The sequence below is a fragment of the Ostrea edulis genome, chromosome 3, assembly GCF_947568905.1.
Source record: "Ostrea edulis chromosome 3, xbOstEdul1.1, whole genome shotgun sequence".
NCBI lineage: Eukaryota > Metazoa > Mollusca > Bivalvia > Ostreida > Ostreidae > Ostrea > Ostrea edulis.
The window spans coordinates 73,540,221-73,612,309 of record NC_079166.1 but is presented as its reverse complement, the minus strand read 5'-3'; the positions used below and the strand labels follow the sequence as shown (position 1 = coordinate 73,612,309).

Genomic DNA, 72,089 nt, shown 5'->3' with positions numbered 1-72,089 from the left:
TTCGTTTCTCGTAATGAAAGAGGGGTTTTTAGGACTCCTCTTCCAGCATTAATCTTTGAAGACAAGGCGGAAAGAACATCAAGGCAAGGTAGAGGACCCCTACAACTATCATTTACCACTTTCAGTTTGGGGCTGTAGTGGAACCACCAGGTGGCACCCGAGGGTCGGGACCGATTTCGAGTCCCTATTTCTACTCAGGAAGGGGTGACAAGGACAATGTATCCATTGATTAAGATAGGGAGTACTAAGGTCTAAAAGAAATCATGTAAAGAAGAGCTATGAGATACCCGGAAGTATTGTTTAGCTCACCTAACTTTGACATTTTTCTTTTCTCGTAATGAAAGAGGGTTTTTTAGGACTCCTCTTCCAGCATTAATCTTTGAAGACAAGGCGGAAGGAACTTCAAGGCAAGGTAGAGGACCCCTAGAACTATCCTTTACCACTTTCAGTTTGGGGCTGTAGTTGTACCACCAGGTGGGTCCCGGGGGTCGGGGTAGATTTCCAGTCCTTATTTCTACTCAAGAAGGGGTGACAAGGACAATGTATCCATTGGATGAGGTAGACAATACTATGGGCTACTCGACACCATGTAAAGAAGAGTTCTGGGATACCCAGAAGTATTGTTTAGCTCACCTGAACTTTGACATTTTTCGTTTCTCGTAATGAAAGAGGGGTTTTTAGGACTCCTCTTCCAGCATTAATCTTTGAAGACAAGGCGGAAGGAACATCAAGGCAAGGTAGAGGACCCCTAAGACTATCATTTACCACTTTCAGTTTGGGGCTGTAATGGTACCACCAGGTGGCTCCCGGGGGTTGGGGCAGATTTCCAGTCCCCATTTCTACTCAAAGAGGGGTGACAAGGACAATGTATCCATTGGATGAGGTAGAGAGTATTATGGGCTACTGGATGCCATGTAAAGAAGAGCTCTGGGATACCCGGAAGTATTGTTTAGCTCACCTGAACTTTGACATTTTTCGTATGTCGTAGAAAATAAATGGGTTTTATGACTGGTTTTCCAGCATTAATCTTTGAAGACAAGGCGGAAGGAACATCAAGGCAAGGTAGAGGCCCCCTAGGACTATCATTAACCGCTTTCAGTTTGGGGTTGTAGTGGTACCATCAGGTGGCTCCCGGGGGTCGGGACATATTTCAAGTCCCTATTTCTACTCTAGGAGGGGTGACAAGGACAATGTATCCATTGATTAAGGAATAAGGTACTAAGGGGTACTCGATGCCATGTCAAGAAGAGCTCTGTGATGCCTGGAAGTATTGTTTAGCTCCCCTGAACATTGATATTTTTGTATCTCGTAGAGAATGAAGGGATTTGGTGCCTGCTTTAGAGCATAAATCTTTGAAGACAAGGCGGAAAGGACATCAAGAGAATGTAGAAAAAACATAGAGCTATCATTTGCCGCTTTCAGTTTGGAGTTGTAGTGGTACCACCCAGTGGACCCTGGAGTTCAGAAGAGATCTTGAGTTCCACTCTACTAAGGCCAATGTTTGAATTTGTTGGAATACTGCAGGAGATCGTATTCATTACTCGATTACAGACTGACAAAAGGTCCGTTATACCTGATAGTGTTGCTTCCCTCGCCTGAACTATACCATTTTTTGTGTCTCAGAGAAAAGATAATGGTTTAATATAGTTGGTATGCAACAGATTCTGTTATAGAATTTGGCGTAGTTCTAACTACACTACTGTGGAATCATTATAATTCGCCACTTAATTTAACTTGCAACCGCTATTTAATATATGGCGGCCTCCACTTAGTTTATATGGTAGTTATCACTAATTGAATATCTAGCTTTTGTCGACGTTTTGCTGCTTTTTGGGTCAAAAGGTCAATGTCACTTCAAAACTTGTTTAGAAAAGCTTGTAGACATTCTACGGTCCACATATTTTTGCCTGGCTCATACTTTAGGTGGTGGTGGTTGGGGGGAGTGGCAGCTGCAGAAATTGGCTTCAAAAGTGTTTAAAATTCTCGTCAGGTGTAACATAATACTATCTAAACATTTTTCTTTTGCCCAAACTTCTATATTATTGATTAGGCTTGGTTTGTGGTTCGTCCTTCATAGCATACGTTCAGTTCTTTAGTTCAAGATCACATTCCTAGCATTCCTACTATTCACTACTGCTATAAAACAAGAGGTCCATGGGTCACATCGCTCATGTGTCACCTTGGCTCTGTTGATTTTCACCTGATGTAATTTTAATTTTGCTCACACAGTGTGGCCACAACTTCGGCTCAAAAAATCACGTCATAACCGCACTTGAATTATGGCTAACATAATCTTGTTTTTTCTTGAGAAGGTGAATGTTAAACTTCGAGTTCCTCCTACTTCTAAGAAAGCCTAAACGATTAAATATTTTATTAACTATTTAAGGTAGAGCTTCCATACTTTGTATATAAATTCCTTATGGTAATAACTTTCATGCAATACCATGATCTATGCCATTTCTACTTTCATCTTCTCCTGTGGTAAGCCCTTAACATTTCATGCATGATCTATGACCTTGTAAACCTTTTATGCACGAAATGCGAAGGGCTTACCACAAGAAATATCTATGCAATTATGACAACATTACTTGAAATAGTCCAGGATGTTTTGAATAGGTTTTCTTAAATGTACTCGTAGGTTAAATACCAAGGTCACCTGGTTAAAAATCTTGGTACGAAAATAAGGAATTTGCATATGAGATATGAGACCCCTATCGCTCACCATTCATACGTTATGAGCCAGATTAAAATTTCTGACAGAGCGACGGGGAAAACAATATATATACCCCTACTATAGTCTCGGGAATACAAAAAACTGGAATCTATACAACATGGAAACATTTACAAAAGTCTGAGGGTTGGGGTCTACTTTGTAAATTAACCAAAAGTTTCACAGACAACAATGCTCTTAATTGTAAAACCCGCGCACAATTACTAAATGTAATCATTGCTTTACATACAATTGTTCTTGATATCAACAATCGACAGATAAATGTGTTTTGTTTGTCACGTCTTTTTTTCACAATTTCATATTCTCTAGCACCATTGGTTTAATTTCAACGAACCTTAGCACACGCTATCCTTATGTGTAGGAATTTCAAGTTTGTACAAACGAAGGAGCGCCTTCGCATTCAAGAAAAGGGAAAATGGGGAAGGTAATGAAAGGTGAAGATAACTAACAGTGATCAATCTCATTACTCCTAAACGGAATGCAAAATAGAGAGTTGGGCAAACATAGACTCCTGCAAGCATCAAAAGATAGTGTAGGCTGAAGAAATAAATCCAACATTACTTCAACTAATGAGAACAATGATTGATTTGATGCGCGCATCAATTCAGTTTATTGCTCTCATCGATTCCAGTGATAGGTGCATCAAAGTGGTTTAGTTATTGCTCGCAACTTTACATTTGGAGATCGATGTAAATGATTTGATGAAGATATCTTTAACTAATTATAAAGCTTTCATATAAAGAATTAATGCGAGCAACAATTCAATATTACTGTGGATTTGTTGAATTGAAGATGTCTCTAATTATATTCATGTGGTTGGCCTCTCTCTAAAATAATTATTGCGCACATCAACTGAATCAATGATATCATTAATTCGATTGAGGAGAGCATCAAATCAATATTATTGCGAACATTAATATGATTGATTGATTGTATATTGTTTAACGTCCCTCATGAGAATATCTCACTCATATGGAGGCGTCACGCATTAATATGATATCAATAATTGAATTAAATGCGCGTAACAATTCACTTGAAGAGAGCAATAATTCATTTAATGCTTGCAATAATTGAATTATTGCTCTCTTCACCTAAATTTTAGCATGCATCAATTCAATTAATTCGCGCAATAATTGAATTGTTGATCTCTTTAAATGAAATCATTAATAGCGCTCATCAATTCAGCGGAATGATCAATCCTATCAACAATTCAATTAATGTGCGCAATAATTCAGAATTGAAGATATCAATTATTTGGGGAGATATTTAATGGATTTGTTGCGCGCATCAAATGAATTGATGATATCTTCAAATAATTAAAGATATCTTCTATTATTTGAATTTATGTTAATTTGGCGCTCAATACAACAGTACAAAGTTGATTATATATCTGTAGTTGTGAACCAGTCCTTGAACGTCTGTCACAGGCCCGAAAAAAGGTCGATCGCGATAATTACTCGCCGCGAACCAGTTTACCGCAGGTAAATCGCGGAATAAAAGTTGGTTTACAGTAACTGACGTGGTGATCGCCACATAAATTAAATAAAAACCACCATCAATTCGCGGCCAACAACTGAATTAAGTGACCGTCGGCAGTTAGACAATTAGGTAAATTACAAGTATGTGGTGGACGTCATTCAGCTTAAGTGGCTGCCTCTAGATAATAAGTGGCGGTTGCCATACAAAAAGTGGCTTCCGCCACTTAAATTAAGTTGCGCCGCCAGATAATGAATGGCAGTCACCACTTAAGTTAAATGGCGGTCACCAGCTCATTTAAATGGTGGTCGTTAGCTAAATCTATATCAATTCTCCATAGTACCTACCGATGTTCGTTCACAATATTGGGATACTTTGTACTACGCGCAATTTTCTAAGAAAATTCATTCTATTTTTTAAAAATAATTTGCTTGTTCCTCAAAGACCCATCATTTCACCTCTCTTTGACCCTTCCTGAGTATATGAAAGACTAGATGTAAAGACCATCAATCTGTCACGACCCACTAGGGCAACCACGTGGTACCGCTACGGCTTCAAACAGAATGGGTGGAATCATAAGTCTACAAAAGGAGAATCTTTACGATGGAAAGACGAAATGCATTATATCGAGCAGTCTCTATACATCAGATAATTATATGTATGAAAAATTCAGATGACCTAAAAAATACTTTCCGGTATCACAAACCTCTTCTTTAGTTGAGTTAAACAATACTTCTAGGTATCCCAGAACTCTTCTTTACATGGCATCAAATAACCCTTAGTACTCTTTACCTCAATCAATGGATACATTGTCCTTGTCACCCCTCCTAAAGTAGAAATGGGGAGTCAAAATCTGTCCAGACTATTCCAGGGCTCTTCTTTACATGGCATCGAGTACCCCTTAGTACCCTCTACCTCAATCAATGGATATATTGTCCTTGTCACCCCTCAATTACTAGAAATAGGGACTCAAAATCTGTAACGATCCCCGGGAGCCACATGGTGGTACCACTACAGCCCCAAACTGAAAGTGGTAAATGATAGTCCTAGGGGTCCTCTACCTTGCCTTGATGTTCCTTTCGCCTTGTCTTCAAAGATTAATGCTGGAAGAGGAGTCCTAGAACCCCCTCTTTCATTTCGAAAAACGAAAAATGTCAAAGTTCAGGTGAGCTAAACAATACTTCTGGTATTCCCAGAGCTCTTCTTTACATGGCATAGAGTAGCCCACAGTACTCTCTACCTCATCCAATGGATACATTGTCCTTGTCACCCCTCCTTGAGTAGAAATAGGGACTCAAAATCTTCCCCGACCCCCGGGAGCCACCTGGTGGTATCATTACAGCCCCAAATTGAAAGTGGTAATTGATAGTTCTAGGGGTCCTCTACCTTGCCTTGATGTTCCTTTTGCCTTGTCTTCAAAGATTAATGCTGGAAGAGGATTACTAGAACCCCCTCCTTCATTTCGAGAAACAAAAAATGTCAAAGTTCAGGTGAGCTAAACAATATTTCTAGGTTTCCCAGAGCTCTTCTTTACATGGCATCGAGTAGTCCATAGTACTCTCTACCTCAACAAATGGATACATTGTCCTTGTCACCCCTCCTTGAGTAGAAATAGGGACTCGAAATCTTTCCGACCTCCGGGAGCCACCCGGTGGTACCACTACAGCCCCAAACTGAAAGTGGAAAATGATAGTCCTAGGGGTCCTCTACCTTGCCTTGATGTTCCTTCCGCCTTGTCTTCAAAGATTAATGCTGTAAAAGCAGTCATAAAACCCCCTCCTTCATTACGAGAAACGAAAAATGTCAAAGTTCAGGTGAGCTAAACAATACTTCCGTGTATCCCATAACTTGTCTTTACATGGCGTCGAGTAGCCCATAGTACTGTTTATCTCATCCAATGGATACATTGTCCTTGTCACCCCTCCTTGAGTAGAAATAGGGTCTTGAAATCTGTACCGACCACCGGGAGCCATCTGGTGGTACCACTACAGCCCCAAACTGAAAGTGGTAAAGGATAGTTCTAGGGGTCCTCTACCTTGCCTTGATGTTCCTTCCGCCTTGTCTTCAAAGATTAATGCTGGAAGAGGAGTCCTAAAACCCCCTCTTTCATTTCGAGAAACGAAAAATGTCAAAGTTCAGGTGAGTTAAACAATACTTATGGGTTTCCCAGAGCTCTTCTTTACATGGTATCGAGTAGCCCATAATACTCTCTACCTCGTCCAATGGATACATTGTCCTTGTCAACCCTTTTAAAGTAGAAATAGGGACTCGAAAACTGTCCCGACCCCCGGGAGCCAACTGGTGGTACCACTACAGCCCCAAACTGAAAGTGGTAAATGATACTTCTAGGGGTCCTCTACCTTGCCTTGATGTTCTTTCCGCCTTGTCTTCAAAGATTAATGCTGGAAGAGGAGTCATAAAACCACCTCTTTCATTTCGAGAAACGAAAAATGTCAAAGTTCAGGTAAACTAAACAATACTTCTGGGTATCCCAGAGCTCTTATTTATATTGTGTCGAGTAGCCCATAATACTCTCTACCTCAACCAATGGATACATTGTCCTTGTCATCCCTTTTCAAGTAGAGATAGGGACTGGAAATCTGCCCCGACCCCCTGGAGCCACCTGGTGGTACCACCACAGCCCCAAACTGAAAGTGGTCAATGGTAATTCTAGGGGTCCTCTACCTTGCCTTGATGTTCCTTCCGCCTTGTCTTCAAAGATTAATTCTGTAAAAGCAGTCATAAAACCCCCTCCTTCATTACGAGAAACGAAAAATGTCAAAGTTCCGGTGAGCTAAACAATACTTCCGGGTATCCCAGTGCTCTTCTTTACATGGTATCATGTAGCCCTTAGTACTCCCTACCTTAATCAATGGATACATTGTCCTTGTCACCCCTCCTTGAGTAGAAATAGGGACTCGAAATCTTTCCGGACCCCCGGGAGCCACCTGGTGGTACCACTACAGCCCCAAACTGAAAGTGGTAAATGATAGTTGTAGGGGTCCTCTACCTTGCCTTGATGTTCCTTCCGCCTTGTCTTCAAAGATTAATGCTGGAAGAGGAGTCATAAAACCCCCTCTTTCATTACGAGAAACGAAAAATGTCAAAGTTCAGGTGAGCTAAACAATACTTCCGGGTATCCCAGAACTCTTCTTTACATGGCGTCGAGTAGCCCATAGTACTTTCTACCTCATTCAATGGATACATTATTCTTGTCACCCCTCCTTGAGTAGAAATAGGGACTGGAAATCTGCCCCGACCCCCGGGAGCCACCTGGTGGTACCAATACAGCCCCAAACTGAAAGTGGTAAATGATACTTCTAGGGGTCCTCTACCTTGCCTTGATGTTCCTTCCGCCTTGTCTTCAAAGATTAATGCTGGAAGAGGAGTCCTAAAAAACCCTCTTTCATTACGAGAAACGAAAAATGTCAAATTTCAGGTGAGCTAAACAATACTCCCGGGTATCCCAGAACTCTTCTTTACATGGCGTCGAGTAGCCCATAGTACTCTCTACCTCATCCAATGGATACATTGTTCTTGTCACCCCTTTTAAAGTAGAAATAGGGACTGGAAATCTGCCCCGACCCCCGGGAGCCACCTGGTGGTACCACTACAGCCCCAAACTGAAAGTGGTAAATGATACTTCTAAGGGTCCTCTACCTTGCCTTGATGTTCCTTCCGCCTTGTCTTCACAGATTACAGCTCTAAAAGCAGTCATAAACCTCGTGTTACACGTTTTCTTACTAGGTTATGCGCAATGTCAAAATCAGGTGAGCTAATGCACAATTTTTTTTTATAAGAGTCACAGGATGGAGGTATTATTCACCAGATATTACAGAGAAAGTGTTTGTTTCATTATTTAATCCTGCTTCCTTACACCACTTGCTCAAAATATTTCCTTTGTTGATTTCTTTTGTTACAAAGCAATGGTTATCACTCTTCAGGTGAGCTAATTTACAGAAAATATTTTTGAATGCAATATGATTTCAAATGGATTGGCACATGAAAATAGGATCAGTCTTGAGATAATAAAGCACCCCACATCATATAATTTTCCCTATCATATCAATCTATTCATAGGTACTTAATGACTGATTATAATATTCTGGTGAGCTAAATTATCAATGTGCACTTATTTTCGTGCATGTATGCTGAGCAATTGTTCAAAAAGATCAGAAAATGAAATGTGTGGTCAATTTTATTTCCTTTCATTACAAATTACTGATATAAATTCATTTCACCATTGGTGTACAATATCTCAGGTGAGCTAAGTTGCCCATGAGTGTTGCGATTGACATTTATTAATTCAAAACATTAATTAAATTAAAAATTTCCTTTAGAATAGGTTTCAAATTAAATATTTTCCTATGAGTACTTTCAGTCCTTTGATGATTTTCCTTAGTGGCTGCTAGCTTCTACGTGCTTATTGGCTGCTGGTTAGTGGCTGCTAGCTTCAGCCTGGTGGTTTTCTACCATGTCAGTAGCGTTAGGTGCTACTTCCCTACTCAATCAGATAAAACAGGGTCAATATTCTTGGAAAAATGATGTATCGAATTCGTTTTATTTCTTAGATGTATCTCATAACTATTCATATACATATGTAATACCTCATACTCATAAGACTTCCCCAATTGACCAAGAATGGGCGTAGCGTGGAGCTGTTTTATGTGAAAGCAAAGGGGTGTAGAAAACAAGGTTTAATACTAGTAATGGAAATATATAATGACCTTTTTGCACTTGATGTATGTAAAAATTCATGATATTGAATATGAGACAGTTTAAAAGGACACGTTAGGAGTAATGTCAATTTCTAAAATTTTACACAATTTTCAAAGTCTTGTATTAAACTTTAAAATAGAAGTGAAAAAAGTGACGATTAGAGATCATAGTTTCAAATTATTGGTCAAAATACAGAATTGTTGTACAAAATTTCGAGTAAATTAATTTAGACTTTTTTAAGAATCGGTGTTCTGTTAGGAAAAATATATCAACCAAATTAATAATTTACAATAATGTACACCATTTGAACTAGTTACAAGTATCAACTACTTGTGTCATGAATTAAAGGAACTGAAATACACGTATAGAGATATAAAAATAGAAGATATATTGGATGAATCAGAAACTGAAAAATCATGTAGATTGACCACTTCTTGATTGATCAATCCTTCCGCCACAAAATATACTACCTACTAAACTTTTTTTCAATTTGAAAACAAAAATTTCCATCTGGATATAATTATGGCGCTGGTTCCTAACATACATATCGCCGGAAAACAATATTTTTAGAGATATTAAAAGAGCATTCACAAGGAAAAATGGAACCGGGGATACCTATAAAGCAAAGCCAGCGCCACCACCTTCTGCATCCTTTGAACTATCGGAAATACCTCTCATTGTGAACTGTAAACTTACATTTTAATGTTAAGTAAAAATGAATTGGAAACACAAATATTTTGCATTGTATGTTGGTTTTTGTGATCCGAAAAACGTTTTACATTCCGACTTGAAAACGACAGGGGATAAAAGATTATAATTTGTATCATTGTTCCGAGGTTTTTCCTTTTGAACAGCGATGACAGTAATACTTTTATTTCTGATACACCATGAAATAAGCGTGTTAAAAATAGTTATATACTGCAAAATAGGAAAGGTGGATAGGCTCATTTTTGAAAAGTGAAGAAAAAAAATCAAACTCGTTATAACGAGTTAGTATCTCATTATAACGAGTTAGCATCTCGTTATAACTTGCTAATTATTTCGTTATAACAATTTAGTATCTCGCAATAACGAGTTAGTTATCTCATTATAACGAGTTAATCATCTTGCTCAACGAGTTAGTTCTCTCGTTATAACGACTTAATTATCTCCTTACAACGAGTTATTATCTCGTTACAACGAGTTATTATCTCGTTATAGGCTAACGAGTTATTGTCTCGTTATAACGGGTCAGTTATCTCGTTATAACGAGTTAATTATCTCGTTATAACGAGTTAATTATCTCGTTATAACAAGTTAATTATCTCATTATAACGAGTTAATTATCTCGTCATAATGAGCTAATTATTTCGTTATAGGCCAATCCGAAAACATGAGTTATCTTTCCTTGATCCGGAACGTAGTGCCCTTGCGTAACAGTAGTTTAAGACTTCCGGGTAGTATATTCGAGAAGCGTCATTATCAACAGTGCAGAAGGTCGCAAAAATATTGCTATATAATTTTACAGTAATCACGCCAACAAATATGTTAACGTTAATAAAAAATCCCAATGCATAAGTTTACTTCATACACGTGAAAATAACCAGCTTTGCATGTAAAAATAATGGAAAATTAATGTTGTAAGTAGAGGAGGACCCCCCCTCCCCGATAGAATGTTCTATCATTAAAGTGATGTGATTTCCTACGGCAGGCCTGTCATGAGACGCAGTTAGATTATTCTAACTACCCTTCCCCCTCCCACTTTCCAGGATTTTACGTGTTTTATGACTGAAATTAGTATATATTATATATTGCATACATTTCCTCAGGATCTTTAGCCCGTGTTTCAATACAGTCAGATTTATAATAAAATATTAGAAGTTACTTGTTCAATATCAATGTAGTACATTCAGCGATAAAAGTTCTGCCATGATGTACGTCTAGGTATGTCGGACTGACACCTCTGGATTTTGAAAATGTCCATCTCTTTGATTGACGAGTAAAATTTATCCCAGCCTGTACTTGTAAGTGAGAGTCCACTGACAGATTTCCAGCTGACTACTCACTTATTTTATACAGTTTCAAATACAAGTATAACCATAAAGAAATTCGTCGTCAGAAACCATCTTTAAACTGATTTCCTATTTAATTGATTTTTTTTTTTTGGAAAGGGGGGGGGGGGGCATGTTATGCAAGATATTTGCACGTGTCGATCCTCGTAAATACCCGAGCTTTGAGTTGATGAGATGCCATCATCTCTTGAGAATCAGAAGTTCTGTTCTGATTTCATACAAAATAATTATGTCAGTCGTTATTGGAGACATATGTAAACAAATGAATGTCTGCGCGATTTCCAATTCAGTTTTTAACCCCCCCCCCGAAAAATCACAGCCGACTCGATCAAGAAATTCGTTTTTGTTTCCATTAACATTTTCTTACACTCTCGTACAAATGATTTCAACTGTTTACGATTTTGAACAACACCCATACTAATATAACTCTTATAATATATGCGCAGTCTGAGTGTGTTACTACCCGGAAGTTGTCATATTCACACTAAATGTAAGAATACAAAGAGAGATAACTCACGTTTTCGGAAAGGCCTATAAAAAGTTAGTTATCTCGTTATAACGACTTAAATATCTTGATATAACAAGTTAGTATCTTGTTATAACGAGTTGGTTACCTCTTTATAACGAGTTAATCATCTCGTTATAACGAGTTACTATCTCGTTATAACGACTTAATTATCTCGTTATAACGAGTAAGTATCTCATTATAACAAGTTAGTATCTCATTATAGCGAGTTAGTATCTCGTTATAAGGAGTTAGTATCTCGTTATAACGAGTTAGTATCTCGTTATAACCAACTAATAATATCGTTATAACGAATTAGTATCTCGTTAGAACGAGTTAATTATCTCGTTATAATGAATTAGCTATCTCCTTATAAAGAGATAGATATATCGTTAAAGTGATATATCTTATTGAAAAGTTGTAATATCTTCTTTTATTCCCGAAATCTAAGATTAGTTTGAAAACAGTTTAAGTAGTAGGATTGATACAATTCCATGTACTTAAACAAATAAACAGAATATTGTCTTAATCTAGAATTTTCCAACATTAAAAAAACCACGTCAACTTCGTAAGTGTTTCTAAAAATGGATATCTTATCAATTAAATCATGAAAGTATATCAAATGTGCAGATGTTTGTAAGTGTATATATCTTACCGGTGATATTTGAATATTGTTTCGTGATTTGTAACAACAGAAATAAATTCCAGCTGCTGTTAGCTTGGTCAGCCTGTGTTTACATTTATTATATAAAAGAAATGAAGTACATTTAGTGATATTTTTTTCAGTAATTGTTTACTTTATTGGTGGATTGGCATTACAGGCTCGTAACCCTGGTTTTTCAAAGAAAGGGAGAGGACAGTGTTATGAGAAGTTGACTTCAAAGTTGTCTATAATTCTTTACAAGGAAAAATAAATAAATAAATAAAAATCCATAAATAAATAAAAATCAAAATCAACCCTACCTTCAAAATCCTGGAAAGGGGGGGGGGGGCAAAGAAAAGCCTGTGCGCACACACAATGTAAACGACAATTTTTACTTAAAACTCAAACTTCACAATCTTAAATTGTAAAGGGTGGATGGGTGGGGTTGGGGGTTGTTAGCAAGTGTTCGTCCTCCTATACTCGGGTTCAATTCATAGAGTCAAATGCTGTCTGACGAGTTACAGTGCATGCCAATTGTGAGGACGTTCTTTATATACTAGTTTTGACTACGGATTACTCCGATTGCCAGATCAAGATATGGGCTTACCGCGGGGTGCGACTGTCAACGCATGCCACCTTCACTTGTTCAAGCTTACATCCTTAACAGTCGATACTACTTTGAAAAGCGGGGGTATAACCAACTATATTTTACTTTGGATTGTTAAGATAGCTTTTGAGTGTAAAAATCAACGTGAAATGCACGCTGTCAAACACGAGGCCAATGGGCCACATCGCTCACCTAGATGTCATCTTAGCCCTGCCGTTGTTCAAGGTCATTAGGTCAAACAACAAAGTATAACAAGGTATACATACAAAATATGAAAGCCCAATCTTAAATAGTTCAGGAGATATTACAGTCCCTGAAACGTTCTACTTTACCATTTTTCCCTTCGCTCACCGTTCGCTCTCCGTCGTTCACCATGCACTCATCGTTCACTCTCCGTTCGTTCACCGTTCGCTCTCCGTGCGTTCACCGTGCGCTCTCCGTTTACAGTTTTGCGCTCACCGTGCGTTCACCGTTTACAAAGCGTTCACCGTGCGTTCACCGTTCACTGTCATTCGGAACACCAAAGTCGATTTTCATAGCAAGGCAAAAATGAAAAAGGAACTTGTTCATAAGAGTGAAAGTAAACTTCTTATTATATCAGAAATTTAATTTATAAAGTACAAATAGCAGGATTATCAACTGCGAAAATTCAATGACAACTGCCGATCACTCATCAATATCAAAGAATAGAGTAAATCATTGTTATTATAATTACAAAACACAAGTATTGTTTGGGTAAAACGTGGGAGAAGTTCTGAATGAGAGAAAAATGCAAGAGCCTTCAGTTATGAATTTAACCCATATACATGTGCATATATCGAAGAACGAGCAACGAGCGCTGGTACGTGTACGAAAATGAGGCAGTTTCAGTTATCAAATACCTCGCCCCCACCCGAATTATCATTTTAATATTTTCAAGTATGGACAAACGCACAATTTATTATATTTTATTTTGTTTCACTTGACAATAATTCTATATAAGTTTATCATCTCTCTCTCTCTCTCTCTCTCTCTCTCTCTCTCTCTCTCTCTCTCTCTTAAAAAATATGCTACATTGTACAAGTTTCAATGCACATTCGTGCTCAAATGTCAAATTGATTTGACAAATATTTCTGATTATTTTACGCCTATCTTTATGAGAGACATTGTCAATAAATATATTTACTCCTTTCTCCAAATTCAAAAGTTTTGAACCGTTTGTCTCTAATATAAAGAGGAAATATTTCTCGTATATTTCTGACCCACATATGATATATTTCAAGATATAGATTTCACTGCGGGTGTGACCGGTCGACAGGGAATGTTTACTCCTCCTAGGCACCTGATCCCACATCTGGTGTGCCCAGGGGTACGTGTATGCCCAACTCTCTATTTTGTATTGCTTATAGGAGTTATAAGAATCATGTCTCTTTATCTTCGCCTTTTATTTAAAATAATTGAATGAACCATGTAAATCTAAATTTACAAAATGGCAACATTTATGATGCAACATGAATGAGCAAGGGTATGTTTCGTTTTGAACAATATATTGAAGAGTCGATAAGTTATACGGTAAATTGCTAACCCAAGACCTGGAATATAACATGAATTCTTTTCATTACATCTGTTGCAACTCCCTGTTTACGATATAACATCAAGGCGTCTGTTAAAATCAATTTTCGCGCTTTGCATATTCAGGGAATCACACAACCGATGCTTGTAATTAGGAACCCACGGGGCATTGAGCCGAAAAGTCCCATGAAGACCTAAACCTACTCTGATATACAGCTTAGATTGTTCCAACAATTAGCATTCCACAAACCAGAATAACATACCTTGGAAAATGCTGAACTATTATGCAAATTATATGATATGGGGAATTGCCACTCACTCTCATTTGATATTTCAACTCACAAACTCACTCAGCATCTAGCTTATGATTTATGAATTAGAAATCAAAAATATGATTATGGACATAATATTTAAACATTGGAAAACCAGGAGTAAATAGTAAGAAAAGATATTGAATAAGCATTGAAGGGGAAAATCAATACTTAAATCGGGTTTGGTCTTCAGTAACTTTAAACCCTTTAGTTGTAAACATTAATCAGTTGCTGTCTTGACTTCCCCCGAGTTGACGTGTGTTTCATACCACCGGACTTTGGATGCCCAGACCTTATATATCTACTATAAGACATGGTGAAGGGAGGTGGTGTATAACCAGTTGCACATATTAATTGTCCGAGTGTCCCTGTATTATGGGTACTGGATTGCAAGCACGTTGACTTTTATATTAATACTGTAGATCATGTAGATAATGATATTTTAATATACTCAGATCATTGGTTATATAAAAGTTCTAAATTCAAAATATTCATGTCTGTAAAGTCCAAACAATACCTGGACCCATCGGAGAACAGAACTTGAAACCAATCGTTCTGTGTCCAAGTGACATGATCTTCAACCCAGTCCAATCGCTCCCGCCGGTGTCGAACAGTCAGAGGGACTCAAACACATGCCCTTCTCGAGTTGAGACCTGCATTGTGAAGCCGATTCCGTATCGTCTGAGTGGACACATTCACCCCCGAGGCGTTCAGGAGGTCGTTACGTAGGCTGGTTGCTGTCCAGAAGGGATGACGTCGTGCCTGAAGAGCCACACAATGGTCTTGGCGTTGGGTTGTCGACCTCTGACGACCACCCCCATGTCGGTGTGCTGTTGTACCAAAAGTTTGCTGTCGGTTCCAGGCCCTGTTTACAACGCTCTGGCTGACGTTTAGTGCATTTGCAACGTCACGTTGTGAATAGCCAGCGTCAAGCATTCCAATACATCTACCCAAACTCCCCGTCGAGGCCTCATTACGTCACAGAGCAAACGAACTCTGGTGGAAGTTTGTACATCTACCCAGTTGTTGACGCCTTACACTTTGAGGGGGCATTGTGTTGATAAACGTAGTGTAAACACGAAAGTGAGTTTGAAATTTTAGAAAGAATCAGACACCGATGCCTGAGTGAAAATGGTGCAATGGTAGCAAAAGCATAAACTGTGATGAGAAACGCATTTCCCATGGCATGAAATGCACGTGCAAGTTTGTTGAAGACGTTTTTGATTTCACTTGGACACAGTATTGCCAGTTATGCAGTTGTTAATTTTTTAAACAGAAAAATATCTATGATCCTTATCAAATTTTGAGTAGTATATGTTGATAAGAGATAATTTAGGATGCTATAAAAATTACCAATGATGATATTATGTTCAATTAATTCATATCACATAAAATGCCTGTCCAGAGTAAACACGGTATCAAATAGTGTACGTTGTATAAGTTTATGTTCCTTATAAATCACAGCTCCTCATCTTTATTTAATTTATCACGGACATGATCGGTGATTTAATGTAGATGTATTTGACACGGGCACTAAAAATCTATAGTTTGATAAAATGTCCTCCTATAAAGAATATTAAAGATATTTAAAACACCGAGTGTTTGTGGTATAATATACATGTACATTCATGCATTCAGGTAAAACAAAAAAAATAATAATCAAAGATATCTTAATTTCGGTGGCGGATCTACAGGAGAGGATACGTAGAATGCAGCCCCCTCTCTTTGGTTGAATATTTTCAACAAACCTGTTCATTGTTTGCCAGTCTAGGGTCTTTATTTTTCTCCTGTTTTTTTTTTTTTTAGCGAAACAAGATACAAGATTAAATCGTCCCACCACTAGTGAATATTTTTCTGGATCCGTCCATGTTAAGTCACACAAATTATATAAATCATATGGATTTTTCAAAAAGGTTAATCGCACACCGGAAAACTCTCAGATTTAGACTTAAAGTGCGAAGCGATAAGATCCTCGACATTCCAAACCTGTTGCCCCTTGCTATTTAATGACCTACTTTAAAATGCAAACATCGATCTGGTGTCCGGGAGGTAACCGCGTAAATGTTACACAGCGGGGATTGACGGTCTTACAGCCCTTGTTTCTGAGTTTCCAATATAAGTGGTATATTCGGGAAAAGAAAGAAAAAATATTTACAACTAAGTCAAGGAAAACGTCCCCTCTCTTTTCGCTATGAATCACGTTTGTGTTCATTTTTTTTATGTTTTTAACATTTAGATACAACACTACCTCCTTAAACGATACACATTTTAAATTGTATGTGCACAACTTACAAGTGTGTTATGACAATCTTTGGTGAGCATATTACATGTCGATGTGTAATGTCTGATCAAAGTATTAATCAGATTAATTTTATTAATATTCTTAATAATCAGATGCAGGAATTCCCTACTTTGAATGCATAAATTCAAAACAAAACGTATTTCTGAGAAGGTTAAGATACCCTTAGTTGGGCTTTTAGAACAGTATGCGCTTTGAAATAGCACAATATTCCAGAGGAATAGCAATACTAAATGTAGGAATGCATGTGTGCTAACTATTTTAAAAAAGTGATAAGGTTTCCAGGGGTGGATCCAGGAATTGCAGTTATGGAAGCACAACTTTCTGAGGCAGGGGTCTAGGGGGCGCCTCGAAGCCCCTAGTGGGTCTAAGACTTCGCCGTGGTTGGGGCCCAGGGGGTAAAGCCCCCGGAAGCTCATGGATTTTACAGATTGTGTAGGGCTTGAAATATGTCTCCTCTGTAGTGAATTTTACTATTTTCTGTCATTTCTAACACGGTGAAATTAAAAGAATGATGCAAATTTTAAGGGATTTTGGAAAATAAATGTAAGTTCTCCCAATAAAAGTTATTTAATAAATCAAAAGATTTTGTCATTTATTTCTCTGAGAGTGGAAGAAATTAAAGCTTCTTTTATCGTTTACATTTTGCTAAACAAAAGACCACAATTTACCTTAAATTTGACAATTTTAGGGGCAGCTACGCACCCCCCCCCTTAAATCCGCCACTGCTTTCTTAACTTGTGCCAGCAGTTAAAATGTTGCAGAGACAAATTAACATATAAAAACTGCTCAATAATGAAGTATATGCATAAAATGCACTAAAATATATAAAAACATAACATATGTCAGGGGTGGATCCAGGAATGGTGGTTACGGGGGGCGCCACTTTATGAGGCACGGGGTCTGGGGGGCCACCTTGAGGCCCCCAGTGGGTTCACGGCAAAGCCCTGGTGGGGGCCCTGTGGCTCCTGGATTTTGCAGGTTTTATAGGGCTTGAAATATGTCTCCTATTTAGTCATTTGTACTATTTTCTATCATTTTTATAAGGTGAAATTAATAAAAATGACGAACAATTCTAAGGGGTTTTGGAAAAATTTAAGTTCTCCCAATAAAATATTTCAATATTTCTAACAGTGTTAGAAATACTGAAAAAAAATATCTCAGTTGGCAGATAATACATCAATTATACTTGAAGGTAGTAGAGAATATCTCCTAGAAACTGTAAGGACACTGAACAAGTTTACTGAACTATCAGGTTTATGTATTAAATGCTCCAAAACTCATGCAGTCTGGATAGGTACTAAGAGATTTAGTCAAGAAATTATATATTCAACTCTAATTTTTTCTTGGTGTAATAGTAGATTTCCTTTCCCCGGTATTCACTTTGATGTAGACTTGCAAAATATTCCAAAAATGAATTATGAACCAAAGCTGATACAGATGAAGGCAATTATCAGCCAGTGGAGCAAAAGATATCTAACACCAATAGGAAGGATAACTGTACTCAAAACTTTGGTGCTAACTCTTCTAAATCATATTCTGATGTCTATTCCTAATCCGTCTGATGATTTTTGTAAAGAATTAGAAAAACTCTTTTACTCCTTTGTATGGAATGGTCCTAGCCATCGCATTAAGAAAGATATAATTACAAAAAACATATGAAAATGGTGGTTTAATATAAAAGCCTTTATTGCATCTTTAAAAAAATTTTGGATTAAAATCCGCTACTGGATATTATGCGTATATTCGTATACAGGCGCGGATCTAGAAGGGGGTTGAATAGGAAATGCAGGGGCGGATCCAGGAATTACGGTTACGGGGGGGGGCAATTTATGAGACAGGGGGTTTGGGGGCCGCCTTGAGGCTCCCAGTGGGTCCAGGGCGAAGCCCTTGTGGGGACACAGGGGGCGGAGCTCCTGAATTTTACAGATTATCTGGGGCTTAAACTATGTCTCCTATTTAAGTAATTTTTACTATTTTTTATCATTCTTAATTAGGTGAAATTAGTAAAATGACACATATTTTAAGGGTTTTTGGTAAAAAAAAATTAAGTTCTCCCAATAAAGTAATTCAAGAAATCCAAAAAAAATTGTCAATCATTTCTCCGGGAGTGGAAGAAATTATTACTTCTTTTATCGTTTAGTACATTTGTGTAAACAAGATACCACGATTTACCTTAAATTTGAAAATATTAGAGGGGGGCGGGGCGTCGACTACGCCCCTCCCCCTTCCTTAAATCAGCCACTGAAATGAGAGTTGTTATAACGTACGTTGGATAGTTAAACGACAACTTAACAGGAATGCTATCAATTTGTATTTCTAAATTCAAATTTGGATTAATGTTATTGTATAATTATCAGACGTAGATCTGTCACTCTTGATTTTAAAACGAATCCTGTTTTAAAATGCATTCCGATTTACTCCCAGTAATTCATTGTTTTAAAATAAAATGTAATATTACAGATACAAACTATATAAAAGATAATATGAATTATCATCACCTAATAGAAATGTTGACGCACAATTGTATAAACAATTTCCATCACCTCACTAGGATTTTAATAACTCTATAGTCTCTCTCTCTCTCTCTCTCTCTCTCTCTCTCTCTCTCTCTCTCTCTCTCTCTCTCTCTCTCTCTCTTACCGAATCTAAAGGGGGGTGCAACCCCCGTAACAACCCCCCCTCTAGATCCGCCAATGCGTATATATGTAAGAGTTTGCTGTCGGAATGCAAACGAAGTTTATCAACGTACATTGTGAACCTTTTCAACAAACAGAATGAAGTGAGTATTTTCCACATATAGTACATATCTCCTTTCACTTGCAACAATCCCAGGTAAACATTTATCCGCGTTTCTTAGCGTGCATGGTATTGTTGTTCCCAGTTCTTACATGTACCTGCAAAGTTCTCATATTATGGAATGTGCTGTTTCTTTATGTGTAACATTTGTTCTTTAAACAAATATACATCTATGTATTTAAGCAAGTCTAGTTTATAAAGTTTTTTGAATTGTTAGCGCATTATTCACGAGCATTATGAGAAAGAAAAAACTTTTCACAATTCGTGATTTATTTTCCATTTAGGGTGTTTGTTGTTCTCTCGCTAACGATAAAAACGGTGCAATTAATAGTTTGAGAACATCACCAAACGAGGCCGCTGTACATACTTGTACCATGATCAAGCATAGTACATCTACATAAATAACTTTAAATCATAAGATTGTTTCCTGTTCTGAAATAAATCTATAAGTACATTTTATAAAGTTCTTGCTAAACCAATGCACATGTTCATTGTCAAGTGCCCCATTCATCCTCCGATTCATTCCACACAAACCTGTTACTTGTTTGTACATGTAATATATGCACAGAAAAAAAGTCATTTTTAGAGTCCGATTGTATTTGAGTGTGCAGAATTTTCCACGAATACACAATAATGATAATCATATATAGAAGGAAAAGGAAATATTTTTTTTTTGATTTGCTGACTATATCAAGTATAACTTTAGGCGAAACATTTGTTCATTTTCCCAGTGAAATAATTGAATTGATGGCCGTATATGTAGGCCCATGATATGAACTGTCAATTTTACAGATTGGACACTTTGGGAGCATTTTTTTTTTTTCAATACAGGATAAAACATTCTTTCTGAAGAATTTATCGATGTTTAAACCCTGGACATTTCATTCACAAACCGAATAAAAGTGCGAAGCACTTTTATGTTGAGTTTGTGAGTAAAATGTTCAGAGTTTACACATCGACAAATTCTTCAAAAGAGTGTTTGATTCTTTAAATTCCAATTCGTTCCCTGTATTATCAATTTCAAAAAAAGAATAGTTTCCCTGCACTATATTATCTGCTTTCAGGCGTGTATGTATACATAGCGTTTGTGGATTTATTGATGTGTAAATTCTCATTTAGCTCTAATTGTGTCCAATCAAAAGAAATTGTAATAAATAAAATTGGAATTAGTGTTTTGATTAACAATCATTTCAATGATTTTGCATTTTCCTATGTTGTCACCAACGCTATATCAACAAAACAGACAGAACAATTTGCAGATTTCAAAACTTCGAGTGAAGAAAAAAATGTTTGAAGATATACTTACATGTAGTTTTAAACGAGCATACACGTATACTTGATGTTGAAATGCTTCAGAAATGAAATATTGATGAAAAATTATACTTTAAGCTTTATTATCATTTTTATCATATCATGCGTACAAACTGTATTTATCCTTTCATCCATTTGTTATTCGAATTACAATGATTGAAATAATTCCTATTGTACATCGAGATGATGGAATAAAGGTCAGGAACCAAGCATTACATTTACGATTAGGTCCTACAATCGACATGTTTAAACTTATTCAGTGAACATGTGAGGACAAACTTTATAGATTTCACTCGGTGTTCCATTATAAAGAAGGGGTGATTATCAAGGGTAGGTTATAATATACGTGTACAGAGTGCTACAGACCATGATCAAACAGAAAAAAGGAACTAATTAATTGTTATTAATGTATATACTTTCAGATGGTTATTAGCACTAACCAAGATGGCATACCTACGTAGGAAAAACGTTGACCTAATTCAACATTGATTATATCTTTTACGTCTGTAAGTGAAAAAGTTTCCCGGTTTACTTTCGGAAGGTCGGTGGTCTCTTCCCAGGTACATTGTATCTGGGTTCTCTCTTCCATCAATAAAAACTGGGCGCCACCAGATAACTGAAAAATTGTTGAGTTTGGCAGAAAACAGCAAAAACAAAAAACAAACAAAAAACAAACAAACGTCTCATCGAGAATTTTTCACTCATATTAAGACTTCACCAGTACCACAAATTATGCTTAGCGCTAAGGGTCATAGCAGTGAGGGTTCTTTAACGTGCCAACGCCTGCCGCTGCACGGAACCTACGTATTTAAGCTCATATCCGAAATGCCCGTGGTTCTCACTTACAAATGCAGAGCCGAGCGTTTGGCGAAGGAGCAATTACTACCTGTGTTAACGTCTTAGGTTTGACACGGCCATGGCACAAGCGGACCTCGAACTCACGACTTCCGGTTATGGAGCGCACTCTCTACCACCGAGCTACCGCGACCGATTTCACTATGTGTACTCATCAATGAAGCCCCGTGGGGAGGTGGGTTAGAATAGTTCCCCAGTACCCTTTGCTTTGCTTGTCGTAAGAAGCGATTAAATGGGGCGGTCCTTTGGATATGACCGCAAAAACCGAGGCCTCGTGTCACAGCAGGTGTTGCACGATAAATATCCCTCCCTGCTCAATGACCATTAACGCCGAGGATATGCCTAAATTTTGCAGCCCTTCACCAGCATTGGTGACGTCTCCATATAACTCAAAGATTCTCGAGCGAGAGGTTAAACAATATACAATCAATCAAATGAATACTATCTCATTAATGAGGATGTGTCAAGTGGAACGACAACAAGAAGTAAATATGATGTGTGAAATTAACATCTATCGTGTTTGATTTCATTGGGGAAAAAACTACAAAAAACGAGTGGCATCAACATGATGGCACACTTTCTTTTCTTTGTTTCATTTCATTACGATTGGAGAATAGCACAGAAAGGTGGCTGTGGCGATGAGTATGTTTTTGTCATCTTGAAATTTATGTATCCATAAATTCCATGTTGCAATCATGTAACGTTCGTTAGATCAATGATGATACAGCAATTCAGATTGGTTTAAAAGATGTTGTTATAGCATCAATCACAGAATGTACTATGACGTCATTTAAATAATAACAAATAACGTTATCATTTTCCAAATGATAACGATAATGATAATAATAATAGCCTTTATTTATCCAGGTAGTTTTCATTGTGGTCCTGAATTAACACTAAATAAGAATATAAATTAGTGTTTAGATATATAAATATATGATAGAAAAGATATGCATGGATACAAGGACAAATACAAACAATGATACAAAGCACTAAAATTACTAATGACACGTACAACCAGATTGTCAAATTATTGTTATATATATATATATATATATATATATATATATATATATATATATACAGTGTATATATATAACACAATAATTTGACAATCTGGTTGTACGTGTCGTTGGTAATTTTAGTGCTTTGTATCATTTTTTGATATATATATATATATATATATAACGTACATTTAACAGGATCATACGAAAAGCACATTGCATTTGAAATATTTTATATAAAGCACGGAAATAGCAATGGACTCTTAAATGAACAAAACTACCCTAAGGGAAGAAAATTTCAATTCAAAGTACAGACAATTTCACATTATTTGGATGGGTACCCATTTCCTCCCATATCCGGGCTTGAACTCACGAACTGCGGATATATATATATATATATATATATATATATATATATATAATATTGTTTGCATATAGTTCCTAGTCCAAGCTCACTAAGAGGAGATGCATGACTGCCAGTCCTTGTCGTGTCGTTTACGCATTTCCTATTCTAATCGTGATTTAGGAAATGTTAATTGTTTAGTTTGATTATAATTGCCACATTGCTCTCTAATTATTGATATAGTTTTCACGGAATATACATACATCAAGGAAGAATTAAACTGTTGATTATCAAAAATAGAAATATATACTTCCAGGTCACAGTCTGTAGAAACCATAACGTTAACACTTGATCCCAAATAAAATCGACAGAAATTGATGAAAAATAATTTCAAAGTAGCCTATGTTGTACATGCAGTTGAATTAGCAACATAATCTTTATACCAGTATACTATCAAATGGTCTGTTTTTGTATAATAAAGATAACCATGATAATTTATGTTTACATATTTACTATATATATTCTTGAAGTCAACTTGAAATGCTACCATAATGCATTAGAAATGTCACACACGGACATAATGTTCATAGATTACGCATGTCGAAATCAAATTCAAACGGCGATCCAAAGTTAAAATCACAAATGTTTTGAACAGAATTTATTGTTTAAATGCACAATAGGATAGTAACCAACTGATAATGCCTTCTGCTAATTTCCAAATACTGTCTTTCGAGATCGCATAGAGTAGGCTCATTAATGAACCCTGTGCTTCAAAAGGTATTTATTGATTGATTTATTATTGTTTAACGTCCCACTCGAGAATATTCACTGATATGGAGACGTTACCATTGCCGGTGAAGGGCTGCAGAATGTCTATGCTCGGCACTTACGGCCTTTGAGCAGAGAGGGATCTTTATCGTGCCACACCTGCTGTAACACGGGGCCTTGTTTTTCACGGTCTCATTCGAAGGACCGTCCCATTTAGCTACCTCTTACGAGAAACAAGGGGTGCTGAGGACCTATTCTAACCCGGGCCCCACAAGGTATTTAAGTGAGGCAACTGCAAATATAGATGCATTAGTCCTATGACGACTATTTGATTAGGTTGCAGGGCCGTAAATTAACCTTCAATTTGGAGGAGGCAGGAAATTAGGCGGGGGTCTGGGGGCCGCCCAGGCCCCCAGACGCTAAGCACATTTTGTGCACACTGAACACGTTTCGTGCAAAATCCTTGATTCTAGGGCCTTCTAAGATGTTACTTGACTAACTCATTCTAAAAGAAAGATTTGGAATGCATTTTAAGGGAGGTATCATGTTCTTAGTTATTGGAAACAACATAAATTCTAATGAACTTTAAATTTAAATTTTTTTTTGGCTCAAAAGTTGGAGGAGGCAGCTGCCTCCTCCGCCTCCATGTAATTTACGGCCCTGGGTTGACTTTTTTGGTCGTTTTACAATTGCAAATATTAGGTGTTCACTTTCTAGTCATTCATAAGCAAGTGAATACATAGAACACAAGTCAATCAATAGTCCACTATTTTTTCAAATTCAAATCAGTATGTTTTTTTAAACAATTCATTTTGATTGAATTGTATATTCAATATACAAATTCCTTTGCATAAATCTAGATATTTTTATATGCCAATACATGAGGCAAAATAAAACCGTTGGTTTTTTGGGTTTTTTTGTTTTTTTTGTTTTTTGTTTTTTTTTGTTTTTTTTGTTTTTTTTTGGTTTTTTATCAATTTGACATGCTTACAGTTTTCATTTAGTTTTCTCTTTTTGAACCGGAAGCCTGCATATCCAATAACTTTTGACAAGAAATAAGAAACAAATCGTGTTTTGGAGACTTGTGATATCAAGTATATCATTACAAAAGGCGACGTAGCAGTACAAGGGATTCTGAAAACAGGATGTCATTTTGGATGGAAACGAATTGTGAGTATGTAAAGAAAAATATATCTATATTAATGCTCGCAGATAGCACATATCTTGTATCTGCAATGTATTAACTTTGAATTGTTATAGTTTGTAATGTTTCTTTGAAATGACCACAATAGCAAAACGATGTAAAATGCAACAGGAGAAGGAAAGGAAAACATCGTTGATTCGGGAATTTAACCCGGAATTCCTGCACTACTACTCAAGTGCTCTCTCCACTGAACTATCCAAACCGATACCTATAGTCCATAGCACAACCACTGCATTTTTCACTCCTTAAGCTGTATTCGGCCTTGAAGACACGCAGTCCAGATTCTGTTGCCCCATTCGGCAGATTCCAGTACCCTACATCTAGCCTCGGATGTATGAAGACAAGTGATATACATGCATATACGCCTAAAATTTGTAATGCGGTCGTCGATTTACTCTGCCAGAGAAACTGTTGCATTCAGAAAGTAGTGATCAAAATATGTTTTTAAATGAATATATCGAGTTTTCCTTAGAAAACTGCCCTCTATTTCGAAAAAAAAAACCATAAATCTCAAAGACAAATAGTTACAAACATTGAAAGTGTCATAACAAATATGATAAAATGGACTGTATTTCGTGGGAACTGTCGGTAGTTCCAGATGATCATTGACGTTAAACATGTTGTTATACGTCACTGTATACGTACAATGACGAAAAACATCATACAATCTGTACATCCGAGGTTAGTTGGAGCCAAACAGTCTGTTGCCCCTTGCAGGACTTCCACCTGGTCAACGGCACCACATGTAACAGGGAAAAGGATTTCTTTATGTCTGAACTGCAAATCAAACTCGGGCCTCTGCATTATATGTACCTGTCAGGTATTATAACCATTGCGATATTCATGCTGATATTCAAGTCTCATATAGCCCAAATTTTCTCATTCCTATTTGATTTTTTTACAATTCAAAATTATAATATTACATTGGTAAGCTCGCCAGGATTATATGTCTTGAAGGGCGAAGACGATTTGAGGAAGTAAGCATGTAGTATTTAGGTCTAGAAAAATATAGCCCAATTTATCAAGCATACCTCAATTTCCCAAAAGAATGTGTAACGTGTTATTAGGTTCTTTACGAGAGATGGGGTCATATATTTATAATTTTCCTCTTACTCTACTTGATCAGTTATTGATTGATCATTAACATAATTTCTTTTATTTCTCTGTCCGAGCGTTGATTGGTACAGTGGTTTCTAATTATATACAAAGGGTAGTTCGCTGGCTGGGTTACTTGCACCGTGTTCCTGAGCCAAGTTCCCATTGCTTATTGAAAGTACAGGGTTCCTCACCCTTATTCAGGATCCTTAAGCTCTTTCCACTAATGCCTTATTCTTTTTCAAATATAGGGTCGGATCATTGATTGATTGATTGATGTTTTCCGCCACACTTACAAATTTTTCAGTTATCTGGCGGCGCCCAGTTTTTCATTGGTGGAAGAGAGAACCCAGATGCAATGTACCTGGGTAGAGAGTACCTGGGTAGAGACCACCGACTTTCCGAAAGTAAACTGGTAAACTTTCTCACTGGTAAACTTTCTCACTTACAGGCGCGAGCAGTATTCGAACCCGCGCCGACAGAGGTGAGAGGCCGTGTGATTTTGAGCGCGATTCTCTAACCACTCGGCCACGGAGGCCCGTTGAAAAACCTTCTCAAGAACCACTGGGTCTTAAGAGTAGAACTTTACATGAAAGCTTTCTGATATTATGCAGATGCACGTTTGTTAAAATCATGTCCCCTGGGGGTAGGATGGGACCACAATGGGGAATCAAAGTCATACAAATATAATTATGGGAAAATCTTTTTAAAATCTTCTTCTCAAGAACTACTGGACTAGGAAAGTACAAATTTACATGAAAGCTTCTTGACATAGTGTAAATTCAATTCTATAAAAACCATGGCCCCCAAGGGTAGGATGGGGTCCGAATAGGGGATCAAAGTGTTATATGCAGATATAATGGGAATCATGTTCTCAAGAACCATTGGGCCAGGCAAGTAGAAATTTACATGAAAGCTTCCTGACAAAGTGCAGGTTCAAGTTTGTTAAAATCATGGCCTCCAAGTGGTAAGTTGGAGTCACAATAGCGATCAAAGTTTTGCATGCCTATATGTAGGGGACAAATTTTAAATATAGGCCAAGGTGACTCAGGTGAGCGATGTGGCCCTTGTGCCACTTGTTTAAGTAAATGATAGCCAGGGGCCTGTTTCACAAAGCTATCTTACGACTAAGATCTGTCTTAAGTCCAAAATTTGTCATAAAATTCATCATAGCTGTTTCACAAAACTGTCATATCTCAAGATAATCTTAAGATTGTTAGATATTTTAAGACATACTGATACTTGTCCTAAGTCTATACTGAACTATGTTGTGCTAGGAGATATGTAGCTTATTCGGGGAAACGTGGTTTCAGGGAAAAAACAATTTATTAGAATATATGGAGGATGTGAACATCGTATACCGCGACATGTGTTCTTTAAGATGAACTCAATATTCGTTTAGAATATCCCACAGCCAACTTTTTCCTACTTTCGCTGTTTAGGCATGTCCACTTTTTCTTCATTTCTTCACCCGACCGGACATACTCAGTTGAATTTACAGCATCTTAAAAACAAATGTCTTTTTTCCCTCCACCTTGTCAAACAATACTGATATTTCAGCAACTGAAAAGTTTGGACATCGTTTTAGACATCTTAAATCTTTTGACACCGATTTGTCCGAGTGCATGCACACGGACTTCGTAGCCGCTGTGTGGTCACAAGTAAATGCATGCGAATACTATTCATTTATTGTGTGTAGGCACAAAAGCAGTGTTGGATGAATCTAGTTCTTCGCGTTTAAATGTTTTGGTTAGTTTTCGTACTATTTCATTTCATTCAGTTATAGGCTTTTTCACATAGCCTTTGCGCCCAATATACATGTAAAGTTGAACACGCGTAAATACACGCGTTTTGTATTCAGTATATTATTTTGTTGAATAAAACAAGTGCTGCGTTGCTAACTTGTAACAAACGCAACAATCCTAGATTGTCTTTTTTTCTTTATATTTCAAATTAGTTAAGCAAATATTTTATTTTCGGAGGAGAGGAATGGGAGAGAAAATAAAAAATATACCAGGCTCTACAAAAATATCATTCAATGTTTTAATTTTTGTATCACAATTTCTGAAATCAAATAGTACAGAAATCGAATGTAACTTTTGAAATACGAAATAAAGTGTAGGTCACATGATTTAAAAAATAAGTACAATGTATCAAATTTTATAAATACATTAGATCATTACAAATGCACAAAATCGCAATATTTCAGCTTCCTGTTTATATTTTTATATACTTTAATCTTTCATTTACATGTAACATTTAGATTCATCCATGCAGTTAAAAGATTATAAAGGAAACATGGTATTTTACAATGTAACGAGTATGCAAGTACATGTAACAACGTCCTACGATCTATCTTAAGATTTCTTGAAGTTAAGATAGACTTGTGAAACGGTTCTGTCGTATCTTATGATTGTCATAAGTCAGATCTAAAGACACTTTTCCGACCTATCTTATGACAATCTTAAGATAGTTTTGTGAAATCCGGCCCAGTATTATACAGACCCTGAAGCGTGATACTACACCTCCAAAGCATTTCGTTTCGTTCCGTGCAGACCGTTCACCGTTCCGTGCAAATCGTTTCGTGCAAGAATCGTTCCGTGCATGATCAAGCCAGGCCATAAAAACGTGCATATCATTCAAACAACGCCCTTAGAAACGTACATACCGTGTAAGTCATTTCGGCATGGGATGTAGGGCAGGTAACATTGTTGGGAATTTGACCAATTATTTCAAAATGTCTCGAAGACGGGCTTTCAACAGTGAAAATCTGCAAATACTCTAAAGAAAACAGTTTATTATAAAACCACCAGGCAGAGCAAAATCCGATACCATTTTATCACTCTTGGTAGTTTCTAGCAAGTGCAGAGACATGTATATCTCTGTCTTTGGTATTTGTTTTTGGTTGTATATAGGAATAATTTATTTTTTCTTATTACATTTGCATGATCAAGTTTCTCTTTTTTAAATAAAAAATATTTTCATCAAAATTGTTTATCGGAACTGTCTGCATAATACAAAGACCGACCCGTATATAATTTGTATATTCTACGCAAATTCCAAGATGCTTCTTTTTTTTTTTTTACCACAGTAGAAGTCAGCTAATCCGGTTATTTGAAATTAACATTCGTACAGCAGGTGTGAAAATCGGCGGGAGTAATTGAAAAATGACAAAAGAGGTGTTTATATTTTTGTCTCTCAAAATTGAATGCAGTTTTCTATAGGTTTAGAATTGAGGCAAATGCAACAATCTAATTCAAATTGGACGTTAGATCCGCTCACCGATCTATTGATCATTACTGTAGTTAGTCATTATTTGTTTTATCTATTCATTTATGTGTTTGGTTTATATCTCAATCTATTTCAATCATAGTTTGATTGTTTCTTATTGTTTTGCATTTTCCCTTTTATCCAAGGTGACAGGTTCTTGTCGACTGGCTAATATGATGTCTAGATGGACCCCCCCCCCCTCCCTCCCGCCCGAGAATATGTTCCAGTCTTACCTGACGAGAATAGTTTTAATCATTTTATTTGATGTCATACACGCATGTAAAAATGTATAGGTTTATTCAATATCTGTCTTTGAGAAAAGACCTGGAATATTCAAATTGCACAAGTGTTTTAACGGCACTCTGATTGAATGTAATTTTTTTTTAGCTAAACAGACGCTACTTTTTCAATGAATTTGATAGAGCAATGAATAGTTAAAGTTGAATAATCAATATCCCATGACGATAAAATTTATGTATCTTTTCCCTTTATTTCTGAAGTTAAAAATATTCATTTCCTTTTATTCCAACGTGTTCATAAGTCATTAAACTATTTCTTGTTTAAACTAACCCCAGGATGAAACAAATAATGCTGAGAAAATCAAAGTATACAGGTCATGTTTATCGTTTCGTGCAGACCGTTCACAACCCTCTTCCCGTCCAACGAATGTTTCAAATCTTTCCTGACGAGAATTTTTTTGAAATCATTTTATCTGTTTTCATACACTTGCACATGTATATAAAATGTATAGGTTTATTTAACATCTGCTGAACGGTCAGCACGGAACGGTGAACGGTTTCCACGAAATGCTGCGTGATTTGCACGCTTTGTGAACGGTCTGCTCGAAACGGTAAGCGTGGTCTGCACGCTTTGATATTTTCGGCATTTGGTTCAAATAGTTTCAATATAATGGCAGTATTCTAGATATTAAAAAAAGGTTGAGAAAGAAATGATAATGATTCATTTTAAAATTATTGTTCATGTACGACGCGGTACATTTCATTTTTACTTATTAAATCAATGACTTATGAACACGTTGGAATGAAAACAAATTAATATATTTCTTAAATTTTGGAAATAAAAAAATATATGCCAAAATCGTATCGTCACGGAATATTGACTAATCAAATTTTATTGATTCATTGCTCTACTAAATTCATTGAAACTGAATATAAAATGGTCGCGTCTGTTTCGCTATTTTTGTACATTAATTCTGAGTGTCGTTAAAATACATTTGCAATTTGTATATCCCAAGCCTCTTCCCAAAGACAGTGTTTCGTGCAAACCTTTCATCGTTCCGGGCAGATCGTTCAGCATTTCGTGCAAACCGTCCACACTCAGCACAACACACACACCCAATACACAGGTTCACAAACTCAACACAACACACACACCCAATACATCAGTTCACAAACTCAACACAACACACACACCCAATACATCAATTCATTGACTCAACACAACACACACACCCAATACATCAGTTCACAAATTCAACACAACACACACACCCAAGACATCAGTTCACAAACTCAACACAACACACACACACCCAATACATCAATTCACTGACTCAACACCATACACACACCCACTACTGCAGTTCACAAACTCAACACCACACACACACACACACACACACACACACACACACACACACACACACACAAACACACACACACTACATCAATTCATAAACCCAACACAATACACACACAGCAGGTGTAGCACGATAAAGATTTCCCCCTGCTCTATGGTCATAGGCGCCGAGCATAGGCCTAAATTTTGCAGCTCATCATATGCAGTGGTGACGTCTCCATATGAGTGAAGTATTCTCGAGAGGGACATTAAACAATATTCAATCAATCAATATATATGTATTCTGGTATGCATAAGTATATTATCAGGCATAAGATGAAAAACATATCTAAAATATGATATGTAGGTCTGATTAAAATCTGTTAGAGTTTCTAATACATTTTTGGACTGCTTTAAAAATTTAACATATTTATATCATTTGGAAAAGTTGTCTAATTTAAAAGTAGAACCATCGAATCTCATTGTTAGGAATCACTGTACGCTCTTCCCTATTGTTTCCGAATGCTCTTTTTTGAATGATGGAACATGATATGGGACGAATCATTGTGATTATATGATAGGAAATACTTGTAAAGTTAATGTGAATATTTCTTCAAACTTCCACTCTGGAATTTAAAAATAAATGAAGTTCCTATCAAGATCGTATCAAAAACATCCGCGTGAGTAAAACAATTGCAGCTAAGATCAAAGTACTGAAAGTACTGATGGGAGTTGATTTTATGTAGGTTTGCACCAAATGTTTCTGGGATTAAGAATCATTCTGAAAAAAAAGAATTTGAAAAAAATGAAGAAGTCATAAACTTATGCATAAATGTATGTTGTGTCTCTATAACACTCAGAGCGAAATTATTCATGCCTGCATACATACATACATCTACATATAGACACCGGTATGTTAACACAGTGTCTGGATTGTAGTTTACTATTCCAGCATATTGTATACATTTACTTTTAGAATTGCTCATTTTGTTAAAATATATCACTGCACCAATATATTAACGCAAAAACATTTCTGTAAAACTTCGCATATAACTTCACAATTCCTGGGCTTATCCTAATTTTTTTCTACAACTCTTCTTTTAAAATTGGGAGAAAGGATTGACATGAGTGATGTCTTACACAACTAAACAATGTTCGCATTGCTTAAAGTGCAAGAACTTGTAGTTAAGCCTAGGATATTTATTTATCTTTACATGTATATCTCTAAAATTGATCCCGTGGGGATCCGGATTAAAATAGGTCCCCGGTACCCCTTGCTTGTCGTAAAATGCGACTAAATGGGGTGGGCCTTCGGATGAGACAGCAAAAACCGAGGTATTGTGTCACAGCAGGTGTGGCACGATAACTATCCCCCCTAGCTCAAAGGACATAATCGCCGAGAATAGTCCTAAATTTTACATCCCTTCAACGGCTATGGTGACGTCTCCATATGAGTGAAATATTCTCGAGAGGGATGTTAAACAATATTCAATCAATCAGTCTTTAAAATTTTCTATGATCTTAGTTAAATTTATGCAAATGGATATATATATATATATATATATTGTATATATTCTGCCTTTCCGTATATGCACTAGATTTGACATTAAAACCAATTTTGCCAAGAAGGGTGGCCAAGTAGTGCCATTTTTGTCAACGTACATAACATGTTAACACCAAATGCTAGTATTATATTTTATTTTAAACGTTTTGGATGTATTCCTAACCACAGTGATACTGTTAAGTGGTTAGACCCAAGAAAGGTCAGTCGACGATTGTGATTTTCAGCCGTTTTGGGTTAAGTAATTGAAATATATTTGTGAGTAAGTATTGGAGTTTCCCTGACATCCCCCCCCCCTCCCAGCAAGCCTACTCTTTTTGAAAAGCAGGACAACGATCTTTTGTGTGCCAAGAAGTTTTTGATACTTGACACTCTTTAACCGACGGACATAAAAGTTACAAATACATAAACAGTTAAAAATTCAGATCTTTTACGAACAGCTGTATTATAAAGCTGTATTATAAAGGTATTCACATTGTTGTTGCCGGAAGTTAGAGAAGGGGTGATATTGGACGACATGTATCTGGTGGTGTGATTGAATATTGTTAAATATGTGGGAATAATGTACCATTTAAGATATGCATCTAAAAAAGTCGTTGATGTTTCAGGAATATCCAAAGTCACGTTTCAGCATTTTGCAAATCATATGCTACACTGCAGTTATATTACCTTCTTTACACATCCGGTTTGCTGTGAAGTGAAATACTGTCAGATGTGTCTCATACTAATTGTTCGGCTATTCTGTACATACTATGTATGACAACGTGTCACTCTATTCACCTGATCACGATAGAGGTCTCGTGGCGGGTATGAAAGGTCATTATGATATACTTACTCCTCCAAACTTAATCACGGTTCAAACACTATACATTATCATTAACGTTTCTCATATGACCATGTAAAAGTAAAGAACAATCCGAATATATTCAAACTGTTGATGACAAAATAACTTGAATGCACCATAGTGTTGTTTAAATGAGGGTAACTCAGCTGTTGAAAACATATCTCAAACACCATTCTCTATAAATTGCATACATTACGTAAAGGTACCAAGATATCTTCAAAAGATTGCATTTCATATGCATAGGAAGGATGTAAGAGGGATGTTTGATATGTAATGTGTATTGTACCACAGTGCGATAACGCTGTGCACGATTTCGTGGATGATGATGCTCTTGAATATGTCTATTCAATACCTTTCCAACAGTATAAACAAGAGCCTTCAGCTCCACATAGTGTTAAACTTATTGTCATTTCAATGGAGCCAGTCGTTGACCACTGCTGTAAAAATAGTTGGGAAACGTGTTGAGAATATTGAAGAAATTAGAGCTTATATAAAAGTTCGCACAAAACTCGTTCATTCGGTAATGCATATTTTTACTGAATTGGGGGAAGTTTATGGGTCTGATACGGTATCTTATGAGACAGTTCGTAGGTGGATAAAGAAATTTCTGCCTGGCACAGAGTCCGTCAAAAATGCAGCAAAATCTGGCCGACCTGTGACTGTAACAGGCAAGGCAAAGGTCAGGGAAATAATTGAAAGTGATGGCAGATACACGATTCGTGATATTGCCAAAGCTGTTGGCATATCGTCATCTCGTGTGCGATTCATTTTGAAGCTTATTTTGAAAGTACAAAAGGTTTCTGCCAGATGGATACCGCATATATTGACATATGATCAAAAACAGGTACGAGTACAAACCGCTAAGCAATAACTCAAAATGTTTCCTATATTCAATCAAAGACAATTTGCAAACACTGTTACTGGTGACGAAACATGGGTTCACTATTTCGAACCAGTAAAAAATGGAAACAAAATGTGGCTAAGGGAACTTGTCAATATTTATTGGGGGCAGGGGGGGGGGGGGGTTGGGACCGGTGCAAAATGCAATAGGACACACATTTATTTTGACTTGCATACTATGGTCGTTATAACGATCTAGTTCGTCAGTACAACCTCGCATTGGGTCAAATGTTGTCTGACGTGTTTCATACCAATTGTTAAGCCGTTCTTGGCACACTGATTTTGACTGCGGATAGCTCCGTTTACCTGATCGGGATATAGGGCTCACGGCGGGTGTGACCGGTCAATGTTTCGAGTTTATCTTTTAAGAAATCACATGACTTCGCTGCATTTGTCATTTCTGGATATAGGTTTCACGCAGGGTGTGACCAGTCGACAGGGGATCCTTACTCCTCCTAGGCACTTGATCTCACCTCTGATGTGTCCAGGGGTCTGTGTTTGCCCAACTATCTATTTTGTATTGCTTATAGGAGTTATGAGATTGATCACTGTTCGTTATCTTCACCTTGCATACTGATAGGACTCTATTTTTTTTTAATTTTCAACACGAGTAGGACAGCTATATTTTTTGTGTAAATGCATCAATGAACAAAAAATATTATAAAATATTTCATACGTTTAATTCAACTATCTTTTAAACAATAATACTGAATTATGTGCATGTTTTATTTCATGTCCAAGTTGAATATACTAGAGACAATTTGCAATGAAGTAATGGACCTTTGACATTTTTTTATATTAAAACATGTAATTATTGTTTTTTTGAATCACAAAAGAATTATTCAGCTATGAATAAAATTGCAAAAATTACATGTAACTTTTGCATGGAGTATGGACTTCAATCATGGAAAATAAAAAATGGTTATCATGTTGGCCATATCTTGAAAGATACAGACCATGATTTAACTAAAGTCTAAACACATCTTTAATGATTTGATAATTTGCCATTATAACCTATCATTGGGTCAAATGCTGTCTGAATTGTTTCATACCGAGTCTTAAACCGTTCTTGACACACTGATTTTGACTACGGATAACTCTGTCTATCTTATCAAGATGTAGGGCTCACGTAGGGTGTGACCGGTCGAGAGGGGTCCTTATTCCTCCTAGGCACCTGGTCCCACCTCTGATATATCCAGGGGTCCGTGTTTGCCCAACTTTAGATTTTGTATTGTTTAAAGAAGTTTTGAGATTTATCACTGTTCCTTATCTTCAACTTTTATAGAGAATACTGAGATGTGAAAAATACTTGCAAGTACATGAGACAACAATTCAGTAAAACAGTAATTAATAAAATAATGAAAATGTAGCACTTTAAACAATAATTTAACAAAAAAAAAAGAAAAAAAAAAAAGATGAAAATGATGAGATTTATAAGTTCACTAGACAAATTACCAAACAAACATGACAAAGTAAGCAAAAGTCTCTTGGGAGCTTGAATCCTTCAGCTGATATAACTGGAGAGACAAGTATGAAGTATGAAGAACTCAAGAGATTTTCAGAATGAAGTAAATATGGTGTTTAATATATATATATATATATATATATATATATATATATATATATATATATATGCAGTGAAACTTCTTTAAACCGGCCAGCTGTCGGAGCGAAAAAAAAAACGGCCGGTTTAGAGGGGTGGCCGGTATACCGAGAATTTAGCATTTAGAGACATTTCAGCTCAATTTTTTATTAGATATTTCATTGACATTCCACAAACCATATAATATGGTGTTCAAGGACTATTATTTCACTATTGGAAATAAAACAAAATAATTTACTAACACGTTTATTTTCAATTTATAGCACTAAAACTAATTAAACATGAATAAACATTTTTACATTGACATGCATAAATAATGGAAAACATTCCGTTTAAATAAAACTGCATTTGATATATGTATAGAAATTTGTAGACTAGCAGCATTTATGTAGAATTTCGGCTTATGTTTTAATAAACAAAACAAACACATAGCCATTTGATTGCTGCAATTAATACACAGAGTAGGTACAGAGTAGGTACTGCTCACTTTGATATGGGGATCTATGATCAATTATCGATGGAGATCAAACTAGTCCGCTAGTACCTACAGGTAATTATTACGAGAAATAGTCTTGCTACAATCATCTAATTTTAACTAAAAATGTATAACAGGATACATAAAGAAAACACAGAGGCCTATTATTGGAATTCCTCTTACCTATAAAAACTCTGTTTACGTCCATTGCTTATATCGTTAACAAATTTGTTTTGACGTTTGTGAAAAGTACAGTAGTAAATATATAATTTTAATTTTGATGTTTCTTAGGAATTTTACGTCTATGGAAACCCCCCAAAAATCATTTATCTATTGAAAATGATCATTAACAGTCATGGGTTTGTTGTTTATTAACTACCGCTTATATCCATGGTGCAACAATATGGCGTATTGATTGTATTCATTCGATATGTGTATATCTGTTTATAACATTTCGTACAGAAATTTGAAAGGGTCACTTGGATTAGCCAAGCACCAATTAACACCCTGGACAGCACAGGTAAACTATAGAACTTATAGAGGCCACTCGTGTTTTTCACACCTCCGGTCAATAATTTCCCACCTGGTCAGTAGGTCCGTCATTTTTCACACCTGGCCGGTCTTAATCACCCCTCTGGCCAAAATTTTCTAGTCTTCAAATAGTGGCCGGTATTATAAGGGTAAATTGCACATGTTTGTTAACAATTGTATTTAAAAAGTGGCCGATGTCCGGTTTTCAGGGGTGGCCGGTTTTGTGAGACTTTCTTTGTAAGGAAATGTTAAGGTTTTTGCCGGGACTTTGAGAATCAGCCGATATTCAGGGAGAACCGGTTTTCTGAGGGGCCGGTTTGGAGAAGTTTCACTGTATATATATATATATATATATATATATGTATGTATGTATGTATGAATGTATGTATGTGTGTGTGTGTGTGTGTGTGTGTGTGTGTGTGTGTGTGTGTGTGTGTGTGTGTGTGTGTGTGTGTTAGATGGCACACATTCTTTTTAATTACACATCTGATATAGGACAGCAACTTTTTGTATTATTAGAGGATAGGACATAGGGAATTTTTGAAATTGGAAATATGGAATGCACCGGTCCGAACCCCCAATAAATATTGATCGGTCCCTAACTAAACATGATAGAAGGCCGGTAGTTGCAAAAAGAACCATAAGTACAAAGAAGGTTCTTAATTGCATATTCTTCTCATGTGATGGTATAGCCATACAAATCCCGGTGCCGAAGGGCAAAAGTGTTACAGGTCGGTATTACAGAGATGTTATACTAAACAATCTCAAGAAATATTATCATAAACGATGCGCTGTGTCAGGATTTAGGCATGTTCTTTTACATGATAATGCTCTATCACATACATCAGAGCTCGTGAAGCAATTTTTGAAGTCGTAGAAGATTACCGTCTTGCCATACTCAGCACACTCCAGATCTAGGTCCATGCGCCTTTTTCCTTTTTCCAAATCTTAAAAAGTTCTTATCTGGTCCCCGTTACAAGTCCCCACAAGCCCTTGGCTCAGCCATCAGTCAGTGCCTCAGAGGTCTACCTAAATTAGCGTACCGTGACGCATTTCAGAAATGGATTGAGAGATTGAAATTATGTAAATCAAACCACGAAGAATACTTTGAAGGGATGTATTGTTTATTTCACTATTTGAGTCGAATACTTTTGCGATATCGTACAATATACATTACATATCAAACATCCTTCGTAGCAATAAAACAGGAAGGAAATTATCGTATCAATTTAAATTGTAGTTTTACAATTTTCTGCGAGATATGAGGAATATGTACTGGTCACTCCGACTTTTCCTTGTGGTTATTACTATCTCTGTTGCAGATTGTAAAGGACTCTGTGACAACAGGTATTTTAAAGATTGTTTTGATATAGAAAGAAAATGTTACTCTTGTAATTATGAAATAGCTTGTTCAGATTCTCAAATAAATCTTTTGTCCATCTTATAGTGACAATGGATGCTGCTCAGGTCAAATATGGAACGAAACACTAAAAATGTGTACAGGTAACATATATTTTATCATGTTAATTAAGGAATACTGTATTATTCGTTAAAAGTTATCATTATTCTGAACGGGGTTATCATATATAGTAACACACTAACTCAATATGATAGATATGATGCGTCCATTGCAATACCTTTATACATACCTTTCCTACGATGTGATTAAGTTAATGAAAGAGTTCTCCCACAATACTGATTGTTTATTCCAAGATTGAGTGAAGATTGGCATAGAATATTTTAAGGGATGGTTGTATATTGTTCAAAGTCCCGCTCGAGAATTTTGCACTCATATGGAGATGTCACCATTGCCGGTGAAGAACTGCAAAATTTAGGTATTGTACTTTCGGCACCTACAGCCTTTGAACAGGTAGGTATATTTATGGTGCTACATCTGTTGTGTTACGGGGTTTCAGTTTTGCCGTTCTCCTTCGACTAACCGCCTCTATTAGAGAAAATTTCCTTTTAAACTCAAACTCTTACTGTTGGATGGAAATACCGTCGTATGATTAGGAAAGTAAATCCTTCCTGTGTATAGAATGGTAAATTCTTCCGGGTATTAGAGCCAAACTAGGGATGAATAAACTCTCCATACATGTCACATTCAAAAATCTCTGATGTAGGTGTTAAAGACCTACAATGTATGTACAGACCCATAGCAGTGCTTTTCAAAGTGGGAGGGAGTCATTGCAGTAGAAATATTACTTCTCCACTGCCATTGAAAAATGGGAGGCAGCGCAACCAATATATATCAAAATAAAAGAAATATTACATTATCAACACCAGTTGCTACGTCAATGCTGTTCGGGATTACTGGTCCAAAGGACAAGTGAGAAAAAATGAAAAGTTTATGTCTATTCCTGAGAATAAAATCAAACAACAATGTCCAAGGAACTCTACATTATGTAAATCTTTTGAATGAATGAAATAAAAATCTCTTCAACAGCAAACATTCGGCAATGCAGGAAAATCATGAAAAGAGAAATGTTCTCACAAAATATGGACGTCTAGAATGCGAAAACATTCACCAAAACTTTCACTTGAACGTTTAAAATATCACAGATATAACAATGCGTCGTTGCGCGTCTATTGCGACGATTCTACTTTATTCCATACGAAATAAACTAATTTCAGGTTGTGTAGCCATTCTTCTTCCATAATTCCCGTAAGCAACCGATTATACTTTTGTGGCTAAAACATAGTCAACTTGCGAATTTTGATCGATTAGAACCGGTTTTGAGTTATATCATCTAGGCAAATGTGGACATGTAGATTAAATTTGAGTAAAATGTAGCATTGTCAAATGACATCAATAACTTTTTTATTCATATTGTACAAGCAAAAGGAAAGTCATCTACATAATTTTGAATTTTCTGTACACATGTACGCTTTGGTGAATATAAGCCAGTTAATACGATCTGAAGAAATTCGTTCTTTATCGATGCTTGATTTTGATCTTACAGAAGAAAAAAGTTTTTATAATTGTTGAATTAATAAATTATGCCTGTTTGCTTCTTCAATCCGTGATTCAGTCTTGAATCAGCCAATAGGGGCTCGTCACGAAATTTTTGTCTTATTAAAATATGACATCGTCCATTCTATATTTATACAAGGGAGGAATCCGGAATCCCAGAAACTGTTAACTCAAATTTTCATTCGTCTCCTTTTTATATTTCAAGGACGTTGAATATTACGATCCCGGTCTCGATCGATCGAGGAAAGATCATAGTTTGTAAAAATACCTAATACATGTATATGTTTGCACTGGCAATATATATCAAGAAGCAATACATTTTCTGTCGTTTTCGAACCACAGGAACATTTCCTCCATCACTCAAAATAGAAAACACGTTCTTATTGGTCAATTCAATTGTACACCAAACTCGAGCTCAAAGGCCTCTCGGTCACCTGAATATCATATCCCATACATAGACCATGTATTTAGCTTTTCTCACACATGTTTGAGAGCAGATAACATTTTTAAAGATTATTTCGTAATGAAAAAAAAAATCCCTGTGCCTGCAACACTTGCGATCAAAACATTATGACCCGATAGTACAGCATAAGAGCGAATTGAATTCGCCAATGAGAACGCGTCTGTATTTCGGGTGATTGAGGAAAGGTTTCTGTGGTTCAAAACCGACAGAAAATGCATTGGTTCTTCATATTTATTGCCGGTGCAAACATATGTTACGTATTTTTACAAACTATGATCTTTCCTTGATCGATCGATATAGGGCTTCTTAGATTTAACGTCCTTGAAATATAAAAAGGAGACGGATGACAATTTGAGTTAGCGACTTTTGGGATTCTGGATTCCTCCCTTGTTTAAATATAGAATAGAGAGGGTCAATTCGTGATGAGCTCCTGTGATCAGCCTTATGGAAATTTCCAGAAAGAAGCGGCCAGAACGAGGCTTCTCGGGCCGAAAAACAACCCGAGAAGTTGCTTACTTGGTTAGCATAAAATTGTGTTGGTGTTCAGTGTTAGTTATACTTATAATAGTTTTGACGAGGCCCATATTTATCATTTAATGAAGATTTATAATTTTATTAAGTATTCACATATACACTGTACATTTCATTCAACGAAGCACACCCTTCTCCCGAAACCAACGATCTGAAACATCGAAAAAAAATTAAATACGATATATAATATTCATCTGATATATTTTCGATGTTCTTAATTTTTCCCGTGATTATAGAAGTCACTGTTACAACTTTTTGTAATGATTCATATGTACAAACACATCGATTAAAGCTGTATGACCCGATGTTCATGTATTATTTTTGTACATAATTACTTTAAAGCAGATTAATTACTTTATAAAGTTACTAACTTTCCCTTAATTACATGCTTGAAAACATCTGCATGTAAAAGAAAACAGTGCGAATATTATTTAGAAAGTAAATATAATGGCTACATATAATTTAAATCATCCCATAATAGACGTCTATAAATAGACCCACGCGCGTCAGGGGAATCCTAACATGATGTATTAACTCATACGCAACTGTCTAGTTTTAAGGCTGAATGAGCGTAAAACAACAAATTACTAAGAGGTATTTGATATTTTTATTTCTATTAAACTTATGGTACGGTACTGTTATAACAAAATACACAGCTTTACACAGATAAGACCACCGATGATCTGAAAGTTTGAACTGGTCACATGACTGTCACTTGAAATGGCAGAGTGCGCGGTTATTTGTAAACATTGATTTCAAATCAAATTATTTGGGTTAAAACAGGTGAAATAATTTATGATAGGTCGTACAGTCTCATAACTACATACGTGCGATGATTTAATAGCGTTTTTACGAGATGGAAAAAAATATTGTAATTCGGACCATACAGCTTTAAAACCAAAAAGTTTTTTATTTTGGTTGAACGTGTTTAGTGATGACACGTATTTTGAAAGTAAGTGATAAGTCGAAAACTGTCCGATATGTCACATATCCAACGGTCCGGGACTGTTCAAGAAGTTTGTGTCTTATAATGTAACGAACAGCGATCAATCTCATAACTCCCATAAGCAATACAAAACAGATAGTTGGGCTAACACGTACCCCTGGACACACCAGGGTGAGATCAGGTGCCTATCAGGAATAAGCATTCCCTGTCGACCAGTCGCACCCGCCGTGAGCCCAATATCCTGATCAGGTAAATGGAGTTATCCGTAGTCACAATCAGTTTGCCAAGAACGGCCTGACAGTCGGTATGAAACACGTCAGACAGCATTTGACGCAATGATAGGTTGTATTGGCAAACCAGATTTCAAGTTAAAACATTTCTTACACTACCTGACCGTGGAAAAGTCCAAGAAATCAGGCCACTGTTTACGATATAGCAGTTTTTCTGTTTGTCATTCATATAGGGCATTTTGTTTCGATTATTGCGTTTGCCTAGAAGAAGCCATGTTTATTCATGATTTTGACCTTAAATTGTCGCATTGGAGAAAGGTACCAATATAAAGACATACCGAGTTTCAAATTTTGAAATTATGAACGACCGTTCAGTTTGTATTTGGTCAACTATTCGGCATGACGGATTACGATTGGATTCGTAAAAGCATTTACATATTTTTCAATACACACACACACACACACACAGAGAGAGAGAGAGAGAGAGAGAGAGAGAGAGAGAGAGAGAGAGAGAGAGAGAGAGAGATCATTTATGTTATATAAGGAACATTTAATTTGGAGCTCCAATATAATTTGACTTCCTAATAATTTAGTTTTATATACTATTTATGATATAAATAAATGTAACAAAACTAATGCACGCAAGTATTCAAACATTGTTTTTAATTCATTTGAATTAAAGATATTGTTCATTCAATTCATGTGCGCAAAACTACAAACATGCCTTAAAAAGGTCCTTCCTCTATGCAATATTATTTATGATTTCCCGCACTTGCGCGGAGTGTCATCTATTTTAATAGAAAAAAAAATGTTCTTATGGATCCATGACTTCATAATAGGCGATGACTACTTTTTAGTGACAGGGTTTAAGTATTCTCGTGGTGTCATGATGTACATGTGTAGTCAATAAACCTCATGGAAGGGGCATATTGACACTGCTAGGTTAGTAAGAGGCATAGTATCGATGTATATAGTATTATTTTCAGCCAATGAAATTTCAAGATTATTATTAGAGGCAGGATAAAACATGGTTGTCTGAGTTACTGGACTTTTCATCATTTAGAATAATATTTTCATCTTACAGATCATCACACTACTTCTTTTTTACTCTTTGGTCAATCACTTTTTGTAAAGGAAATGTAAATCAATTCAGTTTTTCACAATCAATTCATACTTGGATATTCCTTTGACCATAGATATTAAACGTGGACTGGAAAATGAAATATTGAAAAAGAATTAACCTTTCAAATCTTTTGTTTCTTCTCTGGTATTCACTTTTAGAAATAATTTTACAAGCCTATCTAATAAGAAACAATACTGAAAGGATAAAGTTACAATTACAACCTCGTTTTCTGTTCTTCAGCTGTTGTGTTTGCTCCCCCCCTCTCTCTCTCTCTCTCTTCTTGTGAAAATGTGATTGCCATTTGATAACTTATTCTTTCCATTCTCTGCCCATAGGTATTGCTGTCATAGTGCCGCAATTACAATATTCTTGTAAAACACTTTCTAACTTTTATACGAACATTTATCTAACGAAGAATTGAATTCGCATTAAACGTAATGTAAATTAATGCAAATTAAATCCGAACAGCGTTCATACGGAAATTGTAATGTGCATCCGTGTGAACGAGGCATAAACTGAATCAATTTATGGTGCAAAATATTTTAAGAAGAAATGTTTTTACCGCTTGTAAAGAAATTCCTGAAATTTTGCTTTTGATGAAATTAATGTATTTGCCCGATTAAAAAAATTCAACTGCTTACATTATTTTAATCCCCGTTAATCTAGTGTAAATAAAAATCATTGGTTGCTTTTTAAAGGATTTGATTAACGGTTTACAATACTATTGCAATCCAACGTTGACAGGGGCATTATCGAGCAGCTACATACACCGTTTACCTGATCTGGATATAGGGCTCACGGCGGGTGTGAACGGTCGACAGGGGATGCTTACTCCTTTTAGGCAGATGATCCCACTTCTGGTGTGTCCAGGGGTCCATGTTTGCCCAGCTATCTATTTTGTATTTCTTATAGGAGTTATGAGACTGATCACTGTTCGTTATCTTCATCTTTCATACATGTACATATTGAGTTTTTCACCCACCCTCCTTGAAAAAGACAAGAACAAAAGTAAGAAACAAAAAAATGTTCGAATCCATTAATGAACTACTAACATTTGTTGAAACTAGTAATTGAGTGCAATTGGAAATTTTGTTAAAATGAGTACCGACTGGTCACTGCGTCATTTATCGCTATATTTCTTTCAAAAATCAGAATGTTATATACTCAATCGGGAAAACTTTCTTTAAAATATATAATAATGTAGAACACAACACAATGTTTCGAGTTTATCTTTTAAGAAATCACATGACTTCGCTGCATTTGTCATTTCTGGATAATAGTTTCACGCAGGGTGTGACCAGTCGACAGGGGATGCTTACTCCTCCTAGGCACTTGATCTCACCTCTGATGTGTCCAGGGATCCGTGTTTGCCCAACTATCTATTCTGCATTGCTTGTAGGAGTTATGAGATTGATCACTGTTCGTTATCTTCACCTTTCATGCTAGGAAGAAAATCTGAATCTGCAAGTTTTTGGCAATGTATCCCAGAAAACCGCATTTCTTGAACGTTTAACATTTCCAAGATCAAACACGAATTAAAGGTTACCAAATGGTAAACGAAATGGGATTTATCTTAAAACCGGTAATATTTTATTCCCATTTAAGTTTTCCGGATTCTCTATTCACTTACAAGGTGCTTTCGAAATGTTTTAAGTTCTTAATCACCGAATGCTGTACCGTTCACAAAGTACACCGATAAACACATGCATACACAAATATAATCAAATACTGTACATTTATAATTTTCAACATTTGATTTACTCCAACAACTTACACGGGTTTTTTCTCTCCATTTTCCTTCTCTTTTACTCAGGTGTCCTATTGCAATATGGTTGTCGTCCGTCGTTGTCCACAGTGCGTTAACAATTACATTTTTTAACTTTTTCTTAATAACCATCGGTCCAATTCTTCTCAAATTTGATATGAAGCATTTTTGGGACAAGGGGGACATCAATTAAAAATTTCAGGACTCCAATACCCCTAGGGAATTAGAGGCGGGACAAAAATTGTCTAAAATTGACCATTTCTTTAAAAATCTTCTTCTCAAGATTCGGACACGTGTAAGAAAAAAAACAAAATGCATAGTGATGTAGAGCAGTGAGGTTTCTACCTAAATTGTAAATTTCATGATCCCCGGAGTAGGGATTCTCACCTCAGGGCGGGGTCAAACTTATAGAGTGTTTATGTGTAAAACACTTAAATACCATCTTCTTTAGTGCTATTGATACTAAATTGAAAGTAAATGGACATTTAAAAAGAGCAGTCCTTTACCAAAATTATAAATTTGATAATCCCAGGGGTAGGGGTTTGGTATTAGGGTGGGGCCAAAATGGACAGTTATCAAATGTGTGAATAATATACATTTTTAACTTCTTCTCAAATGGTATGAATCATTTTTGGAACAAGGGGGACATCAATTGTAAATTTCACGATTCCTACACCCCTGGGGCCTTAAGTGCACAGCACAAATTATTCAAAATTTATAAATTTTCAAAAATCTTCGTCTCTAGAACCGCACATGTATAAGACAAACTAAATGCATAGTGATGTAGAGCAGGAAGGCCTCTACCAAACTTGTACATTTCATGACGCCCCGGTTAAGGGGGAAAACCCTTAAATAACATCTTCTTTAGTGTTATTGATGCTAAATTGAAACTAAATGAATATTTAGAAAGAGCAGGTAGTCCTTTACAAAAATCGTAAATTTTATGATCCCTGGAGTAGGAATTTTGACCAAAGGGTGGGGACAAACTTAGTTTATAGTATTTATGTGTAAGTTTGTTGATACTGTATAAAATCTAAATGCATACTTAGGAATAGCAGAAAAGGATCTACAAAATTGGTTAATTTCACAACCCAGGGTAACCCAGGGTTTTGACTTTAAGATGGGTCCAAATTAGTCATATCTTTTGATGTTTTAATGTTAATACACCTATCATATTATGTAAATCCTTTCATCAGTGTATGCACTTTTGAGGTCAGTGAAGTTTAAAGACCATATCTTCTTTTATTAGCATTTGGCTTAGATATTCAGAACAGGAAATGTTTTCTAAATCCCATAGCCCTTGGGAGTAATGCTACTTTTTCACTAGTATTCAGTTAGTATTCAGGTGGCCGATAAGGTATCTGGGCCTCTTGTTCATTTTATGATTATTATTATGTTCATTACTATTTGTTGCTGTTTATTTCTCAACACATCCATTCCCTATTTGTTAGAGTGTACAGTGGGATACACGGGCAGATTCTGCGATATCAGATGTCATTATCCTTACTATGGAATGCTGTGTCAGATGAAGTGCAGTCCTCCTCACAGTAGGGACCAGTATGACTTCAAAACAGGATGTGTTCACACAGGTTACAATTGCTTTATTAAAGCACAAAATGCTTTATTAAAGCACAAAATAATTATACTTTTTATGATCCAATAACAAGTGTTTCTTGATTTTACGGTGTACATTTTGAACATTTGGCCACATAAACAAGAGGCCCATGGGCCACATCGCTCACCTGAGTCACCTTGGCCCATATCTGAAGACTTTCCACATATATTTGCATGTAAAACCTTAGTCCCTATTATGGCCACAACTATCCCTGGAGGCCAATATTTTTGCAAACTTGAATCTACACTACGTCAGAAAGCTTTGATGTAAATGTCAACTTCTTTGGCCCAATGGTTCTTGAGAAGAAGATTTTTAAAGATTTCCCCCATATTTGTATGTAAAACTTTGAACCCCCCCCCCCCACTTGAGGCCCCATCCTACCCCCCGGGGGCATGATTTGAATAAACTTGAATCTGCACTATGTCAGAAAGTTTTCTTGTGAATATCAGCTTTTCTGACTCAGTGGTTATTGAGAAGATTTTCCCTATATATTTGTATGTAAAACTTTGATCCCCCGTGTGGCCCCATCCTACCCCCGGGGACCATTATTTGAACAAACTTGAATCTGCACTATGTCAGAAAGTTTTCATGTAAAAATCAGCTTTTCTGGCTTAGTGGTTCTTGAGAAAAAGATTTTTAAAGTTTTTCCCTATATATTTGTATGTAAAACTTTGATCCCCCTTGTGGTCCCATCCTACCCCCGGGGCCCATGATTTGAACACACTTGAATCTGCACTATGTCAGAAAGTTTTCGTGTAAAAATCAGCTTTTCTGGCTCAGTGGTTCTTGAGAGGAAGATTTTTAAAGTTTTTCCCTATATATTTGTATGTAAAACTTTGATCCCCTATTGTGGCCCCATCCAACCCACGGGGCCCATGATTTCAACAAACTTGAATCGGCATTATGTCAGAAAGCTTTCATCTGGCTTAGTGTTTCTTGAGAAGAAGATTTTTAAAGTTTTTCCCTATATATTTATATGTAAAACTTTGATCCCCCTTGTGGCCCCATCCTACCCCCGGGGGCCATGATTTCAACAAACTTGAATCTGCACTTTGTCAGAAAGTTTTCATGTAAAAATCAGCTTTTCTGGCTCAGTGGTTCTTGAGAAAAAGATTTCTAAAGATTTTTCCCATATATTTGTATGTAAAACTTTGATCCCCTATTGTGGCCCCCATCCAACCCCCGGTGCCCATGATTTGAACACACTTGAATCTGCATTATGTCAGGAAGCTTTCATGTAAATCTCAGCTTTTCTGGCTTAGTGTTTCTTGAGAAGAAGATTTTTAAAGTTTTTCCCTATATATTTGTATGTAAAACTTTGATCCCCTATTGTGGCCCCATCCAACCCACGGGGCCCATGATTTCAACAAACTTGAATCTGCATTATGTCAGGAAGCTTTCATGTGAATCTTAGCTTTTCTGGTTTAGTGGTTCTTGAGAAGATTTTTAAAGTTTTTCCCTATATATTTGTATGTAAAACTTTGATCCTCCCTTGTGGTCCCATCCTACCCCCGGGGGGCATGATTTGAACAAACTTGAATATGCAATATGTCAGGAAGCTTTCAGGTAAATTTCACCTTTACTGGCCCAGTGGTTCTTAAGAAGAAGATTTTTAAATGATCCCATCCTATTTTTGCATTTTTGTGATTATCTCCCCTTTAAAAGGGACATGGTCCTTCATTTGAACAAACTTGAAAGCCCTTCACCCAAGGATGCTTTTGGCCAAGTTTGATTGAAATAAGCCCAGTGGTTCTGGAGAAGAAGTCGAAAATGTGAAAAGTTTACAGACGGACAGACGGACGGACAGACGGACGGACGGACGGACAGACGGACGACGGACAAAATGTGATCAGAAAAGCTCACTTGAACCTTCGGTTCAGGTGAGCGAAAATGGTTCTCAGGCCAATGTCTGATTTTCTAAAAGAAAAAAATATGCTTCCCTGAATTCCTCTTACATTTTACACAGTACCCAAATAATATATTGGAAGGTAGTTGGTAGTGTCCAATAGTTGTGCACTATGATTTCAGAATTTTCGTTTTTGCCATGGTTACATGTAGGCCTACAGCATTATATGCATTCAATAAACACTCGCACCAACTGACCTTCACCTTGTACATGTAAAAACATACATGTATAGGCATAACTTGTGCTCCCAGTTTCTACCAACTAGTAGATTTAATAAAAAAAAAATTAAAGATGAAAGATATTTGAACTCTCAATTATAAATACGTAATGAAATATTGTATTTCCTAACTTTGAATTGGATTATGATGCTTAATTTTGTTTGTCCAATGAACGTGTACGTAACAACAATAAGTGCAGTACGCCGCGCTCCCACTTCCTAATGTAACGTTTAGATTAAAACAATAATGATGAATAAAATTGCTTGATTGAAATAAAGTATTATGATCTCCAGTATAAATTTGATCATTTTTATTTTTTTTTCTCGAAATGCACCCGTGACTAGGCCTAGGCCTGGTTGTTAATGATACATCGTAATATAATTTTTGTCAACACAGTGTGTACTAGTTTGATGAGTCTGAATGACAAAATCTTGTTGATGTGAAAAATGTCATTGATTAATGTAAATGACAGATAATATGCAATGGTAAATACAACCAATAATAAACAAGATATACATGATGAAACATCACAATCAACATACATTTAATATCCACAAGTATATGCCCCCCCCCCCTAATTAACAAATTATGCATCAGGGTTGGAGGTGGGGAAATTTTGTTTACTCTGGACTTGTCCAGCCATTAATTTAAGAAATTTCTAGAATGCGCCAATATGCGCCCTCTATATGCAAAGTTGCGTAACTCAACAATCAAAATTACCTCCCCTTGCGCTAAACATGAACAGTACAAGAGAGATAACTCTAATAAGATATACAAGCCTACAGTTTGCCAAAATTAGTTTATTTCATAAACTCTATTTTTTGTCAACACAGTGTGTGCTAGTTTGGTGAGTCTGAATGACAAAATCTTGTTGATGTGAAAAATGTCATTGATTAATGTAAATGACAGATAATATGCAATGGTAAATACAACCAATAATAAACAAGATATACATGATGAAACATCACAATCAACATACATTTAATATCCACAATTACATGTATATGGCCACCAAAGATGGGGAACTTAACATCCCCTAAATTGTGACACTCCTTGTCACAATACCTCCATCCACATCTGTGTTGACATAGACTTGATTTTTTTCCCCAAACTTGATCACTTAGGCATATATACCTGTATGTACATTCATTTACCATATTCTGCAACTCATCTGATATGTAGTATATCTCTTGACTGTACCCATAACCGTACACTTTTTCAAAAATAAATTATTTTACTACAATATGTTTGTAATACCTTTACAAACATGCTCAACACAATTCAAATTCTAAAATGTTATAAAGTATATACACATATCTTATTCATTAACCCCTGTCACGCCAACCGACATTGTTTAAACTATCTATGTAGTACCATGCAGACATTCAACAATCCTGTCAAAACCGTAGTTGACTAATTGAGGCAACAGGGGCCCCTGTCCCCATGATGCCCCAAAAATTCAAGCATCACTTGTGACCCCTGATCACAAAGTTCTTAAGTACCTAGCATCCTACCCAGTGTTTGACTTATGGAGGCAACAGAAGCCCCTGTCTCCATGATGCCCCAAAAATCAAACAGCATCTATAACCCATTTTCACAAGGTGTTAACTACATTTTTAATAGAGGGATCCTGATATATTTTTTAAAAGAATCTGATTGCCACCTGCCCATGATTTGGATTTTGTCATCTGAGATGCCCATGTTTGCTGCCGTGCTAGCTGCACCTATCCTAAAGCTATGGGTTTTATATAAAATGGTATCATATCCTGCCCATAACAGAGAAAGCTGCAATTGTTGTGTAAAATATTGTCTTGTAACTGGTTTTCCATCAGAAAAACAGAATAAAGCCCCCCCCCCCCCCCAATGCTCCCCCCCCTAAGTTCACAATACCTCGTTAATGCTTGAACTGGACACATTTCCGCATCCCGATTACTTTCAATATACAATACTTTACATGACTTTCCTTTATAATGCTTAAAGTGTTCCATACTTATTTCGGCTGTATGAATCTTACTTTGCGCATTTACCACAAACTGAATGGACTGCCTGGAGACTGTATTTGAACTAGCTCCTGTAATTTCCCCTACTCGCAAGAAGGCGTGAAATGCTAAGAGGTACATTGCCTTGAGTAAAATCTGTACAAAATATGCAAAACCCAAAGGTCCCACCGACTGTACTATTTTTTTTTTCAGTATTTCTGGTGTTATTGGCAACCTTGTATCAGCCCTAGGATTTTGCTTTCTATACCCCTCTAAAGCTTTCTTAACAACAAAGTTCTGAGAGATATCTTGAAAACCAGCCATACAATGCACATAATTTAGCATAGACAAATATGATGCTACAGTATTATAAGCCCTGTTCTTGTGCATGCAGAAGGCCATGACAAGTATTATTTTATCTACAGCTAATGGTAAAACTGTACCTTGTGGAAAATAAATTGCTAAACAATTCCTATAGCACTGAACAGCCCGGTCATAATTATCAAATTATTTTTTTGACAAAGAACTTCTAATAATATCCGTGGGCAGCTGAGTCAGTGAGGCTCGACCAATATCGATATATCTGCCGGATGCTGATCCATATCTGGAGCAAGCCTTTTGAACTCCTCTATCTGAAAACGAGAAAGCCTATCAGCTAACACATTATTCAACCCTGAGATATGCACTGCCTCAAACTGAATATTAAACCTTAATGCCTGCACAACTAGTCTTCTAATAAGTATCATTAATTCTGAGTCCCTGGTCGTCTGTTTGTTGATGCAATGTACTACTGCAGTATTGTCACAATATAATTTAATCCATTTATTAGATAACTGGGTAGCCCAAAGCTCTAATGCTATAACAATTGGATAAAGTTCCCGAACAGAAATGTGTTTTGTTAACCATTCTGATGACCATCTCCCTGCAAACCAATGGGTTCTAAATAAACCTCCAAACCCCACATCACTTACATCTGTATACATCTGCAATGAGACAGATGTTTCAAGCTTGGGCTCTTGAATCAAGCCTTTCCCATTAAAACTATCCAAGAACAATGACTAAGCCCTTAAGTCTAGCTTTGCCTCTTTACTAAGCCCCCTCTTTTCGTTTGGTTACTGTATGCCTCTTGTCAGATCGATTATCCTACGCAAAAATGGGCGACCTGGCAATACAACTGCACAAGCATAATTCAACAGACCTATCAGAGACTGTACTTTCCTAAGTGTCGCCCAATTTCTTGCCATGAACTTTTTCACCATTTTCCGACATGTTTCTAATTTCTCTAATGGCAATCTAATTTCCATTGACACTGTATCCAACTCTAACCCCATAAATACTAAGCAAGTTGTAGGTAAAACAGTCTTCTCCTGCTTAATTGGGAGACCTATCCGCTCTGCCATTGTCATAAACCTATCTAATCCAACCTGACACAGCCTAGCCGGGGAAGGGGAAACAAATAGAAAATCGTCAAGAATATGTACACAACCTTGTATACCCAATTTATTCTCTGCTATCCAATGCAATTATGTGCTGAACACTTCAAACAACTGACAGGAGTAGCTCAAGCCCATAGGCAAAGTTTTATCAAAATAAAAACCATCATCTAAAGCCAACCCGAACAAGTTAAAATTGTCTGGGTGTACTGGAATTAACTTATAAGCATGCTCCACATCAACTTTAGCTAGCTGACATCCTCTACCAAACTGCAGAATAAGATGACAAGCATCATCTACTGATTGATATTTTACAGATTTACAATCAGAGCAAATTCCATCATTCACTGAATTACCCTCAGGTTAAGAAAGATCATGAATAATCCTGAATTCTCCTATCTGAGCTTTTGGAACTAATCCTAAGGGAGATACTCTAAATATTTTAAAGGGAGGTTCCTGGAAAGGACCTTTAACTTGACCTGCCCCAATTTCTTTCCCAATTTTTTCTTTCAATACATCCATTCTAGCTACAGCTGATGGCAATTTTTTATTCAACCGAAACTCTTCTTTATCTTGAAAAGGAATCTTAAAGCCCTCTGTAAAACCATTAACCAAAAACCTTACCTTATGCTTATCATACCCAGCAAGTAAACACTGTAATTCATCTGCCTTTATTGGGGTCACTATCTCATGTATCTTATTTTGGAAAGGGTTGTAAGACACGAAAAGTGTACTGCTTAGTTTCGGGTTTACCCTTTTCCCCTTCTGTTGTGGATGTGTTCCCCGTTTGTTTGTTTGGACAGTGTAATCTACTGTGGGTGCCCTTACAAACCTGACAGAAGTGACCATATTTGCACACTTTGTCTGAACAGCTCCCTTCATTGTTGAAGGTGAAACAATGTTTTGTTCGCACTGAATTTGAGGGAAAACTTTTTTGCTGGGGACGAAAAGGACCCTTGTTCTTAAAGCTCGACAACGCCATAGTCATTGCTTCTGTGTGCAATTCCCAATTTACCCCCTCCCATGGCAAATGGTCTGGATCTTGTTCCCTCCATCTACGAAAAGTTTCATCATAACTTAATGCCCCCTCCATATTTGACTTCTGATCCAACTGAGAAATAATCTGCCCATATTTCATTAAATTAGGGACCTGATGAGGATGTCTTTGACAATAAATACCAGCATATATATAGAAGGCATTCTGCCACGGTGTTAAATCGCTTATCTGTTTTCTTTCTAACAAATGGCAAATTGTCATCTTACTCTTCTGCAATGTAATTAAGTTTTTCTTCAGATTTCTTGTGTTTTAACAATTCGCTAAAATCGAAATACTTATTTGAAACAATATCTGCACGCAACTTAAGATCTACTCCCAAAGAAATTGGGCGCGCTAGCCCATAATTTACTGTTAACGCTCCACTTTCTGTGGTTTGACTAGTGACAGGTGCAATATTGCCTAACAGTTCTTGTGCAATACTAAGATCTGGGGACTTATTCGTTCCTTCATTGGCACCATTTCCATCACCCACATTCTGCGCGACAGCCTCGTCAGTGGTACTTCCAGTGGCAGGACTGCTCTCCAGTAGGTTAGGCTGGGTACTTGAGTTGTTCTGTTGTAATATTCCTCCAGGCAACACACCACTGTTCTGTAGGACTGAAACAACAGTTTGTGTAATGACCAGAATGGCTGCAGTTAACATCTGTGTCATCGACTCAGTAGTCAGGTTCTGGTTGCCCACATAAATTGGAACATGTGTGTATCCGTGTTCATTGGCCACTTGTGTAACTGTGTTTATCTGATCAGGTCCTGTACCTTGTCTTACGCCTAGAGTCGGTCTACTGTGAGTATCTGAGGCAACTCGCGTCCGACTTCTTGCTTTGCCACGTGGGGTTCTTCCTACGGACGTTGACTGTGTTGCGCTACTCCTAGGTGTTGCGCTTCTCCCACGAGACTCCCCCACCTTCCTCTGCTTTGGACGTGAAGTGGCCTGTTCCATACCCTGTGTTCAACTGCAAAAATCAATTCATTATTCCTTTGCCTCAGAGAGTGTAATTGTTTACATAACAACGATTTGTTGTCAGACTCTCATACATAGTTTTACTGATTTAATCAGATGCATAAAATGTGAAATATCAGCTTATATCTGGTAAGTATATTTCACTCTGACCTAAATATACCATGAGAAACAGATACACAAGGTAATCCTTATAAACACATCAGTTCCATCTGAACTGAGTATCAGTTACCCTATTCCAGTTCCATATGAACTGAAATATTTTGAATGCCCAGTTCCATATGAACTGTTCAACTGTTCCATTTGAACATATACTTATCAAATGCAGGGTTCCATTGAACCACAAGTTCCATATGAACATCTTTTTAATATATGCATCAAACAAAATTCCATTTGAACTGGCAGACCAATTCCATATGTGAATTGACTAAATTATCGTACGCTCTATAAGTAATCTCCATACAGCATTATAAGACCAATTCCATATGAACTGGTTATTACAAATAAAATGCTGATTGAATGTAGTATTATTCATCCAGTAATGAGCCATCTGTGAAGTATAACATTGTGTTATATATATATATATATATATATATATATATATATATATATATATATATATATATATATATTTAAAGCCCATCATTCTCAAAAACCCATCATGTCATACTTAACTTAATTGTGTCGTATAGCCCCTCTAATGTTCCCAAAATATCTTGGCATGCCAAACTGCCAATTGAAAAATGTACCCCGTCTACATAATTATTATCCATAGATTTCTTCACCCCTTTGATTTTCCAGTTTGTTATAGCACTGCTTGGTGCGCGAGACAAGTCTGCCTTTAGTAACTTGTTTGCCTCTCTCACGTTCTCATTGTATTGCGAAGGTTGTACCACACGAGTTACTTCCCTTGGCAACAGTTGACACACGAACACTTGTTTGAAGTTATATCGCACCTTCCACACCTGTGCCATCGCAATGAGTTTAAAAATCACTTCCTGGGGTGTAATATCTAGGGAGTCCATATCATTCCCCCCAATCTGAATTATCAGGCATAAGTTAAAGTTTTTGAGCTCAGGTTTGCTCTGCATATAGGATTGTAAATGTTTCACATGGGAACTTCCATGACTACAACATTCATGCCGATTTCCTCGGTAATATCGAATTAACGTTTACATATATCAGGCCCAGGTTAACTCTGGTTAGCATCCGATGACACTCAAACAGGTACACTCAAAATATGCAACACAAATTGACTTACATGTGCTTTGGCTGTAGGCCTTATTGATCTTCAGAAATGAAATTTTGTTTACTCTGGACTTGTCCAGCCATTAATTTAAGAAATTTCTAGAATACGCCAATATGCGCCATCTATATGCAAAGTTGTGTAACTCAATAATCAAAATTACCTCCCCTTGTGCTAAACATGAACAGTACAAGAGAGATAACTCTAATAAAATATACAAGCCTACAGTTTCCCAAAAAATAGTTTATTTCATAAACTCTATTTTATTTAAAAGATCAGAACATCAATCCGAGTCGTTCAGGCATGATTTCTTCAATATTCATATTATGCATCAAAACACAGCAACATTTGGACTCTAGAGTATCTTATTTTAAAACAAAACACCTTTCTATCATTTCGGAAAAATCACAAAAAATATTATATCAAATGATTGAGAGTTTGTATACATGTACTTCATAAGAGGCGGCTTAAGGAATATTTGAATACAATTTTGGTGCAATGAGCTACATGTACCTTAAATTAAAAGGCCTCATACATGTTTGTATATAAATCAAAGAAAACCGTTGAAACTTTCTGACATGTAACCATGGAGAAATAGTTGACATGGTATAAATAGGGATATTTGATAAAGTATATATGTAGCTGAAAATTATAATGATACTATTGGTAATGTTTCCATAATGCACATGTATACTGATGCGTTACGAATTGACATTTCAGAGCCAACAACCATGTTAAAACTGTCAAGTTTCATCTGTGGAGGATTGGAAACAACAGGTGTGTTTTGATTGGGATAAGACGTGTCTTAAGACTACCGTACTATGAATCTTAGTTTTCAGTGCACTACCCGTATGTTTGTTCGAGAATGTTTGAAGTTAAGGTGATTCCTAAGAATCGACAAACACTTAAATTGTCATTAGAAAAAAATCCCTCAACAGATCGCTTCTATGTTACATTTTCCCTTTAAATATGGTATCTTCAACGAAATACTTACTCTCCTCTTGATTATCATATAAAAGATGGTTCAGGTCGGCGACAATATGTACATGTACACAACGATGATATGTCTCGATACAAACCATCGACAAAATGACCAACGTACATCGAGAATGAACGAGACCTAATAAAATAAGTTTGAACATTTTACAATTCTAGATTATGTGCAAAAATGTATGCATTATTTCCTTTTTTATTCCTTTTATTATCATCGTTCGAATTTCCGAGTATCATTACTTTGTTACTCAGATATATGTATGTACTTTAAAGCTCATTGTTAAAATTCATTCAGCATTGTAAATAATGTAGTGAACGGTATACAGTTTAGACGGGACTTATACTACCTCGCTAGTGAGCTAGCTTCTCTAATTATATGATAGACTATCTCTCTTGATCACGCAAGTTAAGCAATGTCGAGCGTGAACAGTACATGGACTTGGATGAGTGATTGCTGCACTTTACAGTGTAAGATAAACGGATGAACGGTAATTAGTCTGAACTGTGTCATCGCATGTATTTATGCAGTAATTAGCTGTTAAAATCCCATGGAAACGGATGTGCTCCTTTGTTAGCTGACCTGTTTTTACGATCATATGAAGCAGAACTTATTAAATAACTTCTACGTGAGAGAAAAAAAATCTTGCTATGGCCTTCAATTCGACATTTAGATATCTCGACGATGTATTATCTATTAACAATAATACTTTTCATTCATATGTCGATTCGATATATCCACAGGAACTCGAAATAAAAGACACCACATAGTCGTCCACTCTCATTCATACTTAGATATTTTATTGAAAAGAAAAAAATATTAAAGACAAACTATCAACTCAACTTTATGATAATCGGGATGATTTCAGTTTATATATCATCAACTTCCCATATTTATGTAGCAATATTTCTTTATTACCTGCATATGGTGTTTATATCTCTCAATTGATTCGATACGCAAGAGCCTGTTATGTGTATGATCAGTTTTTAAATCGAGGCAGGCTACTGACAAACAAGGTGATGGTGCAGGGGTTTCTAAAGTCTCGCTTAAATTCAGCATTTCGCAAATTTTATGGTAGTTATACTGATCTAGGTTGCCAATACAACCTAGGATTATATCAAATGCTGTCTGACGTGTTTCATACCATTTGCTAGGCCGTTATTTGTACACTGATTTTGACTACGGATTACCCTGTTTACCTCATCAAGACATAGGGCTAATTGCGGGTGTGACCGGTCGAGAGTAGATGTTTACTCCTCCTAGGCACCTGTTCCCACCTCTTGTATATCCAGGGCTCTATATTTGCCCAACTCTTTATTTTGTATTTCTTATAGGAGTTATGAGATTACTGTTCGTTATCGTCACTTTTCATTTAAATTTTCAAAGGAAATCAATTTCTTCATGACAAAATATGAATCCGAGATTATTTTAGTAATGTTAGTAATTTCTGTAAATTTTGATAAGGATCAGCACTTTTTTTTAAGATTTAGTATACATTTACAAAACAGCGATATTTCTGAAATTTGTTTATTACATTTTGATATTTCTTTTAAATGTCTCTCTCTCGTGAGCGCTATATCTTGATCAGGTAAACGGAGGTATCGGTAGTCAAAATCAGTGTTCCAAGAACGGCCTAAGAAGGCAGACAGGATTTTACCAATGATCGGTTGTATTGGCAAACTAGATTGTTATAACGACCATAAAATGTGCGAAATGTTGACTTAATACGAGACTGTTGAAATCCTTGCACCATCGACTTGTTTGTCAGTAGCCTTTGTCGATTTAAAAACTGATCATACACAGAACAAGCTCTTGCTATAGAATCAGTTGAGAGATATAAGAGGTACTGAATATTTGTATTCACCTGAGGATAGATGTTAAAATCCAGAGAGCGCTAGTGATTTAAATATATTTTGGAACTGCATATTTTCCTGCTTTTTTATTGAATTATATATATATATATATATATATATATATATATATATATATATATATATATAGCAAAAAATAATAATACCGAAAGCCATACTTTTGAAAACTGAATGATAATTGATACATTGATAATATCATTTAGAAGAATGTTGACGTACAGTAACTCTTAACTTGACGGACTAAACTGTAATCAAGGATTGACTGCAGGAAAATATAAACTTTGATAAGAGAAACTTAATATATCTAAACGGTTTCCTTTACATAATTACATATTCTTGTTGGTTGCATTGTATGAGGAAGTTGTTTCGAAAGTTGATGCTTGCATAAATATGTTGTTCTTGTGTTTTTGGAAATATACGAAATAAAAAACCCTGATGATCTTTGTCTGATAACTGATGGATGATTCTGCCATGAAAGACAGGTGTTTATCATTTAGAATCATGCAAAAATTAAACGAATACTTAATGCCAATAAACTTTACACTAAAGAGTACTACATATAATTATATACTTACGATTCCACTAAACTCGACAAGGCTGTCTGACGTCTGCAAGACGACGAATACGAAAGTAGAATCACGGACACTCGGTAAGATACAATTGAGTTTGTATTGTTTAGTGTAAATTCAAGGCTTTATCATTATGCTTTCTTAAGTTCATATATGCGAACATGTATTTCAGCCTGACGAGAATTAAACGGGGCACACCTTAGAGATAGTGGACGTTTAGTGACAGTGATGACCTGGATTGTTGTGTCGCAAGATCACAGAGATCCAAATATAAATTACTGGCGATAGAATATACACATGATTAATAGCACTGTTTATAAATGTGCATACATCAATGCAATTTTCCATAATACACAGCATGCTAGATTAGAGGTGACATAAATTGATCTCAAACGAATCCCGGTTATTTCTACAGCATGTTATGAACATTGTATAGGAAGTACATGTATAGTTTTCCCGTTAGATCAAATTGTCACACATGTGTATATAAGGAGACAGTCAACGGGTAAGTAGGAAAAAGTACATGCATACATGATATATATGATTTTGTTCCTATCTGTAAAAGACTAAAGTGTCTGATGTTTGACTACATATTGTTTAAGTTGTTGATTAAGTACAAGTTGCATTGAGACGCTTGGTGAATATCGTGTTTAGTTCATTTTCAATGGATCACATCAGATAATTCATAGTATAATATACTTAAAGTACCGAAAGTCTATAAAACGTATCTAAATCTAATATTGAAATTGCAAAATAAATTGCAAAATAAATTGTATATGATCACTGGTGTTTTCGATTACATTTTTGTGTGTGTACAATTTAAGGAAATCTTGAACAAGATGTAAGGATAAGCTGACAGAGGTATTGTTTCTACTAACGAGGTAAAATTGATAACTACGATGCCTGCATTTGGTGACAACACTATATCATAATCGTATTAATCGATTCATGATCTGAATGTACCATGCATTTTATTTTATTTAAAATAGAATGACAATGATATCATGTTAAAGGATTACATCAGCAGAGCTGGCTTTTATGGATGTTGGTGTGGGTGCCAGTAATACACGTTTCCTCCGGATGTTTCGGATGCTGTCAGGAAGTATGTTTTGATGAATAATAAAATAAAATTTTGTGGAATACTAATATTGGTTCAACGATAATTTCTGGTGTCAAGAGTTCTTGAAAATGTCATGGATACTAATATAATCTTGCTTTGCATACCACGTTTATCTAACCAATGTCCAACTCTCAAAAATAACTCTTTCTAAACCAATGATATTATATATCATGAAAATGTTATTTAATATTTCGGGCTGGCAACTTGTTTTTCATGCCGTCAAGGGTAACAGACAGGATGTTCACACAGCGTGGCATAGAAATTCCCCACCAAGATGCACACCAAATTTTGGCTGTTTTTTGGAAAGTTTCAATCTTGATAATTAGGAAGATAATGGCAAACATATTCGAAGTCCCCTCATTGATCGATGAGAATCTCTCAGCATACTGAAGGTACGCCACTGTATAGTATCTTGCAAACAGAATGGTTTACAGATATTGTGTAATTTCATCAATGTTACCGAATGAAATGAAACAGAGACTAATTATTATATAGCATTTGAAGATCACCGTGCTTCAAATTGTAAGCCTGTTCGAAATTTATGCGCGAGCAAACTGATGCTTGTAAACTATCTAGATATAGAAATATTGCGTTGACTTATTTATTTCCACAGACACTAGCCAGTGGGTGACAGGTCTGTCATCTCATTGTTTCTGCTACATGTACATGTACATGAAATTTAGTGTAAGTCTATATTTTAATAAACTGAAGGGAAGTTTGAACATGAAGCTGTTGTCATTTAGCTTCCTAACAGTAAATTATACTATATTTGCTCTTGCTAAACAAAGTTATCATTTTAAACTACGACATTTCTATTAAACCGTCACGTTATATTTACGTTACTAAACATTTCAAAGTAATGTGGAACTTAATAACTCCGGTTTTGAAGTATATATTGCACACAGGTTCATCATCTTCTAGAAGGATAGACGGATTCAATTAAGCGTGCAACGCTTATAATACCCGTATTCAAATGTTTTTCTTTTTCAATTTTTGATTAATGCGTTAACACTAATACCTTTCTGCAACACATTGTTTTGCATCACTAGAATAAAACTGAACACATTACGTAAATAATTATTGTCGATATTCCTCTTCTATATCACTGACACATTATGATAAGGTTTTCAATCGAATCAGGCTACTGACAAGCACGTTTATCTTACAGGGGTTTATACAATTTCGTTTAAAGTCAGGATTTTGCAAAAAAATAAATATATCGTCATTATAATGATCTAGTTTGCTGATATAACCTATCATTGGGTCAAATGTTTTCTGATGTTTTTTATACCGATACTCAGGTCGTTCATGGAACACTGATTTTGACTAAGGATCACTCTGTTTACCTGACCAAGACATAAGGGTCATGGCGGATGTGACCGGTCGACTTATGGGAGTTATGAGATTGATAACTGTTCGTTATCTTCACCTTTCATGTTAGAAGTGACATGTTTTTAATTTCAACCCGAAATATTGAAATTAAAAGTAGCATGTCTCAAGAGGCGTTGACAACGCTACAGCCTTGAGTACCATAAATAATTTCAAACTTGTGATATTTCACCCAATGCTGGTGATGTTTCTATAGAAAACAGAATGTTAAAGGAAACAAAAACAAAAACCTTTATCAAAATTCCAAGCCATTTCAATTTTTGTCTAAACAACTACACATTTCAGATCTGAATTGTACTTCGGGGTCAAGGGAAACACTGGCTTTCCAGGGCTTTCCAGGGATTTGATGGAAGTGGAATAAGTTACAATAAGTGGTTCATCAAAGGAAAATTGTTCCACAGCAGTTGATCCGACCTAAAATGGAACTCAAGCACATACTTTTTCACTATCGCAGGGTACGTACATGTGTATGTTTGCGGGTAGGTATTTTATTGTGCACGTGGATAGCTGATGATCTGTTGCAGATACAAATTATTGTATCGAAATCAGGATTACCAACACGCTTTGATTTATTGACGTTCTCCATCATTTGTCCGGCCATGCGTTTGTCCATCAGGTTTTTTAGCAAAAGTCATTTCAGGCAAGACGCGCATGTTAAAGAAATGTCTTCATTAAAAGGTTTTATGGCAGATGTTAAAGGGATTCTGGTTGGCTTGTGATTGCAGATAAGGAAGATATCTGTTCGTGGGCCAATAAGGGAGACTTCCCTCCCTTTGTGTACAGCAAAGGTTAAACTGACTAACTCGAACAATATAGTAAGAGACATTATAGTAAATCAATGTAAATCCGTTTACCTGATCAGAATATAGGGCTCACAGCGGGTGTGACCGGTCAACAGGGGATGCTTACTTCTCCTAGGCACCTGATCCCACCTCTGGTGTGTCCAGGGATCCGTGTTTGCCCAACTATCTATTTTGTATTGCTTATAGGAGTTATGAGATTGATTACTGTTCGTTATCTTCACCTTGCATTCAACCAACGATCAGCTACTTAATACACGGGTGTGTTAAGACAGGTCATACTCCATTAAAAATGTACAGTCTTTATAATCTGTATTATACAATGTGAGGGAACTAAACTATTTTGAGTGTTTTCTTGAGAACATTTTGTATTATAACAACATTTAAAATATGAACATTGTATGATTTCCGTTATGAATAAAAGGTGGAAATAACGAACACTCCTATAAGGAATACAAAACTGAATGCAGGGCAAACGAGTACCCCTGAACATATCGTAAGTGGGATCAGCTGCTAGGCAAACTAACAACTTCAGCTTCGCCAACGTGGGGATCCGGGTTAAAATAGGCCCTTAATACCCCTTTTTGTCCTAAGAGGTGACTGAACAGGACGGTCATTCGGATGATACCGCAAAAACTGGGGTCCCGTGTTACAGCAAGTGCGGCACGATAAATAATTCTCCCCGCTCAATGACCATGAGCGCCAAACGTAGGCTTGAATTCTACAGTCCTTCAACGGCAATCACATCTCCATATGAGTGAAATATTCTCGAGAGGGAAATTAAACATTAAACAATTAATACATGTATATCATTTCCATCGTCAACTTCCCAGATTTATGTAGCAATATTTCACTATTACTTGTATATGGTGTTTATGTCTCTCAACTGATTCAATTTGCTTGTTCAGCCTTCATTCATTGTTGAAATTGAGCCAGACTACTGACAACTATATTTTTGATACATGAGTTTCAACAGTCTCGTTGAAAGTAATTATTTCCCAACTTATAGATCATCATAACGATTTGACTACCCAAGAAAGCCTGTCAAATGCTGTGTGATCTGTTCATACACTCTGATTTTGACTGCTCCATTTACTTGACCAAAATATTGAACTCACAGCTAGTGCGACCCGTTGACATGGGGTGATTTCTCCGCCTATGTACCTGATACTACCCTTGGTATATAGCAGGGTCAGTGTTTGCCCAACTCTTAATTATACCGCACTTTGTAATGAAAGCTCGGGTATATTGTTTTTATTCCGGTATGTCCGTCCATCCGTCCGTCCCAGTTGTTGTCACTAAAACTATGTCCACATTTACAGCGCAATCCAAATTATATTATAGGAGCTGAATAGTAATGTCCTGTAGGTGTGCAATAAGGTTTCAAAATTTTCATATTGGCCCCAGGGGACAAATAGGGGCTGAAAAATGACGTTTTCTATCACAAAGCTTGTCACTTAAACTCCATCTACATCTTTAAGAATATTCACATGATATTCAAGGAGTTGAATAGTAATGACCTGTAGATGTGCAAAAGGGTTGTGGAACTTTCATATTGGCCCCAGGGGGCAAATATTGGCCAAAAAATGACGTTTTCTATCATAAAGCTCCATCTACATCTTTAGGAGTAGTCACATGATATTCTAGGATTGTTGACCTTGAATGACCTTGAAAGTGGGTCAAGGTCAAAAGTCAAGATCACTTTCTCCTCCACAGGGTCTTAATTGGTTGACTTAAAAATGGGGTCAAGGTCAAAAGTCAAGGTCACTCTTCAAGATGTGGGTCTCCACAAGCGACGCAACATTGAGAATGTACGTCATTCCAAAGGAAGTCTATATCCCCTTCCTTCACGGGATTCAGAATGATAACTGTCTGCACTAAGTACTTGCAAGACACAGATAGATGACCGACACTCTACGTATAACTTGGAGAAATAGTCTCCGTGGGAAAGCTCTGTCAATGTCAAGGAGGACTGCATGAACCAGCCAAGTGACAATTTACATATCTGCCCAATGTTCAACATTAGGCTACTGGTACTGATCTTTAAGCAATACACAAAATTGACACTCTACACAAACTGATAACCCCCCCCCCCCCCCTTCAATTAAAACAAATACACATACACAGAAAGAGTTACATATGTACATTTCACCTTCTGTAATATTGTAAACCAATAAACGAATAAAAAGATATTCAAAAAAAAGAAAGAAAAAAAAAAGAAATGATAAATAAAATGAAATAAATGAATAAGCTAGACTTGCCTGATCAGGAATAATGCAATATCCTTTGTTCAGACTCTATACTCAGGAAACATTTTCTTTGTTTGCTTATCCTCTTAAATCCAAGTGAACTCACTGAAATGACATCCACGTCCACACATGTACACAAATTATCCAACGAGGAAATGCGCAGCTTCCCTTCCTGTCGTCCGTTTACTGCATCCTCAAAAGTGAAAGTAGAAATCCCCGCCAACCAACTCTCTCACATGTCACTGTTTCGGATCCTATAAAAAATCCACTTTAGCAATGTACAATGATCACCACCATGCATTCAAACACAAATAAACAACATTGATATCATTCAAACCCCATTATTTCCTCTCTTTAAATCATCTAGTATTTAACCCTGGTCACATTACCTTCGTAAATATTTTGCTCACTACAAAGTCATGCCAGGTCAAAGGATCATATATATATTTAGAGGGGGGAAAGTGGAACAGCATATGACGATAGCTGATCATCAACTTTTATCACATTTGTTTGAGCATATAATTCACTAAAAATTAAACTTGTAAAAAAATATTACACACTTAAGTAACTACAACAAATTGCAGAAAACCTGGATACCAATTAGGATATCATTCTATCTCCGTAATTTGAGGTTGTGAAGTAGATCTTACAGAAGTGGATGCGGGAATTTTTAAGTGGGGGGTCAGCACTTGATCTTTTAGATACTTTTCACAACGTCCATCCGCTATCTATGTCTGATATCGCAATGAAATGAGAGAGAGAGAGAGAGAGAGAGAGAGAGAGAGAGAGAGAGAGAGAGAGAGAGAGAGAGAGAGAGAGAGAGAGAGATAGAGAGAGTTACTCCCAGTAGGCTGGGGGCGGCCTAGGCCCCCAGAAGCTGTAGGATAAAGGGTGCAACTCCTGCATTCTGTCCTGCATTCTGAACATTTCCTGACACTTTCTTTTATGTTACATATACTTTTTAAGAATTCTGTTTAAAAGCGATACTTGCATCTCACGAAAACATCGTAAATATTTTATCAGTGGGTCGTCTTATTTATCCTAGATTTAAATGCTAATTATACTGGTGTTGATAACTTTGAATGAAGCAATTAGTAGTACATATACATGTAAGTATTTACCTTTCATATCATTTGGACTCAGTCTCATTGAAATTGAATAATTCTTAATTTGTTTGGTTCTCCAAAGGGGAGGGGAGTCAGGACACCCTGGACCCCCTTCTGGATCCGTCCATGTCTTATGTGCTGTTTCTGCTAGGAACTTTCATTTGCGATTAGTCACTTGCCCCGTAAAACCGTCCCAATGCGAAGTAATATGAACCCCGTCGGTTTTATTGACAACGGCAATTTCTTTTGAAATGGTAAAGAAGTTCGATTTATTGACTCTCTCTCTCTCTCTCTCTCTCTCTCTCTCTCTCTCTCTCTCTCTCTCTCTCTCTCTCTCTCTCTCTCTCTCTTCTATGGTAGGCAGTTGAAACGGTATGTAGTGTAAATGGAAGTTTAAACGATGAATTCAGTCGTGTTTTGAAGATTTGGTATATCGAGGTTTGCCTTTAAATACATACTTTGTATAAATAGCGTTAGGAGGAGTTGTCAAGTTACTGAGTCAACTTCTTTATCCCCTTTTGGAACTGAGAATGCAATGACGTAGCCAAATCACAATGTGCCTTCTTTGCTGTTAAACATTATAGGATTCAGCGATATAAAGGGGTGATGTTCCAGAAATCCAAAAAAGAATGAATTGATAAAAATAAATATACGTGTATCATCCAATGCTAGTTAATCTTTTATTTAACTTGTACATTAAAAAGTAATTGCCTACAAATATTAGCAGTATCAGAAGAGGAGTAGGGGGATGCCAATCCCCTGATTCCCCTCTGGATTCGCTATTTGGACGGAGAGTATATTTAAATGCAAACACTTATGTGCGGGTATTACTGTCTCATGATATACATACATACAAATATGTACATACATACTAATATACATACAGTATATAGGGCTCACAACGGGTGTGACCAGTCGACAGGGGGTGCTTACTCCTCCTAGGCACCTGATCCCACCCCTGGTGTGTCCATGGGTCCGTGTTTACCCAACTATCTATTTTGTATTGCTTGTAAGAGTTATGAGATTGATCACTGTTCGTTATCTCCACCTTTCATACATCATACACAAATGTATATGCATACATACACAGATACATACATACATATATACATTGTTAAGGCGTTCTTGGCATACTGATTTTAACTACGGATAACTCCGTTTACCTGATCAGGATATAGGGCTCATGGCGGATGTGACCGGTCGACAGGGGATGTTTACTCCTCCTAGGCACCTAACCCCACCTCTGGTGTATCCAAGGGCTCGTGTTTGGCCAACTATTGATTTGGTATTGCTTGTAGGAGTAATGAGACTGATCACTGTTCGTTATTTTCACCTTTCATACATACATGCAGATATGCATACATACATACATACATACATACATACATACATGTAGATACATACATACTTACGTACGTACGTAAGTACATACATACACAAATAAAATACACCTTTGGATTGTAAGATCCTAGGCGTTATGCAACACGTTCTACTGTACCTTGTTCTTTGGTCAATATTTATACAGAACTACATGTAGTAGTATCTGAGAAGAAGTTGAATATGTTCCATAGTTAACTCACGACGGATGCACGACAGGGACCGATTGCAATAAATCAATTGAGTCACTCCGGTGACTCATATATTGTAAAGGTTTAACTTTAATACATGTACATAATAGCGAGCGAAGCTCGCTCCAATGATTATGCAATTGAGTCACGTGGTTTGCTCTTCATCAGCTGAAAAATGATGGGGACTACCCATAATGCCTGCACAAAAATGTCGCCGTCACTGCGGTATACTTCATTGACAACCCTGTAGATAAAACAAATAAATAGTTTGGAAAGCACCACGTTTGATTTTAAATTCCAAACAAGCTTTCCCATACCTTCGTACGTTTTGTTGTGGATAATTGATTGGTTTGAAAGAAAAAAAAATATTGCAGCTAATGATGACGTCACAATGCACTGGTTACATCAACCGCGTTACATTTCCCGCGTTAAATGAAATGCCTAAAGTCGTGTTGTAAGATGTCATTGGTCTTCGCTCGTCTCAACGGTCACATCGTATACATATTATATATTAGGAAGAAAGTCAGACATACATGCATGTATAACATAAATACCATGCTGATTTACCTAAATAGTTTTTTTTTTTTAAATCATACACACTGCACTACATGTGTACTAATGAATATATTAGCTAGTTTGCCAGATGAAACAATATACAAAAGTTTATCATATTACCTGGGGGATTCAGTTTCTCTTTTGTCTCGGGTAATTCCCCACTTTCATCATCTTCCCATTCCATATCTGAAAAGAAGAGTATACATGTTGGTCACAAAGTAAACTTATACATGTTGGTGTATAATAATGAAAATGATGGGAGATGTCTAAAATAGGCTATGCCTGCTGCCCAATCCCTTTCACTTTTTATGAATAAAATCATCATCAGTTAAATGATGATGATGAAAAGCAATTGTCGCTGTGTCTATCTTTAAATTCAAAACAGTTAAGACCCATAGTTAGCTATTCAAGTGACAATTGTTATCATGATGAATTTAAGAATATGTATATGGTTCTTGTGTGAAAGTTTGTTTTAAGCTGAAAAATATAATTTGCAAATGCTGGTTTTGTGAATTTGATGTCTACAATATTATCTAAGACATTTTCATCCAAAATTACTTTTATTTCTGCAATTAAAAAGAAGTATCTTCATTAAATATTGAAATCAGAATATCATATCTTTTCTATCTTAAATGAAAAGATTTTACTACATTGGATTAATACTAAGTCATTCTTTATTTCATTTAAGTATTGAAGTTGATATGTAATAAGTGTACATATGATAGTGACTTTTTGAATGTTTATTTTTATCCGTGCTGCATCTTTAAACTGTAGTGTATTACTTTGTCATTTCATTTTCCTTTAAAGCAAAATATTTCATACATGAAAGGTGAAGATAACGAACAGTCATCAATCTCCTGACACCCACAAACAATACAAAAAATAGTTGGACAAACACGGACCCCTGGACTCACCAGGGGTGGGATCAGGTGCCTAGGAGGATTAAACATTCCCTGTCGACCGGTCACACCCACCGTGAGCCATATATCCTGATCAGGTAAACGGAGTTATCCACAGTCAAAATCAGTGTGCCAAGAACGGCTTAACAATCGGTATGAAACACATCAGACAGCATTTGACCCAATGATAGGTTGTATTGGTGAACTAGATCGTTATAACGACCATAGAATTTGCGAAATGCTGACTTCAATCGAAACTGTTGAAACCCCTGTACCATCAACTCGTTTGTCAGTAGCTTACCTCGATTTAAAAACTGACTATACGCAGAACAAGCTCTTGCATATCGAATCAGTTGATATATATATATATATATATATATATATATATATATATATATATATACACCACATACAGGTGATAATGGAATATTGCTACATAAGTATGGGTAATGGGAAATTGACGACGGAGAAGCTGAAGTCATCCCATTTGTCATACAGTTGAGTTGTCAGTTTGCCAACATATTAAGAATTTCTATTAACATATTATTCTCAACTATGTAAAAGAAAAATACACAATATAAATTTCGATATTTTGGGAAAATCAAGAGAATAGGAATGCAAACCGTCTATGTAATTTGATTTCCTTCCCACCAAGCCAAATTCTTGCATCAACATTGATTGTGAAATGTCGATCCTTTCTATTAAGCCTTATGCCTGTCTATAATGAATCTTATGAATATCCAATTATCCATAGTGTGGTCTAAATGGTGTGTCAGTCATTGTTGTTGTTGACTACTAAGATCAAACATCTGGAAGACAAAACCATTTCCTAGTATTAACATTTCAAACTTTTCAGAAATTGTCCTCATCATAAATCCTTTGGAAAAAATTGAAAACTTTCAAATTTACTTTATTTTATAAAAAATGCAGTTTTAGTAGAAATCCATCTAAAAAAAAATAAAACCTCTGCTCCCGCGAGCTACAGTAGTTATGATATGCATATATTCATTCACGTTTTAAGAGAAAATCAGACATTATGACAATGAAGAGTACCTCTTTAAATTCACCATTCTCTTGAAATTTCCTTTTCCTTTATTTACAAAGCTCACACTTCACAATGGATTATAAAATTTACTTATGCCTTTGTCTCAGAGGAAAGAATGCAATATTATAAGACAACATATGACAATACATTTAATGTTTTAAACATGCTTTTAGACATGATTTAAAAAGATATATGTACTAAGTATATCATCAGTGCCATCTTGGACATGCATGCATGAATACATCAACATCAAATTCTTCTCTATAGTGGATACTTTAAAATATCTGACATAAGATGACTGTCTGAAATTTTGATTAACTGATACAAACATTGGATGATTGAAATCGATGTCTTTTTTCATAATTACTAGTATAAGACACTGATATAGCGTAATTACTACTGTCATTCCTTCTCATTAGCCAATTTGAATTAAGAAAAGGTTCAGTTTTTTCAAAATGAGAAAAAATAAGCTTAATATCATTGAGATGACATGTAATCATAAACTACGCTAGCTGCGCAATCAAAGTAATATATTTATATTTGATGCCAGTAATACACTTTTCAAAAGAATCTGAAGTTTTAAAATCAATTAAAACAAATTTGTCATGGACACATTTGTTGGGTATGTCTTTATTCATTCATACGAAAGTTGTCTTATTTATGTAAACAAAGCATTCCATTATGTCTTAAGACAATTCTTTTTAAATCAAATTAAAAAATAGGAGGGAAAAAAGAACCAAATATTAACTAAGAAAATAATCTACCTTCTTTACCAGAGTGAATGTTGATGGTAGCCATCACAATCCTTTGATTGGATAATCTTATCACATGCCATAGTTATTTGGAACTCTTCTGCATGCTTCCTAGTTGATGATAAAACCGAAGGAATTCCGCATGAATTTACTTTTAGCAAATGTTTCCCAAGGAAAGTCCAAAGGATGGACTAGATTTTATAGACAAACCTCAGAGAAACATGTATTGGTTGTGTATCATCTAATACCCAGTAAATACCTCTGGAACACAATGAAAGCAATTGCATCATTGGTATGGGTATACCCAACAAGTCAAAAGTACCCAATAAGTGTTCGATCGGCAGAATTTGAACCTAATTAATATTCTTTCGTGAATACATACATACATGCATATATACATACATGTAATGATATATTTATGATATAATAAATATCCCATGGGGATCTATGATCGAATAGGTCCACAGTACCCGCTTGCTTGTCGTAAGAGGCGACTAAATGGGGCGGTCCTTCGGATGAGACTGCAAAAACCGAGGTCCCGTATCACAGAAGGTGTGGTACGATAAAGATCCCTCCCGGCTCAATGCCCATAAGCGTCGAGCATAGGTTTAAATTTTGCAGCCCTTCACCAGTAGTGGTGACGTCTCCATATCAGTGAAATATTCTCGAGAGGGACGTTAAACAGTATATAAAAATCAATCAATCATAATTAAATCGTCACGTTGCTTAGCAAATTTTGTATCCCAGCAAAGATTCATTACTATAACGTTCCCGGGTGCATGTTTCCAAAAGGGTCGACATGTATTCAAGTATATATTATCGAGAGGGCGAATTTGAAAGAGTCTAAGAAATATTTCTAAAATTGATTATGATTCAAGTATCGGATCAATAAAGTACGCTAAAGTAAAGCACAAACTATTTGTATTAAAACATTATAATAATTTTAAACTGAGTATGATACACTGTACCTGAACTATATCAACCTTGCCATTATGTTTCGAATTTATTCAATATGCAGGTATCATACATGCAAGCACAATTTAATTAATGATCATACTTGATCAATAAAGCATCAGCCATTCAATGAAATAATTAAGGATTATGAATCCTTTTTTTTATTCATACCGTGTTTGCATTTTTTGTTAACCTATATTGTGGCTGGTCAGCTAATTATCAGTGATAATTCTGTATTTTGTTCTTCAGATCCCGGTGTGGCAGATGTGATGAATGTCTACATCTAGACAGTATAAGGTTCCAGATGACTGCCTTTTTGCCAAAAAGAATTTTTTTATTCTACACAATGAGATGTATAATAAAAATGGAGAATTTGGATGTTTAATTAGTAATCATTTCATATACTTCATCTCAATATCCAATGAAAAAACCCTTAAATTAAAAACACGACTCTCTTCTAATTTCACGAAGTGGTGTAAATTAAACGTGGGCTCTAAAACATTCCAGATATATTTTATCAAATTTGAAATCACAAAACTTTTACCGAATCAACATATGTCTTACTGTCGTAAACACCACTCCGATTCTACGTACATGTATATTTTAAGGTTGGTAATAGGAAGATGCTGGAATTCATTACTGATAGTATCGTTGTATTATTTGTTAATCTGGTCTTTCTACAGAGTGTTGGGATTCCAATGAGCACAATTTATGTTTGTTTGCTATCTGATCTGTTTTTATAA

General features: G+C 36.2%; 1 protein-coding gene and 1 long non-coding RNA gene across 3 annotated transcripts; both read left to right on the top strand.

The window, feature by feature from the left end:
• The first annotated feature begins 38,274 nt into the window (after nt 1–38,274).
• On the top strand, nt 38,275–57,421 carry LOC130052820 (uncharacterized). The gene is made up of 4 exons (XM_056158884.1): nt 38,275–38,381; nt 38,482–38,537; nt 46,518–46,655; nt 56,199–57,421. The coding sequence occupies exons 1-4, from the start codon at nt 38,296–38,298 to the stop codon at nt 56,264–56,266; spliced, it is 348 nt and encodes a 115-aa protein (XP_056014859.1). The 5' UTR covers nt 38,275–38,295; the 3' UTR covers nt 56,267–57,421.
• Nucleotides 57,422–58,472: 1,051 nt separating this feature from the next.
• On the top strand, nt 58,473–71,724 carry LOC125677467 (uncharacterized). Of its 2 annotated transcripts, XR_008801221.1 has the most exons (5): nt 58,473–58,989; nt 59,082–60,011; nt 60,254–60,421; nt 61,704–61,873; nt 71,596–71,724. It is a non-coding gene; the product is annotated as an uncharacterized LOC125677467 (long non-coding RNA). The 2 variants fall into 2 exon arrangements; XR_008801220.1 differs by having other exon boundaries at nt 58,486–60,011.
• Nucleotides 71,725–72,089: the final 365 nt, after the last annotated feature.

What these genes read in the sequence shown, in the direction of transcription:
- LOC130052820 (XM_056158884.1), top strand. Translation starts at nt 38,296, where the DNA reads ATGAGGAATATGTACTGGTCACTCCGACTTTTCCTTGTGGTTATTACT. An exon ending in AACACTAAAAATGTGTACAG is followed by an intron (nt 38,538 to 46,517) that starts GTAACATATATT and finishes CCTATTTGTTAG; the next exon opens with AGTGTACAGTGGGATACACG. An exon ending in AACAGGATGTGTTCACACAG is followed by an intron (nt 46,656 to 56,198) that starts GTTACAATTGCT and finishes TTGACATTTCAG; the next exon opens with AGCCAACAACCATGTTAAAA.